At 43.2% G+C, this 70,379-nt stretch overlaps 2 protein-coding genes across 5 annotated transcripts; one reads left to right on the top strand and one right to left on the bottom strand.

Moving 5' to 3' along the window:
* Window positions 1-24,227: 24,227 nt before the first annotated feature.
* LOC124116840 lies at window positions 24,228-47,707 on the bottom strand. Its single transcript, XM_048385822.1, has 11 exons — window positions 47,609-47,707; window positions 47,348-47,491; window positions 44,031-45,931; window positions 43,713-43,851; window positions 41,978-42,164; window positions 40,211-40,304; window positions 38,328-38,483; window positions 36,700-36,800; window positions 35,387-35,569; window positions 29,755-29,995; window positions 24,228-25,781 (listed from the first exon to the last, which is right to left on the bottom strand). Exons 2-11 carry the CDS (start codon window positions 47,435-47,437, stop codon window positions 25,550-25,552), a joined length of 3,324 nt encoding a protein of 1,107 aa, XP_048241779.1. The 5' UTR covers window positions 47,438-47,491; window positions 47,609-47,707; the 3' UTR covers window positions 24,228-25,549.
* Window positions 47,708-50,894: 3,187 nt separating this feature from the next.
* Window positions 50,895-69,382, top strand: LOC124116841 (zinc finger protein 37-like). Of its 4 annotated transcripts, XM_048385854.1 has the most exons (5): window positions 54,755-55,069; window positions 59,139-59,313; window positions 64,354-64,477; window positions 66,056-66,666; window positions 66,712-69,382. In XM_048385854.1, exons 1-5 carry the CDS (start codon window positions 54,814-54,816, stop codon window positions 68,702-68,704), a joined length of 3,159 nt encoding a protein of 1,052 aa, XP_048241811.1. In that variant the 5' UTR covers window positions 54,755-54,813; the 3' UTR covers window positions 68,705-69,382. The 4 variants fall into 4 exon arrangements, with proteins under 4 accessions (XP_048241810.1, XP_048241811.1, XP_046334334.2 ...); XM_048385853.1 differs by lacking the exon at window positions 54,755-55,069 and adding an exon at window positions 50,895-51,208 and having other exon boundaries at window positions 66,056-69,382; XM_046478378.2 differs by having other exon boundaries at window positions 54,756-55,069; window positions 66,056-69,382.
* Window positions 69,383-70,379: the final 997 nt, after the last annotated feature.

Below are 70,379 nucleotides of genomic sequence, written 5' to 3' on the forward strand. Positions count from 1 at the left end.
CTTAAGTCAAAACACTGTAGACATACACGTACATTGGACATACTTTAGACATAAGACATACTTTAGACAATAGACATACTTTAGTGAGTGAGTGATATTCAAGCAACGTCAAGACTGTGGACACCAGAAATTGGCTTTACACAATGAACCCATGTGGGGAATCAAACTCGAGCCTTCAAAGTGACGAGCGAACGCTTTAACCACAAGGCCCCTCACCGCCCTTAGACATACTTTAGACATTAGACATACTTTAGACATTATACATACTTTAGATATTAGATACACTATAGACGTTAGACATACTTTAGACATTAGACATACTTTAGACATGACATACTTTAGATATTAGATACACTATAGACATTAGACATACTTTAGACATTAGACATACTTTAGACATTAGACATACTATCGACATTAGACATACTATAGACATTAGACATACTATAGAGATTAGACATACTTTAGACATTAGACATACTTTAGACATTAGACATACTATAGATATTAGACATACTATAGACATTAGACATACTATAGATATTAGACATACTTTAGGCATTAGACATACTATAGACATTAGACATACTTTAGACATTAAACATTCTTTAGACATTAGACATACTATAGACATTAGACATACTATAGACATTAGACATACTTTAGACATTAGTCTATAGTATGTCTTATGTCTATGATATTCTAATGTCTATAGTATGTCTAATATCTTATGTATGTCTAATGTCTATAGTATGTCTAATATGAGTTTCTAAATAATGAAGACCACTTGCTTGAGGATGGGTTTTTAAATAATGAAGACTACTTGCTTGAGGATGAGTTTCTAAATAAAGAAGACTACTTGCTTGAGGATGAGATTCTAAATAAAGAAGACTCCTTACTTTGGGATGCGTTTATAAATAATGAAGACCACTTGCTTGAGGGTGAGTTTCTAAATATAGAAGACCACTTGCTTGAGGGTGAGTTTCTAAATATAGAAGACCACTTGCTTGAGAATGCGTTTCTTAATAATGAAGACCACTTGCTTGAGGGTGAGTTTCTAAATATAGAAGACCACTTGCTTGAGGGTGAGTTTCTAAATATAGAAGACCACTTGCTTGAGGGTGAGTTTCTAAATATAGAAGACCACTTGCTTGAGGGTGAGTTTCTAAATATAGAAGACCACTTGCTTGAGGATGAGTTTCTAAATAATAAAGACGGTTGACATTTCAACACATGCTGCAGATGTATAAAGGCTCAGTCTGATGTTTGAGTGGACAGACCTTAGGCTTTATACCACTCCAACAAATAACAGCTTTAGAGTCTGTGTATTTCCGCGCATGCGTGGATTTCATCATGGATGCATTCTATGTTTTGAAAGAGAGAAGTTCAGGGTATTGGGCTCATTCCTGGGTGTCGTACCGTGGTCTAGCTGGACAGGTGCTGAATGTTGCTCATTAACTCTCTCACAACCAGTGTACTACGTTGTACTCACATGTTACGAGTGAGAGAGTGAGTGAGTTAATGAGTTCGGAAATTCTCCTCTTTCAACAGTATTCCAGTCATATCATGGCGTGTCAGCTTAATGTGGGAGAAAAGCCCGAAGTGATGCAGGTCTTCACTTCGGTTAAACCCACGAGAACAGGTATGGTGCTGACAAACCTAGATCCATTGTCGGTGATAACTGGCATGATGTTATAAACAGTATATTCCGGAAATACACATATAACGAATCATCACATAAAGGATAGGTTTCTTAGCAGGATAAAGACAACGTCATCCGTTGGCGTCATTTACGGATAATTAAGAAAGTATGAAAGGTCAGGTAGGTACGAACTTCAGTGGTTACAAGGGGGCACGGGTGGCCCAGTCGTCTAAGGCGCCGCGATTCGCTGTGCAGAGTTGCGTCCCTTGGGCACGCCAGAAACCTATGATTGTGTGTTCGAATCCCGGTTCGCCCCAATTAAGTTTCTAGGTTTGTCAGCACCATACCCGTGCTCGTGGGTTTCACCGAAGTGGTAACGTCTGAGACCTACATCACTTCGGGCTTTCCTCCCACATTTAGCTGACACGCCGTGATATAACTGGAATACTGTTAAAAGCGGCGTTAAACCCAACTCACTCACTCACTCAGTGGTTACAAACAGACATGACACCCTTACCAGCGCCCCCCTCACAGAAATAAAAACAGGTGAACATTTGACAATCCCGACAAGCGTCGGGTCCATGGTGTAGATACGTATAATGTATGACATATGAAAGCAATTTATGTCTACCGTCGGAGCGAAGATATCTTTGTACACTTAACGACAGTGACACTGTGCTTGGTGGTTAGCATAATAATATGCTTGCATGCACAATAGATTTCAAAGTTGTATTTGAACAAGTAAGGTGGTGGATATTGAATTGGTGAGGTAAGCATAACATATTGCAGACACAATTCAGAAGCAACGCCCCAACCTGCACAGATAACATACAAAGTAGTGTGGCCATGACGCAGCCAGTCATTACAGCCCATGCAGGCGAGGTCGTAATAAGGGGAGACAACTCTCGCCGTGGCAAACACACACCCCACGTGGTGTAGGGAATACACACTGTGGGTTCATGCCGAGTTCGACCACAAGACGAAGCAACATTTATTTCCAGGCCATCCAGCCGATCCATTCAACCCGAATTGTCCCCAAATTCACTGTCATTACTTTGACATTTGCCTCTACATTCATGCCAATATATATCCATGGTGAAATATAAACCGGAAAGCCTATCAAGTACGAATTACTGAAAATTACACGAAATCATCCAATGACCGCTGCCAGCTGATTCAGTCTGCACTGAAGACTGCTTGTTGAACGACTGACTCTGACTTGGAAGACTGCTTGTTGAACGACTGACTCTGACTTGGAAGACTGCTTGTTGAACGACTGACTCTGACTTGGAAGACTGCTTGTTGAACGACTGACTCTGACTTGGAAGACTGCTTGTTGAACGACTGACTCTGACTTGGAAGACTGCTTGTTGAACGACTGACTCTGACTTGGAAGACTGCTTGTTGAACGACTGACTCTGACTTGGTGTGGTAGAACCTGTAGCCTGGTATAGCCTTACATCGGAGACACGCGTTCTGTTTTCTACATTAATCAAATGTTCACGGGTGGTGTCCCGGCGATATGTCTGTCAACACCGGGGCTACGGGTCGTCCTGTTCGCCATGTTTGCTGTAGGATGTAAAATATTATTATGATTTATTGACAAATCTCACCCTTACTCACTTACCTCCAAAACCCTTTACTATTTTCATCAAAACGTTTGAATAAGGATTCCAGATCGAAAACAAAGCCCGGTTGCGATTTCGTGAGATCGATCGGCCATCTTGTTTACCAAACCTTTAATGTTTTTCACAATCTTGAATCCTTACTTTCAGTTCATTCCAGATAGAAAACCAAAATCGGGGGATGTAGAAATAAACCCGACAGACATTCTAACCGGTAGATCCGTCGCCCCCAGTACTGGCATAGAGAAACAGATGAATCAGACGAAGGGGGGATCTTAGATAAGTTAACATTGATACCAGCTAATACGAACGATTACATTTAGTGAGTGAGAGAGTTTTATCAGTAACGGGATTCGAACCCACAATCACAGGTTTCTGGCGTGCCCAAGGGACGCAACTCTGCACATCGACTTGCGGCCACCCGTGCCCCCTCTATTACATTTAAATGGTACCTTCCGTATCAATGTTATTATGTTGCCTCCAGTAATAAGCCTGATGAGTGAGTGAGGGAGTGAGTATAGTTTTACACCGCTTTTATCATTATTCCGGCAATATCACGACAGGGGACACCTGAAACGGGCTTCACACATTGTACCCGCTTTTACACTGTATGCATATTTATTACATACTTTTTGTAAGAGTATATGTAACAATTTGTCCTCGTCAATATAATCAAACGCCTTTCTAAATCAATGAATGCACAATATAATCAATTTTTGGCTTACAGAGATATTTTTAACATAATGCCTGCAACGAACACATCTGATCAACGGCAGAATGCCAATAAGGGACACCTGCTTCAGATTCGGAACAAGAGGGAAGCCTAGTGCACGTGGTTAGAGCGGGTTCGATTCCCAACATGGATACCTGGGTATCCCCTTTCGTGATACTGCAACAAGCGGCGTAACACCATACACAGCACAGTCTTCTCGCCACAGATCTGGACACCCATCCCTGGTGCCTTTTTCATATATCTGAAACTATTGTTGCAAGAAGAGATGACAGAAACAACTTTCTTAGATTAGAAAACACTAGGTATCACGTTCCACATTACTGTCATAAACATGGATTCACGAGGTCCTTGGCTAAACCTGAGTTCAATGAAAACATATATTACAGATATTCTCGAAAGGCTCACGTTCCGCTTGGCGACCTTGTCTACCCGAGAATCGTGTATCGACTAGAACTATATATTTCTGTGTTTGTTTTGGTCAGGAGCGGGGTTTGTTTTGACTTAAGGAGAAATAAAAACCACTACAGAGACAGTGTACCCTTCAACATTTCATTGTGTTTGTTCTATTTGTCGGCGTCTATAAGTAATCTGAGGAGGACTACTCCTAGCACGCACCGACCTCCCCTCATATTATGACGTTGCCCCCTGTAACAACACCTCAGGCCTCGGTGAAGGTTACTGCGTTGTTCGTGGCCGATCACTCATCCAACACACAGGGTCAAGGTTCAAACTGTAAAGATGAAGCATAAACTTTGTTAATGATCCACACACACACACACACACACACACACACACACACACACACACACACACACACACACACACACACACACACACACACACACACACACACACACACACACACACACACACACTCCCCACCCTCACCATAACACACACACATACACACATCCACTAAGATTGACCTTGACCTTATATGTTCACGTGTCCAATACATGACGTACGAAAACCCAATATGTATGTCCGTACACATGTCTTGACGTACGTACATGCATTGGTATGACGTACCAAACTTATACGTACTGAGCCAAAGTCATGCAAGTGACGTACCCAATAGATAAAAACGATGTCCATTCCTTACTATGACGTACAAAACGCATATTTACGTTTGTTTGTTTGTTGTTTAACGCCGCACTCAGCAATATGCCAGCTTTATGACGGCGATCTGTAAGTAATCGAGTCTGGACCAGACATGAGCATCGATCCACGAAACTGGAATACCATGACATGCATCAACCAAGTCAGCGAGCCTGACCACCTAATTACGTTAGTCGCCTCTTACGACAAGCATAGTCACCTCTTTCGCCTAGAAGGGTAGTTGAAGACCTATTCTACGCCGGATCTTCACGGGGAGACAAGCATGGGTAGCTGAAGACCTATTCTTCCCCGGATCTTCACGGGGAGACAAGGATGGGTTGCTGAAGACCTATTCTTCCCCGGATCTTCACGGGGAGACAAGCATGGTTTGCTGAAGACCTATTCTGCCCCGGATCTTCACGGGGAGACAATCATGGGTTGTTGGAGAACTAATCTGCCCCGGATCTTCACGGGGAGACAGGCATGGGTTGCTGAAGACCTATCCTGTCCCGGATCTTCACGGGGAGACAAGCATGGTTTGCTGAATACTAATTCTTCCCCGGATCTTCACGGGGAGACAGGCATGGGTTGCTGTAGACCTATTGTGCCCCGGATCTTCACGGGGAGACTAGCAAGGTTTGTTCATGACTAGGCAGTGGTGAATCTATACGTGTGTCCAAGGTTTGTTCATTGCGGGTACTGGTGAATCTATGTGTGTGTCCAAGGTTTGTCCATGACTAGGTAGTGGTGAATCTATGCGTGTTCAAGGTTTGTCCATGACTATGTTGTGGTGAATCTATGCGTGTGTCCAAGGTTTGTCCATGACTAGGTAGTGGTGAATCTATGTGTGTGTTCAAGGTTTGTCCATGACTAGGTAGTGGTGAATCTATATGTGTGTCCAAGGTTTGTCCATGACTAGGTAGTGGTAAATCTATACGTGTGTCCAAGGTTTGTCCATGACTAGGTAGTGGTGAAACTATATGTGTGTCCAAGGTTTGTCCATGACTAGGTAGTGGTAAATCTATATGTGTGTCCAAGGTTTGTCCATGACTAGGTAGTGGTAAATCTGTACGTGTGTCCAAGGTTTGTTCATGACTAGGTAGTGGTGAAACTATATGTGTGTCCAAGGTTTGTCCATGACTAGGTAGTGGTGAATCTATGCGTGTGTCCAAGGTTTGTCTATGACGAGGTAGTGGTGAATCTATGTGTGTGTGTTCAAGGTTTGTTCATGACTAGGTAGTGGTGAATCTATGCGTGTGTCCAAGGTTTGTCCATGACTAGGTAGTGTTGAATCTATATGTGTGTCCAAGGTTTGTTCATGACTAGGTAGTGGTGAATCTATATGTGTGTCCAAGGTTTGTTCATGACTAGGTTGTAGGGAATCTATGTGTGTGTCCAAGGTTTGTTCATGACTAGGTTGTAGGGAATCTATGCGTGTGTCCAAGGTTTGTCCATGACTAGGTTGTGGTGAATCTATATGTGTGTCCAAGGTTTGTCCATGACTAGGTAGTGGTGAATCTATGCGTGTTCAAGGTTTGTCCATGACTATGTTGTGGTGAATCTATGCGTGTGTCCAAGGTTTGTCCATGACTAGGTAGTGGTGAATCTATATGTGTGTCCAAGGTTTGTCCATGACTAGGTAGTGGTGAATCTATAAGTGTGTCCAAGGTTTGTCCATGACTAGGTAGTGGTGAATCTATGCGTGTTCAAGGTTTGTCCATGACTATGTTGTGGTGAATCTATATGTGTGTCCAAGGTTTGTCCATGACTAGGTAGTGGTGAATCTATATGTGTGTCCAAGGTTTGTCCATGACTAGGTAGTGGTGAATCTATGCGTGTTCAAGGTTTGTCCATGACTAGGTTGTGGTGAATCTATATGTGTGTCCAAGGTTTGTCCATGACTAGGTTGTGGTGAATCTATGCTCGTTCAAGGTTTGTCCATGACTAGGTTGTGGTGAATCTATGTGTGTGTTCAAGGTTTGTTCATGACTAGGTTGTGGTGAATCTATGTGTGTGTCCAAGGTTTGTTCACGACTAGGTAGTGGTGAATCTATGCGTGTGTCCAAGGTTTGTCCATGACTAGGTAGTGGTGAATCTATGCGTGTGTCCAAGGTTTGTCTATGACGAGGTAGTGGTGAATCTATGTGTGTGTGTTCAAGGTTTGTTCATGACTAGGTAGTGGTGAATCTATATGTGTGTCCAAGGTTTGTTCATGACTAGGTAGTGGTGAATCTATATGTGTGTCCAAGGTTTGTTCATGACTAGGTAGTGGTGAGGCTATACGTGTGTCCAAGGTTTGTCCATGACTAGGTAGTGGTATATCTATATGTGTGTCCAAGGTTTGTTCATGACTAGGTAGTGGTGAATCTATGTGTGTGTCCAAGGTTTGTCCATGACTAGGTAGTGGTGAATCTATGTGTGTGTCCAAGGTTTGTTCATGACTAGGTTGTGGTGAATCTATATGTGTGTCCAAGGTTTGTCCATGACTAGGTTGTGGTGAATCTATGCGTGTGTCCAAGGTTTGTTCATGACTAGGTAGTGGTGAATCTATATGTGTGTCCAAGGTTTGTCCATGACTAGGTTGTGGTGAATCTATGTGTGTGTCCAAGGTTTGTTCATGACTAGGTTGTGGGGAATCTATGCGGGTGTCCAAGGTTTGTCCATGACCAGGTGGTATCGAATTTGTACGTGTGTCCAAGGTTTGTTCATGACTAGGTAGTGGCATATGTATATGTACACGTGTATGTGTTCGTGGCTAGACAGTAACGTTTCTTTACGTACACGTGCATGTGTACATGGCTGGACAGTGGCGTATGTATATGTACACGTGCATGTGTTCATGAGTAGACAGTGACGTATCTATACATATACGTGCACGTGTTCCATAAGTGGTCGGTCAACACTCTGACCTTGGACATTGTACCACGGACAGCTAGTATCGCTAGAGAAAATAGGGCATATTTGGAGGCACAGAAAGTACAGTCCAATTAGCACTCAACAGGAAACACCGTTCACGTGAAGGAAGTTAAACTGTGGAAAAGCATCCGACCGGAAAGTGGACACACTTCGACACACCCACACACCCCATTGATGTGAACCCAGTCTGATTGTGGTTAACTGCCCTTACTAATAGGCCTGTAACGTGAATCAGAGATAAACAAACCCAAGAAAAACATCATCACATGAACGTTGGGATTGATTGACTAAATATCCAAGACGGTTGATTGTCAATACGGTGTACTGTGATATAACTCTCCATGGAACAAGCCTTTCTCATTGCCGTAGGGTATATCATGTATGTGTGAATATATTCAGCGTTGACATATAGATTGGGAGTCCAAACAACAACGAAAACAGTGGCAGCATTTGATATCGCCGCCACCAGAGAAAGACTATCCCATCAGCTGGAGAGGTTATGGCCTCTGTGTTCTGGATGCCGAGGGTGTCATCATTGCCTCGGGTTGTAAGCATGTTATTATTCTACTCCAATTTAGTTCCGACCCGGTAAGATTAGAAGTAGCCGTGACAATGTTCCGAACGTTTGGGTGTGTGTGAGCGATGTTCTTGTACGTGTGGGTGTTTGTGAGCGATGTTCCGAACGTTTGGGTGTGTGTGAGCGATGTTCTTGTACGTGTGGGTGTGTGTAAGCGATGTTCTTGTACGTTTGGGTGTGTGTGAGCGATGTTCCGAACGTTTGTGTGTGTGTGAGCGATGTTCTTGTACGTGTGGGTGTGGGTGAGCGATGTTCTTGTACGTTTGTGTGTGTGTGAGCGATGTTCTTGTACGTTTGGGTGTTTGTGAGCGATGTTCCGAACGTTTGGGTGTGTGTGAGCGATGTTCTTGTACGTTTGGGTGTGTGTGAGCGATGTTCCGAACGTTTGTGTGTGTGTGAGCGATGTTCTTGTACGTGTGGGTGTGGGTGAGCGATGTTCTTGTACGTTTGTGTGTGTGTGAGCGATGTTCCGAACGTTTGGGTGTGTGTGAGCGATGTTCTTGTACGTGTGGGTGTGTGTGAGCGATGTTCCTGTACGTGTGGGTGTGTGTGAGCGATGTTCTTGTACGTGTGGGTGTGGGTGAGCGATGTTCTTGTACGTTTGGGTGTGTGTGAGCGATGTTGTTGTACGTGTGGGTGGGTGTGAGCGATGTTCCTGTACGTTTGGGTGTGTGTGAGCGATGTTCTTGTACGTTTGGGTGTGTGTGAGCGATGTTCTTGTACGTGTGGGTGTGGGTGAGCGATGTTCTTGTACGTGTGGGTGTGTGTGAGCGATGTTCTTGTACGTGTGGGTGTGTGTGAGCGATGTTCCTGTACGTTGTCATTGCGCAACATAAATAAAAAGAAACAAAGAGAAATGTGTAAATATTGGCATTATTTTCAAAAATGGTAGCGAAAATGTCAAATAGAAATGTTCACACATAGAGCATGTGTACATTGCAAGTATTTGTGACGTATGTAAATTTCACGTATTGTATCCTTCGCACACACACCCCGCCCCAACCCCGCCCCGCCCCACGACCTCACCCCAAGCTTTTTCACGCTGAGAAGTCAACCCACTCCTTCTAAATACTACAAGGTTAGTTGGGTTTTTCTTCAAATTAACGGATAGTTTCCATTCATACCGTATGTTTCCCAAATATTCAAGTTCCCGGATGTAGCCTTTGCCTCTGCGGCGTTCTGCGTTACGACAATGACATTCTAGCGCTGATTTTATTACGTAGAACGTTAAGCTTAAGTGAATGTCATCACGAACGTCGATAAATACCGTGGACCCATTCGCACGACACTAACACTATATCATCCAATCAGATTTCTGTCATGGACCAGAGAAATCCTGTGCTAAGTTGGAGACAGTAGAGACTGGGATAGTGACGTCACTTCCGAAACGAAGATGTGCCTTATGGGTCCAGGGTACTTATCCCAATAGAACGACCAGATAATACCCTAGATCATCAGGGGTGACCCCGACCTCGTTATTACTGAATTATTTATGAAGAACGCCGCTGTATCATCCTCAACAACTGCCATTCATCATCCCTTCAGGGCTGTTCATCACTGTTACCCCAAATTGACAGCGTTCCCCGTGGTTCCTCACAAACAGGCCACCATTACCCCTCCAGCTAGCGCCGTGTCACAACAACAGGACGCACGATCTATATGGTCACGTCTCGGTCAGGGATGGTCAGTGATCTAAGGGAGGTGTTTTCACCCCAGATTTCGCAGTTCACCTGTTGGACACGCCCCCATAAACCCTCGTAAGTTACGAATAATGACCGGTCGCCGTGACAATAGCCGTTTGACAGCATGTCGCTATTACAGTGACCGCAGTGCGGCATGTCGCTACCACAATGACCTGGCCATTTCATTGTAGTTTAAGTGTTTGCGACGTGTGTTTACACATAACAATGGTACCTTTACGACTGTTTGAAACCAGATTAATGGAATCACACCAAGCAGGTGCTGAAGAAATAAGAAAAAGACTACACTTGAGAGACATCGCTCATCAAACGTCACACTGTGTCTGCAAAATCAAACAGTTTTATTGAACGGGATTTCAAATACGATGGTAGCCAGGTTAAACTTCTGTTTTACTCGAGCTGTTATCGAATGTATAGGTTTTGGGGGATTTTGATAATTATGAAATATCCTATTTGTATTGTCTTGGGTTCTTTCCAGGCCATTCTACCCGTTGGTATATTCACAAGTTGCATAATAATACTTTTGATACACACTCTAGGCACGTATTGACAGTACCCTGATACAACTTGCCACACCCTCAAGCGACAAGCTTAACATTAGCTTGTTACAACCTGCACCTACATGACCAATAACCCATGTAAATGAGAACACATTTCATTAAACCCTTTGAGAGGTTCATATAATTAACGCCGATGCTTCTATTTTAAACTGACATTCATATGCAGGCTTGTCACGAAACATGAAATATGTTCCGGAATTACCATAGCTATACCATTTGTCTTATAAACATCCTATGTCGGGTTGTGGAAGGTCACGTCTGGTGCTTGGGTGACAACGTTTATACTAAATACACAGCTTGAGTTCCACACACGTTCTGGTGGGGGTGGGCAGGGTGTGTTCAAGGAGACACACAGGCTTGACCAGCACAAGAACGAGAGTCGTGTACCGAGCAAACAGAAGCATGGACCGTGACCGCCGTCCTTGTACATGGAGATGGGTGTAGGTCGCCTTTACGTAGACCTGTTTCCGTCCCTGTACATGGAGATGGATGCAGGTCGCCCCTCACGTAGACCTGTTTCCGTCCCTGTACATGGAGATGGATGCAGGTCGCCCCTCACGTTGACCTGTTTCCGTCCCTGTACATGGAGATGGATGCAGGTCGCCCCTCTCGTTGACCTGTTTCCGTCCCTGTACATGGAGATGGGTGTCGGTCGCCTCTCACGTAGACCTGTTTCCGTCCCTGTACAAGGAGTTGGGTGTCGGTCGCCCCTCACGTAGACCTGTTTCCGTCCCTGTACATGGAGATGGGTGTCGGTCGCCTCTCACGTAGACCTGTTTCCGTCCCTGTACATTGAGATGGGTGTCGGTCGCCTCTCACGTAGACCTGTTTCCGTCCTTGTACATTGAGAACGGTGTCGGTCGCCTCTCACGTAGACCTGTTTCCGTCCCTGTACATTGAGATGGGTGTCGGTCGCCTCTCACGTAGACCTGTTTCCGTCCTTGTACATTGAGATGGGTGTCGGTCGCCTCTCACGTAGACCTGTTTCCGTCCCTGTACATGGAGATGGGTGTCGGTCGCCTCTCACGTAGACCTGTTTCCGTCCCTGTACATGGAGATGGGTGTCGGTCGCCTCTCACGTAGACCTGTTTCCGTCCCTGTACATTGAGATGGGTGTCGGTCGCCTCTCACGTAGACCTGTTTCCGTCCCTGTACATTGAGATGGGTGTCGGTCGCCTCTCACGTAGACCTGTTACCGTCCCTGTACATGGAGATGGGTGCAGGTCGCCCCTCACGTAGACCTGTCTCCGTCCTTGTACATAGAGATGGGTGTCGGTCGCCTCTCACGTAGACCTGTTTCCGTCCCTGTACATGGAGATGGGTGTCGGTCGCCTCTCACGTAGACCTGCTTCCGTCCCTGTACAAGGAGATGGGTGTCGGTCGCCTCTCACGTAGACCTGTTTCCGTTCCTGTACATGGAGATGGGTGTCGGTCGCCTCTCACGTAGACCTGCTTCCGTCCCTGTACAAGGAGATGGGTGTCGGTCGCCTCTCACATAGACCTGTTTCCGTTCCTGTACATGGAGATGGGTGTAGATAGGTCGCCTCTCACGTAGACCTGTTCCCGTCCCTGTAAATGGAGATGGGTGTCGGTCGTCTCTCACATAGACCTGTTTCCGTCCCTGTACATGGAGATGGATTCAGGTCGCCTCTCACGTAGACCTGTTTCCGTCCCTGTACAAGGAGATGGGTGTCGGTTGCCTCTCACGTAGACCTGTTTCCGTCCCTGTACAAGGAGATGGGTGTCGGTCGCCCCTCACGTAGACCTGTTTCCGTTCCTGTACATGGAGATGGGTGTAGCTAGGTCGCCTCTCACGTAGACCTGTTTCCGTCCCTGTACATGGAGATGGGTGTCGGTGGCCTCTCACGTAGACCTGTTTCCGTCCCTGTACAAGGAGATGGGTGTCGGTCGCCCCTCACGTAGACCTGTTTCCGTCCCTGTACATGGAGATGGATGCAGGTCGCCTCTCACGTAGACCTGTCTCCGTCCCTGTACAAGGAGATGGGTGTCGGTCGCCTCTCACGTAGACCTGTTTCCGTCCCTGTACAAGGAGATGGGTGTCGGTCGCCTCTCACATAGACCTGTTTCCGTCCCTGTACATGGAGATGGATGCAGGTCGCCTCTCACGTAGACCTGTCTCCGTCCCTGTACAAGGAGATGGGTGTCGGTCGCCCCTCACGTAGACCTGTTTCCGTCCCTGTACATGGAGATGGATGCAGGTCGCCTCTCACGTAGACCTGTCTCCGTCCCTGTACAAGGAGATGGGTGTCGGTCGCCCCTCACGTAGACCTGTTTCCGTCCCTGTACAAGGAGATGGGTGTCGGTCGCCTCTCACGTAGACCTGTTTCCGTCCCTGTACATGGAGATGGGTGCAGGTCGCCCCTCACGTTGACCTGTTTCCGTCCCTGTACATTGAGATGGGTGTCGGTCGCCCCTCACGTTGACCTGTTTCCGTCCCTGTACATGGAGATGGGTGTCGGTCGTCTCTCACGTAGACCTGTTTCCGTCCCTGTACATGGAGATGGGTGTCGGTCGCCTCTCACGTAGACCTGTCTCCGTCCTTGTACATGGAGATGGGTGTCGGTCGCCTCTCACGTAGACCAGTGTCCGTCCCTGTACATGGAGATGGGTGTCGGCCGTCTCTCACGTAGACCTGTTTCCGTCCCTGTACAAGGAGATGGGTGTCGGTCGCCTCTCACGTAGACCTGTCTCCGTCCTTGTACATGGAGATGGGTGTCGGTCGCCTTTCACGTAGACCAGTGTCCGTCCCTGTACATGGAGATGGGTGTAGGTCTCCTCTCACGTTGACCTGTTTCCGTACTTGAATCCAGAATAGTGTTGGAAGCTTACTAGAATTCGATGTTTTCACTTGGCAAGCAGATAAAACGGAAGTCGGATCTCAAAAGGGCTCGAATTGCCCGCTCATGTATAGGTACAGCCAGCCTTCTAGACGCTCTCCCATCACGAAACTTTTCAAACAATCTAGCCCGCCACGTGTGTTTAAACAACCAGAGACGATAACTCTGATGACGTCAAGTTAATATCTGGCCACTACTGCATTCGACGTTTTATTTGTATTGTAATTACTTGCCGCCATTGACAATTACAACAAATACATTTTCAATATTTTCTCCAGACACTAATCTTACTTACATAAAACATGTATATGGAAAAAAATTTGAAGCCGATCTGGTATTGATAAGGGAGAAAACGTTCACACGTCAATAGTGACGTTTTTGTAACTTATTGATACTATCTCAGGAAAACATGACGAAGCAATACTGCCTATGATCGACCACCTCGCAAGGTGAGATCTCTATAAGATACAGGTGACGTAGGCACTTTCCACGCTTAAACTCCGAGCACCGCAGTGACATCTCGTCAAAGGCAATTTAAGGGATTCATTATTGCCAGCGCATGTTTAATAGCTTTTGGGAAGATAGGATCAGATGGATTGAGAAATAAACCAAACGTTTATATGAGAGTGTTTTATTTGTAGTGTGAACGCGAAGTGGCTGGAGTTTCTGCTATTCGACACTTACAGGTGTTATGTATATATACATACCGCGTTCCATGTTTTGTTTCAATAAGTCGGTTGTCCGAAGAAACATGTCAGACCATAAACATTGACAGAAAACAAGGGTGTGAGCTAATGGCGACTTGAGCTAGTGGCTGTTTCACGCTGTGAGCTAATGGCGACTTGAGTGGGTGGCTGTTTCACGCTATGAGCTAATGGCGACTTGAGTCGGAGCCTGTTTCACGCTGTGAGCTCATGGCGACTTGAGTGGGAGCCTGTTTCACGCTGTGAGCTAATGGCGACTTGAGCCGATGGCTGTTTCACGCGGTGAGCCAATGGCGACTTGAGTGGGTGGCTGTTTCACGCTATGAGCTAATGGCGACTTGAGTGGGTGGCTGTTTCACGCTGTGAGCTAATGGCGACTTGAGTGGGTGGCTGTTTCACGCTATGAGCTAATGGCGACTTGAGTGGATGGCTGTTTCACGCGGTGAGCTAATGGCGACTTGAGCTTGTGCCTGTTTCACGTTGTGAGCTAATGGCGACTTGAGCTGGTGACTGTTTCACGTTGTGAGGTCATGGTGACTTGAGTGGGTGACTGTTTAACGCTGTGAGCTCATGGCGACTTGAGTGGGTGGCTGTTTCACGCTGTGAGTTAATTGTGACTTGAGTGGGTGGCCGTTTCACGCGGTGAGCTAATGGCGACTCGAGTGGGTGGCTGTTTCACACTGTGTGTCAAGCCTCGGTAGTCCGCACCTCGTTATTTTCGGAAACCCCGACATGTTGACAATATTCTTTCAAAAGGCAACACCTAATTAGAGGAGCAAAACCCTTGGGGTTCAAACCCACTGTCAGCAAATCATGCACTGGCTGGGGCATATAACTCGTCACAAGGATTTGCAGAATCTTGAACCACTGGGGTTAAGATGGTGGCCTCTCACAGAAAATACATTTTTAGAATTATTGAAAGACGTTTAAAAAAAGGTCCTGGTGACACAAGGGCACCAAAGGCACTAGGGGCTTAAGGGGATCTAGGGGCACCAGGGGCAATAAGGGCACCAGAGGCACTAGGGGCACCAGAGGCACTAGGTCGCTAAAGGCACCAGGGGCACTAAAGGCACCAGGGGCACAAGAGGCACTCTGGGCACTAGGGGCACTAGGGGCACCAGAGGCACTAAGGGCACTAAGAGCACTAGGGGCACTAGGGGCACTAAGGGCACCAGAGGCACTAGGGGCCCCAGGGGCACAAGAGACACTAGGGGCACTAAGGGCACTAAGAGCACTAGGGGCACCTGTGCCACTAAGGGCACCAGAGGCACTAGGGACACCAGGGGCACAAGAGACACTAGGGGCACTAAGGGCACTAAGAGCACTAGGGGCACTAAGGGCACCAGATACACTAAGGGCACTAGGGGCACTAGGGGCACCAGAGGCTCTAGGGGCTCTAAGGGCAGCAGAGGCTCTCGGGGCACTAGGGGCACTAAGGGCAACAGAGGCTATGCTGGCACTAGGGGCTCTAAGGGCACTTAGGGCACCAGAGGCACTAGGGGCAGGCACTAAGGGCACTAGGGGCACAAGAGGCACTAAGGGCACTGGGGCACCCTCTATTCCATCTTCTCAGATTGTCTTAGCCTACTTGAACCACGTGACAGTTGATATGAAGGAGATCATAAACTATCTGACACATGGGGACTATTCATTACTCACTGCTGTAAAACCAAACCTGTTGTTTGGTTTCTGTCATAACACATTTTTCAGGGCTTCCAACATGTTTCCGGTAAACTGTTAAAAGCGTAAACCCGAGGAGAAATATAATTTGCAGAAATTAGTCTATCAAACAAATCTCGGACACCCGTTCCCCTTCCCTCTGCCGAATTGTGGCCAACATCACTTTATCCTGCCGGAGACAGACGTTGTTTGAGGAGTTTCGACCAAGCAGCGCTGATGGAGTTATCTCTCTTGGTTATTCTAATATGCATCGTTTATGATGAAAAACACAATACACTTTCGTTGAATATTCTTCAAGCAATATAAATGTTAAGTTTTACATTTTTCGGTTCGGATTCAATCCTTTGGTGTCTACAATGTTTTTTCCATATTGACAGTGAGTAAGTGAGTGAGTGAGTGAGTGAGTGTGTGTGTGTGTGTGTGTGTGTGTGTGTGTGTGTGTGTGTGTGTGTGTGTGTGTGTGTGTGTGTGTGTGTGTGTGTGTGTGTGTGTGTGTGTGTGTGTGTGTGTGTGTGTGTGTGTGTGTGTGTGTGTGTGTGTGCCTAGAAACATAATCGGGGTGAACCGGGGTGCCCAAGGGACTCCACTCTGCAAAGAGAATCGTTGCGCCTTAGACGACTGTGGATCAAGATATCATTCATCTATGTATAGTACAACACTGTGGGTCAAGATATCGTTTATCTATGTATAGTTGAATACCGTGGATCAAGATATCATTCATCTTTGTAAAGTACAATACTGTGGATCAAGATATCATTCATCTATGTATAGTTCAATACTGTGGATCAAGATATCATTCATCTTTGTAAAGTACAATACTGTGGATCAAGATATCATTCATCTATGTATAGTTCAATACCGTGGATCAAGCTATCATTCATCTGTGTAAAGTACAATACTGTGGATGAAGATATCATTCATCTTTGTAAAGTACAATACTGTGGATCAAGATATCATTCATCTATGTATAGTTCAATACCGTGGATCAAGATATCATTCATCTTTGTAAAGAACAATACTGTGGATCAAGATATCATTCATCTTTGTAAAGTACAATACCGTGGATCAAGATATCATTCATCTATGTATAGTTCAATACCGTGGATGAAGATATCAGTCATCTGTGTAAAGTACAACACTGTGGATCAAGATATCATTCATCTTTGAAAAGTACAATACTGTGGATGAAGATATCATTCATCTTTGTAAAGTACAATACCGTGGATCAAGATATCATTCATCTATGTATAGTTCAATACCGTGGATGAAGATATCATTCATCTGTGTAAAGTACAATACTGTGGATCAAGATATCATTCATCTATGTATACTTCAATACCGTGGATCAAGATATCATTCATCTTTGTATAGTTCAATACCATGGATCAAGATATCATTCATCTGTGTTAACATGGGTAGCTTGGGGTTGCTCTTACCTCGCAATACTAATGATATGTTTTCTATTTCAGGTTTCTTTTCTTTTTTGTTATTATTACCAAGAAACAATTTCTAATTACCCCAATAGCCATTAAAGTTGTAAAAATATGTTTACATATGTTGACAAGCACCTTTGACATCTATAAATATGAAAAGATCAAAATCATGTTTCCAAGATAAACCTGACAGAACCATTCATGCATTTAATCGTTCACTGATAAAGATGTTTCGCAGCCTCCATCGTGCAATCCTCTTGTTGATCTTAATATCACTTCCCATTATCCAAAACAGGACAAGACAATGATTTCAATCACGCGAACTATCTGATTGGAGCAACACAATATGTCTGACAATGTTCAAGATTGCTAGTGTATCAACAAGGGTCAGGGCTGGTGTATGTGCGAAATGTCGTCTCCTTCATCATCATCACATCGTAACATCACGCACTGACCTGAACCAAAGTGAACGATATTCAAATGGTTTCACTTCCCTCTTCAACAGTATCCATAATTATTTTAAAGTTGTGATCCCAATTGGTAGGATTGGCTCACCATATTTTGGGCCATATTTGAATAACTGAGGAAGGTTGTTATTGTCAACAACAGAGAAGTCACCTGTGATTATATGACCTACAGGTTGGTAGCAGTATGGTGAGTCTTGGCAGCCACAAGTAGTGGAATTTACACCATAAGCTGCCAAGTCCACGTTCTGAAACACGTTCCTGTAATTGAACAACCTAGATGAAATGGTGTTTGTATTGGAAAATGAATTGTTGGTGGTTCCTAAAATTTGAAATACTGAATGGACAGTTTGGAAACTGATTATAGTCTGAGAATGTTCCTTAAATTTAAGACATCAATTCCCTTGTTTGCATATTTCAAACATGCGGTCTTTGTCTGATTTAGTGGAGTCTGTTTCTGGTTTGGCCAAACGTTTCAAAGCATTATCAAGAACTATACTCTCAAGCAAGTCGATACTATGGGTTCTAACTGTTTTTAGATCCACTCATCAGCAAAAGTTGCTGGAGTCGTTTAATTTCTTTCAATGACACAATATCATCTGAAAAGTATAGAACTGTTTCACCTTTATTTGAGTGTTTGTTGTTAAGTGTTGTAGTCTGCAATATTCTAGAAAGATAATCCAGTCTGAACAAGACAAACCAGTGGTTGATATTATCAACAACGCCCCATATGTAAGGGCATGATACGCGATGTACCACCTGATATGTTCAGTCGCCTCTCACTGAGACTCTTCTGATACGAGTCTGCAGGAGAAGGTCCATGAATCATGATCAGCGCAATATTTTCTGTTTTTATATTTTCAATCAGAAATATTTGAAAATAAACTCAAATGCAGATAATTTCTGGACCAATTTAACTGTAATTTTACATTACATTCAACATGAGTGTTAAAGTTTTGTAAGCGATACATATAATTGATATTTGTTTCTGGGAAGTTTGAACGCTTGTTTTGGACACCATTTATCACTGGGAGACCGATTCTGCTTTTTGAAGTCGCGTACTGTAGGAGAAAATGAAATTGCGGGAACAAGTCTGTAACTCAATTCTGAACTGTTATTATTTCTGAACCGTATATTACTTGGTGGCCGAGGCTATTCTGTGAAGTCGTGCACAGTAGGAGAGAGGGAACTTGTGGGATGAAATGTGTAACTAAATTCATAATAAAAAATATGTGCAATAAAAATTAGACTGAGTATATACTTATTACTGTATAAACAACAATAACAAAATAATATAGAACCAATCACATAATTTAACTATTTTTAAGATCAGTGCAATTTAAGTTCTTATTCATTGTTATTCAAACAAGCCAGTTCTTAAGCTGAGGAGATGTTAATACATATGACTGTAAAAACTAGAGGTCAATGCGATTAACATTAGACTGCGTAAAATGTGTCAAAGTATATACCTTTATTTTAATCCCCCCACATTGGAAAGTATAAAACTAGATGTCGGCAAGTCACTGTATCACATCATGGTAAATATATAATATTAAATGGAGACGGCCAGCAAGTGTTCCAGTCCGGCTCAACACACTGGAAGTGTGTGCATTCAGGGTGCAAAGGTCGGCGCATCACTGTTGGCGAAGGGCAGCTACGTCTCCTCTGCAGCCTGAGATAACGTGCCCGACTTGTGGGGACTTCGCAGGATTGGAATCAACCATCACAAATCAGATTATGGAATCTGAAGACAGATTATCAAGAGACATACGATCTTTGAGAGAAGAAGTACATTCAACCAAGACAGCCGTGTGTGAACTTAGAAAAGAAGTTAGTGTAAACAGAGAAGAGCTGGCTGTTCTCAGACTAGATGTGGATGAAGTGTCTTGTTTGTTGTGTAACGCAGATCTCAGCATTATTCCAGCTAGATAAAGGTCTGGAGTAGACAATCTAGTGATTGATATCATGAGCATCGACCCACGCAATTGGGATACGATGGCATGCATCGACCAAGTCAGCGAGCCTGACCCTCCGGTCCCGTTAGTCGCCTCGTATGACAAGCATAGTCGCCTTTTACGACAAGTATGGGTTGCTGAAGACCTATTCTACCCCGGATCGTCACAGGCCCCCAGGTGACTGCTGCAGTGATTGTTTCTAACATAATCAAAATAGAGGATTGGGTGGTTTTGTGTGATCAGGGTGACTGAGCATGTGGAGTTTTATTGGACTATTGTATGGTGCTGACTGTGGCGTTAAACAACAGTCACTTGTGCCCAGAAGCCGTGGCACTATTTGTAAATCCCACCCTCAAACCAGCTTTCCTCGGTTGCTGAAGATGTATTCTAACCCGGATCGTCACGGGTGGGATGAAGTATCTAACAAAGTGGATGAATTGTATAACTGGTCTGACAGTATCAGTGACCTAGAGTCTAGAGTAGAACACCGGGAAAAACAGAGCAGAAGAAATAATTTGCTTGTGGGGTACAAGAGAGAATGGAGAAATTGTATAAAGTGTGCAAGGAAAATATACCAGACATATTTAATACAACCAGAGAGAAGATGAATTTGCTGATAGTGACATTGACCGTACGCACAGGTATCGAGCAAAGCAACAAATACACAAACCCTTTGAGGCAATGCAAACATGACATAGACATATTATATAATTACTTACTTGATGTATTGGACTTGAATGCAGGAACTAGCACTGAACTGACTTTGTACAATATGATATTCTTACATTGTCTCGAGGGGCCTGGTAACAGTGTATGGGTTTAATTTAAGACAAATTCAGCTTTAAAAAAAATTCTGTTTTATTTATTTTTCAATAACTTTGGTACGAGCTTACTAGATTCGTGTAGTGTAGTGAATATCATATGAATGGGAGGTGAGGGTCACACGCCGGGGTGGGAGATTTTACGTTTATAGGAAACCAGGGTGCGAGTGTGGTGGACTATGTTATTGCCTCGTCCTAGTTGTCTGATATTTGCCATAGCTTTGACATACCGTCCCGGGCCGAGTCATCACACCTTCCTGTCACGACTAGTTTACGTGCGCTTCAAGTAAGTGACCCTACGCCACGCAATACACGTAACAAAGATTTTTTTAAATTCGTGTGGGTTGAAGAGAGGACTGAACAATCTAGAACAAACCTTACTCTGGGACTGTGCATCATCTACTGGAGAAGGCTGCTATTGGACTGTGCCATATCTACTGGAGGAGGCTGCTCTGGGACTGTGCAATATCTACTGGAGGAGGCTGCTCCGGGACTGTGCAGTATCTACTGGAGGAGGCTGCTCTGGGACTGTGCATCATCTACTGGAGGAGGCTGCTCTGGGACTGTGCAGTATCTACTGGAGGAGGCTGCTCCGGGACTGTGCATCATCTACTGGAGAAGGCTGCCCTGGGACTGTGCATCATCTACTGGAGGAGGCTGCTCCGGGACTGTGCAGTATCTACTGGAGGAGGCTGCTCTGGGACTACGCATCATCTACTGGAGGAGGCTGCTATGGGACTGAGCATCATGTACTGGAGAAGGCTGCTCCGGGACTGTGCATCATCTACTGGAGGAGGCTGCTCTGGGACTACGCATCATCTACTGGAGGAGGCTGCTATGGGACTGTGCATCATCTACTGGAGGAGGCTGCTTTTGGACTGTGCATCATCTACTGGAGGAGGCTGCTCTGGGACTGTGCATCATCTACTGGAGGAGGCTGCCCTGGGACTGTGCATCATCTACTGGAGGAGGCTGCTCTGGGACTGTGCATCATCTACTGGAGGAGGCTGCTCTGGGACTGTGCATCATCTACTGGAGGAGGCTGCTCCGGGACTGTGCAATATCTACTGGAGCTGGCTGCTCTGGGACTGTGCAGTATCTACTAGAGGCTGCAGATGTAGCATGTGTCAACGTTGAATAAAGTATTTGGTATGTTTCTAAAGTTGTTATAAAATATCGCTGAATCTGAAACGAAGAAAATTGATACGGACTATAAATATGATGAACCATGGTTTGATAGAGAATGCCAATCACTTCAAAAGGAAGTTTAAATGTATTCAGAAAGAAGAAGGATTTGAATGCGGCATGACACCGGACTGAGAATTGCAAATGGACGTTGCTGCACCATAACGCCAGATTGTTGGAGATGTGTTTCCCTGACCTGCCAGATCCGCTGATCCGTCAGCAATCGAACATCTCTGGGATGAGGTGGAATGACGTTTGAGACGTCTTTCAAAACCTACCACTTTACATGAAGTCCGGCTTATCCTTCCTCAGACACTGAAGCTGTAGGGGTCGTTGTCGGCACAGGAACTACCTAGTACCTGCGCCGACGACCCCTTCGGCGATAATGAATGCCATTCATGAGGCCCTTCTTTCATGTTCAATGGCCGCAGCGAGGCAAAGGTGTCAGGCCTGTTTCAATGCACAAAGTTAATGTCTCGCTGCTTGAGTGAGTGAGTATGGTTTTACAGTGCTTTCAGCAATATCACGGCGGGGGACACTAGAAATGGGCTTAACACATTGTACCCATGTGGGGAATCGAACCCGGGTCGTCAGCGTGACGAGCGCAAGCTTTAACCGCTAACCTACCCCACCGCCCGTCTCGCTGCTTGAACCCTTGACATGAGTGATTTGCATACGGTAGGAGAGCACATGAACAGCCTTTGTGTACATTTTTCAGAGTAACGTTTCTTGTGTCATTTTGACCTTTCCTCGCGGTCACGTGATATTACTTAGTGAGTAGTCTACGGGGAATCATTCTAACATGGACAGCCAAGAATTCTTCATTCTGATTGGTCAATAAGTCTGCATGTGATATCAAATTTTGATTGACACTGCTGTTATTATGACTGCCTCACATATATGACTACACTGTTGTACAGTGGCGACTGCTTGGCTTACCGAGGCGCTTCCGTCCAGGAATGTTAACATGGCACCATTGACGAAACCTTTCGTGTTTGAATGCAGTGATGAAGAATTGTATTAGTCAGTATCTAATTTGTCAAAATCTTACAATGTCTAACTATGCTTGCCCAATGTTGCCAAATGAGTTTGTAGTGGCACATCCACAGGGTTAATATTAAAGTTGTCGCACTTCCCCTGCTCCCTGTTGTTCATAAATTCGTTACGTGTTGGGGATGTCCATTTTGAGGAAGAAAGGAAGGAGTGTCGTGTTATTGTTTAAGTGCTACGTTATCGTGGAATACGCTTTTCCATTTTGTCATAACATGAAGTCACAAACTTCTGCGTTCAAAACATAACAAATATCATCGGCTCTTTACACTGAAACTAGATTGACCCTACATATTAATATTTTAGCAGGATCAATTTTACATCACAGATCTCTTAATTGAAAACAGTAGGTTTATCTCCTCACCAACTCACTCACACAAGGAAAGGAATGTGACAAAATAAATTCAATAAAAAACATCTTTATTTTCATGATACCAGGGGCAGAAAATCTGATTCTTTTACATACATATGTCCTCCTCTACACAGAAGAGAGCCATGGAGAGATGGTGACACAATCATGTCACAAAACAATTCCACTTTTTGGACAAAATAAATTCAATAAAAAAACATCTTTATTTTCATGATACCAGGGGCAGAAAATCTGATTCTCTACATCCTCCTATGCACAGAAGAGAGCCATGGAGAGATGGTGACACAATCATGTCACAAAATAGTTTCCCATTCTGGTTGATCTGACACACTGTTCCACAAACTCATCTTCACCCTGCCACACAACCAGACACACATTTCAATTAATAACATCAGTTCAACAGAACAATGAGAACATACATAAGTGTGTTTCATGTGTGTACAACTAAACATTTAGCCCCATTATACACAGCCAACATCTTACATACCAGAGCTCCAGATAAGCTGCGTGAAATACGCATCAGAAATGCAGAAATATGCAGTAAAATAAAATCCAAGCGTATCAAATAAGCAACGAACATTACAGATACGCTAAAAAAAAAAAACTTGTGCGTATCATCAAAATATTGTGAAGTAACCCTGCGTATTCGATTAGCAAATCAGCAACTTATTTTGAAATTATAAACGGGCATTCCGTCAACCTTGCCAAACTCCACGATGACACTTACATCATGATCATTTGCCATCACACTTTCTTGTGGAAGTATCGTGGTATTTTTAGGTCCTAAAAAAGGCTCTCGAACCCACACGACACCAGTTTGCAGGGACTAGATGAATAGTGTTTTTAAATATTTAACTTAAATACCCACACATGTAAAAACTAATGGGTAACAGAAATTTGAATACCCAGATTGAATTACTGATACCCCATGATTTTAAAATGCATGGGTAAAATACCCACAACACCAAAAGCTTATCTGGAGCGCTGCATATTACATATTGCATACATATTCAGCAGTTTTAGTCCACTAGTCCTCATACAGATAACATAAAGCAAAATCTTGAAGAAGGGTAAATTTCTACTAGTCCTTAGGATACCTTAATTGGGCAGTTTGGCAAGGACTACAGGACAAGTGCCAATTTCTAACGCTGCATATTACATACTACATATTACACAGAACATATTACATACTACATATTACATAGAACATATTACATACTACATATTACATAGAACATATTACATACTACATATTACATAGAACATATTACATACTACATATTACATAGAACATATTACATACTACATATTACATAGAACATATTACATACTACATATTACATAGAACATATTACATACTACATATTACATAGAACATATTACATACTACATATTACATACACCACAAGATGCTTGAGAAATACACAGCATGAAAAACTCAACTTCCAATGATTCAAATGAAAATTCTAAACAATACGGTGTGGGCATGACTCGCTGCTGTTAGCCTTTGCTGCAGGCCACTACCAGGGACGTCAAACAACTTCGATGTTCTCGCAACAACTCAGCAGCCAATCCCGTCTCTTCCCTTCAGTCAAATTCACTAATCACTTTAGCGATCTGAACTTTCAAATTGGATTTTCTTTTCCAGACTTTGACTTGCACATCCTGATTGGTGAAGCTTCAGTGTGATTGGCTGTGTGTTGCCACATGACATCGAAGTGTTTGACGTCCCTTTGATCACCTTGCAACATTTGATTGTAATTGGTCAAGTGGAAACATATAGGAATTACCTCCCCTTATTTTGAAAATATATGTGATTAATAAACAAAGCTGCAAAACCATTTGCTTATTTTCCAATTTCCTTTTTGAAATAGCCTTAATATCAACATGTGTTTGAATAAAGAAAAAGGTAATAATTTCAAAAAAAGGACACAAGATGAAATAATTCAAAGCAAAGACATTCTGTTTGCTTCTAACTAAAGTATTTCCATTTCTTACAAATCTTACAGTCTGTAATACCAATGACAGCCAACACATTGCAAGACGTAGAAACATGGAGCAAAAAACAAACAGCAAAAAAGCCATTGCCTCGGATTGTCTCTGCAGGTCAGAGTTATCTCCCCTCCAGGTGGCGACCTCTATTGGCTTGTTCTGCAAGTGTAATGCTAATGCATCCCACTAACAGAACATTTCTTCCTCAACAGGCTTCGACACCCACGGCCCATACTTGTTTTCTTTGAATTTTTTCAACATGGCTGATTTTGCTGTTTGAAAGTCCGACGCCATCATCTTGGCCTTGTTGTAGGTTTCTGCTTCAAGGAGGACAGTGCGTCCAAATCTTGTGGCAACTTTCTTGAAACTATCATACAGATTCTTTTTCGTGAGTCTAGAGAAAAAGTCGTTCTCGATTCTGAAACAGAAAAAAATATTGATATAAATACCCGGGTGAGATGAACATAAGCATTAAATGTCTAACACCGCATGAAAATCTTTGCAAAAAGATGAAAAAATAAAATTCTTTTTTAATAGTCAATTTTAGAAGCCAAAAGTACTTGAAGTGTAAATAGCCCCAGTAGTGAATACTTCTGCTGTATGACACTGCCCCAGTAGTGAATACTTATGCTGTATGACACTGCCCCAGTAGTGAATACTTATGCTGTATGACACTGCCCCAGTAGTGAATACTTATGCTGTATGACACTGCCCCAGTAGTGAATACTTCTGCTGTATGACACTGCCTCAGTAGTGAATACTTATGCTGTATGACACTGCCCCAGTAGTGAATACTTATGCTGTATGACACTGCCCCAGTAGTGAATACTTATGCTGTATGACACTGCCCCAGTAGTGAATACTTATGCTGTATGACACTGCCCCAGTAGTGAAAACATTTGCTGTATGACACTGCCCCAGTAGTGCATACTTATGCTGTATGACACTGCCCCAGTAGTGAATACTTACCCTGTATGACACTGCCCCAGTAGTGAATACTTATGCTGTATGACACAGCCCCAGTACTGAATACTTATGCTGTATGACACTGCCCCAGTAGTGAATACTTATGCTGTATGACACTGCCCCAGTAGTGAATACTTATGCTGTATGACACTGCCCCAGTAGTGAATACTTATGCTGTATGACACTGCCCCAGTACTGAATACTTATGCTGTATGACACTGCCCCAGTAGTGAATACTTATGCTGTATGACACTGCCCAAGTAGTGAATACTTCCGCTGTATGACACAGTCCTGTAGTGAATACTTATGCTGTATGACACAGCCCCAGTACTGAATACTTATGCTGTATGACACTGCCCCAGTAGTGAATACTTATGCTGTATGACACTGCCCCAGTAGTGAATACTTACCCTGTATGACACTGCCCCAGTAGTGAATACATCTGCTGTATGACACTGCCCAGTAGTGAAAACTTATGCTGTATGACACTGTCCCAGTAGTGAATACTTATGCTGTATGACACTGCCCCAGTAGTGAATACTTATGCTGTATGACACTGCCCCAGTAGTGAATACTTATGCTGTATGACACTGCCCCAGTAGTGAATACTTATGCTGTATGACACTGCCCCAGTAGTGAATACTTCCGCTGTATGACACAGTCCTGTAGTGAAAACTTATGCTGTATAACACTGCCCCAGTAGTGAATACTTACCCTGTATGACACTGCCCCAGTAGTGAATACTTATGCTGTATGACACTGCCCCAGTAGCGAATACTTATGCTGTATGACACTGCCCCAGAAGTGAATACTTACCATGTTAGACACTGCCCCAGTAGTGAATACTTATGCTGTATGACACTGCCCCAGTAGTGAATACTTATGCTGTATGACACTGCCCCCGTAGTGAATACTTACCTTGTATGACACTGCCCCAGTAGTGAATACTTATGCTGTATGACACTGCCCCAGTAGTGAATACTTCCGCTGTATGACACAGTCCTGTAGTGAAAACTTATGCTGTATGACACTGCCCCAGTAGTGAATACTTACCCTGCATGACACTGCCCCAGTAGTGAATACTTATGCTGTATGACACTGCCCTGTAGTGAAAACTTATGCTGTATGACACTGCCCCAGTAGTGAATACTTATGCTGTATGACACTGCCCCAGTAGTGAATACTTATGCTGTATGACACAGCCCCAGTACTGAATACTTATGCTGTACGACACTGCCCCAGTAGTGAATACTTAGGCTGTATGACACTGCCCCAGTAGTGAATACTTACCCTGTGTGACACTGCCCCAGTACTGAATACTTATGCTGTATGACACTGCCCCAGTAGTGAATACTTATGCTGTATGACACTGCCCCAGTAGTGAATACTTGCCCTGTATGAAACTGCCCCAGTAGTGAATACATCTGCTGTATGACACTGCCCCAGTAGCGAATACTTATGCTGTATGACACTGCCCCAGTAGTGAATACATCTGCTGTATGACACTGCCCCAGTAGTGAATACTTCCGCTGTATGACACAGTCCTGTAGTGAAAACTTATGCTGTATAACACTGCCCCAGTAGTGAATACTTACCCTGTATGACACTGCCCCAGTAGTGAATACTTATGCTGTATGACACTGCCCCAGTAGCGAATACTTATGCTGTATGACACTGCCCAGTAGTGAATACTTACCATGTTAGACACTGCCCCAGTAGTGAATACTTATGCTGTATGACACTGCCCCAGTAGTGAATACTTATGCTGTATGACACTGCCCTGTAGTGAATACTTACCTTGTATGACACTGCCCCAGTAGTGAATACTTATGCTGTATGACACTGCCCCAGTAGTGAATACTTCCGCTGTATGACACAGTCCTGTAGTGAAAACTTATGCTGTATGACACTGCCCCAGTAGTGAATACTTACCCTGCATGACACTGCCCCAGTAGTGAATACTTATGCTGTATGACACTGCCCTGTAGTGAATACTTATGCTGTATGACACTGCCCCAGTAGTGAATACTTATGCTGTATGACACTGCCCCAGTAGTGAATACTTACGCTGTATGATACTGCCCCCGTAGTGAATACTTACTGTGTATGACACATCTTGTAATGAATACTTACGCTGTATGACACTGCCCCAGTAGTGAATACTTATGCTGTATGATACTGCCCCAGTAGTGAATACTTACGCTGTATGACACAGTCCCTATAGTGAATACTTCTGCTGTATGACACAGTCCTGTAGTGAATACTTACGCTGTATGACACTGCCCCAGTAGTGAATACTTATGCTGTATGACACTGCCCCAGTAGTGAATATTTATGCTGTATGACACTGCCCCAGTAGTGAATACTTACCCTGTATGACACAGTCCCTGTAGTGAATACTTACGCTGTATGACACTGCCCTGTAGTGAATACTTATGCTGTATGACACTGCCCCAGTAGTGAATACTTACACTGTATGACACAGTCCCCGTAGTGAATACTTCCGCTGTATGACACAGTCCTGTAGTGAATACTTCTGCTGTATGACACAGTCCCCGCAGTGAATACTTACGGTGTATGACACAGTCTTCTAATGAATACTTACGCTGTATGCCACTGCCCCAGTAGTGAATATTTATGCTGTATGACACTGACCCCGTAGTGAATACTTACCCTGTATGACACAGTCCCTGTAGTGAATACTTACGCTGTATGACACTGCCCTGTAGTGAATACTTATGCTGTATGACACTGCCCCAGTAGTGAATACTTACACTGTATGAAACAATTCTGCAGTGAATACTTCCGCTGTATGACACAGTCCTGTAGTGAATACTTCTGCTGTATGACACAGTCCCCGCAGTGAATACTTACGGTGTATGACACAGTCTTCTAATGAATACTTACGCTGTATGCCACTGCCCCAGTAGTGAATACTAAGGCTGTATGACACTGACCCCGTAGTGAATACTTACCCTGTATGACACAGTCCTGTAGTGAATACTTATGCTGTATGCCACTGCCCCAGTAGTGAATACTTATGCTGTATGACACTGCCCCAGCAGTGAATACTTATGCTGTATGACACTGCCCCTGTAGTGAATACTTATGCTGTATGACACAGTCCTGTAGTGAATACTTATGCTGTATGACAATGCCCCAGTAGTGAATACTTACACTGTATGACACAGTCCCAGCAGGCCATCGAGGACCTCCGGTCTGGGGTAGTGAATACTTACACTGTATGACACAGTCCCAGCGGGCCGTCTAGGACCTCTGGTCTGGGGTAGTGAATACTTACACTGTATGACACAGTCCCAGCGGGCCATCTAGGACCTCCGGTCTGGGGTAGTGAATACTTACACTGTATGACACAGTCCCAGCAGGCCATCGAGGACCTCCGGTCTGGGGTAGTGAATACTTACACTGTATGACACAGTCCCAGCGGGCCATCTAGGACCTCCGGTCTGGGGTCCCCGAGACACCAGTTGATGCTGAGAGACTTGGTCTTCTGCGTCTCCCGCGGGGGATCACACGCCGTCACCCTCCCCAGCCAGGGATGGTTCAGATAGAACCCCGGGGGGAGCTGGGTATCAATTGGGGGGTCTGATTTGTTGACACGGCAACACACAGCCCTTGCAAGATGGCCGTGGTCATACAAGAATCCTGCAACACATTCAGAGAAACACCAATTTTAGGCACTGTCCCAAAAGTTCCCTGTCAACTGCTACACTAGCTTACCATCACCTCCCCTCAAACATGGCAGGGTGCTTTCTGAGGCAGAGTTGCTTTTCTGTTTGACAGTATCCTTGGCCCTATGGTTCGTGATTGTGCTTCACATAACTGCAAACACAATGCAGTAAAAATTTGTCCATTTGTTTCTGTGTTTGTGCGTCCATGAGTACACCACTTCGAGGTTTCATGTTTAGTGCAGAGGGAACTGATTAACTTACTAGTTTCATGTTTAGTGCAGAGGGAACAGATTAACTTACTAGTTTCATGTTTAGTACAGAGGGAATTGATTAACTTACTTGTTTCATGTTTAGTGCAGAGGGAACTGATTAACGTACTAGTTTCATGTTAAGTGCAGAGGGAACAGATTAACTTACTAGTTTCATGTTTAGTACAGAGGGAACTGATTAACTTACTTGTTTCATGTTTAGTGCAGAGGGAACTGATTAACTTACTAGTTTCATGTTTAGTGCAGAGGGAACTGATTAACTTACTAGTTTCATGTTTAGTGCAGGGGGAACTGATTAACTTACTAGTTTCATGTTTAGTGCAGAGGGAACTGATTAACGTACTAGTTTCATGTTTAGTGCAGAGGGAACTGATTAACTTACTTGTTTCATGTTAAGTGCAGAGGGAACTGATTAACTTACTAGTTTCATGTTTAGTGCAGAGGGAACTGATTAACTTACTAGTTTCATGTTTAGTGCAGAGGGAACTGATTAACTTACTAGTTTCATGTTTAGTACAGAGGGAACTGATTAACTTACTAGTTTCATGTTTAGTGCAGAGGGAACTGATTAACTTACTAGTTTCATGTTTAGTGCAGAGGGAACTGATTAACTTACTAGTTTCATGTTTAGTGCAGAGGGAACTGATTAACTTACTAGTTTCATGTTTAGTACAGAGGGAACTGATTAACTTACTAGTTTCATGTTTAGTGCAGAGGGAACTGATTAACTTACTAGTTTCATGTTTAGTGCAGGGGGAACTGATAAACTTACTAGTTTCATGTTTAGTGCAGAGGGAACTGATTAACTTACTAGTTTCATGTTTAGTGCAGAGGGAACTGATTAACTTACTAGTTTCATGTTTAGTGCAGGGGGAACTGATTAACTTACTAGTTTCATGTTTAGTACAGAGGGAACTGATTAACTTACTAGTTTCATGTTTAGTGCAGAGGGAACTGATTAACTTACTAGTTTCATGTTTAGTGCAGAGGGAACTGATTAACTTACTAGTTTCATGTTTAGTGCAGAGGGAACTGATTAACTTACTAGTTTCATGTTTAGTACAGAGGGAACTGATTAACTTACTAGTTTCATGTTTAGTGCAGAGGGAACTGATTAACTTACTAGTTTCATGTTTAGTGCAGGGGGAACTGATAAACTTACCAGTTTCATGTTTAGTGCAGAGGGAACTGATTAACTTACTAGTTTCATGTTTAGTACAGAGGGAACTGATTAACTTACTAGTTTCATGTTTAGTGCAGAGGGAACTGATTAACTTACTAGTTTCATGTTTAGTGCAGAGGGAACTGATTAACTTACTAGTTTCATGTTTAGTGCAGAGGGAACTGATTAACTTACTAGTTTCATGTTTAGTGCAGAGGGAACTGATTAACTTACTAGTTTCATGTTTAGTACAGAGGGAACTGATTAACTTACTAGTTTCATGTTTAGTGCAGAGGGAACTGATTAACTTACTAGTTTCATGTTTAGTGCAGGGGGAACTGATAAACTTACTAGTTTCATGTTTAGTGCAGAGGGAACTGATTAACTTACTAGTTTCATGTTTAGTGCAGAGGGAACTGATTAACTTACTAGTTTCATGTTTAGTGCAGGGGGAACTGATTAACTTACTAGTTTCATGTTTAGTACAGAGGGAACTGATTAACTTACTAGTTTCATGTTTAGTGCAGAGGGAACTGATTAACTTACTAGTTTCATGTTTAGTGCAGAGGGAACTGATTAACTTACTAGTTTCATGTTTAGTGCAGAGGGAACTGATTAACTTACTAGTTTCATGTTTAGTACAGAGGGAACTGATTAACTTACTAGTTTCATGTTTAGTGCAGAGGGAACTGATTAACTTACTAGTTTCATGTTTAGTGCAGGGGGAACTGATAAACTTACTAGTTTCATGTTTAGTGCAGAGGGAACTGATTAACTTACTAGTTTCATGTTTAGTACAGAGGGAACTGATTAACTTACTAGTTTCATGTTTAGTGCAGAGGGAACTGATTAACTTACTAGTTTCATGTTTAGTGCAGAGGGAACTGATTAACTTACTAGTTTCATGTTTAGTGCAGAGGGAACTGATTAACTTACTAGTTTCATGTTTAGTGCAGAGGGAACTGATTAACTTACTAGTTTCATGTTTAGTACAGAGGGAACTGATTAACTTACTAGTTTCATGTTTAGTGCAGAGGGAACTGATTAACTTACTAGTTTCATGTTTAGTGCAGAGGGAACTGATTAACTTACTAGTTTCATGTTTAGTGCAGAGGGAACTGATTAACTTACTAGTTTCATGTTTAGTGCAGAGGGAACTGATTAACTTACTAGTTTCATGTTTAGTACAGAGGGAACTGATTAACTTACTAGTTTCATGTTTAGTGCAGAGGGAACTGATTAACTTACTAGTTTCATGTTTAGTGCAGAGGGAACTGATTAACTTACTAGTTTCATGTTTAGTGCAGAGGGAACTGATTAACTTACTAGTTTCATGTTTAGTGCAGAGGGAACTGATTAACTTACTAGTTTCATGTTTAGTACAGAGGGAACTGATTAACTTACTAGTTTCATGTTTAGTGCAGGGGGAACTGATTAACTTACTAGTTTCATGTTTAGTGCAGAGGGAACTGATTAACTTACTAGTTTCATGTTTAGTGCAGAGGGAACTGATTAACTTACTAGTTTCATGTTTAGTGCAGGGGGAACTGATAAACTTACTAGTTTCATGTTTAGTGCAGAGGGAACTGATTAAGTTACTAGTTTCATGTTTAGTACAGAGGGAACTGATTAACTTACTAGTTTCATGTTTAGTGCAGAGGGAACTGATTAACTTACTAGTTTCATGTTTAGTGCAGAGGGAACTGATTAACTTACTAGTTTCATGTTTAGTGCAGAGGGAACTGATTAACTTACTAGTTTCATGTTTAGTGCAGAGGGAACTGATTAACTTACTAGTTTCATGTTTAGTACAGAGGGAACTGATTAACTTACTAGTTTCATGTTTAGTGCAGAGGGAACTGATTAACTTACTAGTTTCATGTTTAGTGCAGGGGGAACTGATAAACTTACTAGTTTCATGTTTAGTGCAGAGGGAACTGATTAACTTACTAGTTTCATGTTTAGTGCAGAGGGAACTGATTAACTTACTAGTTTCATGTTTAGTGCAGGGGGAACTGATTAACTTACTAGTTTCATGTTTAGTACAGAGGGAACTGATTAACTTACTAGTTTCATGTTTAGTGCAGAGGGAACTGATTAACTTACTAGTTTCATGTTTAGTGCAGAGGGAACTGATTAACTTACTAGTTTCATGTTTAGTGCAGAGGGAACTGATTAACTTACTAGTTTCATGTTTAGTACAGAGGGAACTGATTAACTTACTAGTTTCATGTTTAGTGCAGAGGGAACTGATTAACTTACTAGTTTCATGTTTAGTGCAGGGGGAACTGATAAACTTACTAGTTTCATGTTTAGTGCAGAGGGAACTGATTAACTTACTAGTTTCATGTTTAGTACAGAGGGAACTGATTAACTTACTAGTTTCATGTTTAGTGCAGAGGGAACTGATTAACTTACTAGTTTCATGTTTAGTGCAGAGGGAACTGATTAACTTACTAGTTTCATGTTTAGTGCAGAGGGAACTGATTAACTTACTAGTTTCATGTTTAGTGCAGAGGGAACTGATTAACTTACTAGTTTCATGTTTAGTACAGAGGGAACTGATTAACTTACTAGTTTCATGTTTAGTGCAGAGGGAACTGATTAACTTACTAGTTTCATGTTTAGTGCAGAGGGAACTGATTAACTTACTAGTTTCATGTTTAGTGCAGAGGGAACTGATTAACTTACTAGTTTCATGTTTAGTGCAGAGGGAACTGATTAACTTACTAGTTTCATGTTTAGTACAGAGGGAACTGATTAACTTACTAGTTTCATGTTTAGTGCAGAGGGAACTGATTAACTTACTAGTTTCATGTTTAGTGCAGAGGGAACTGATTAACTTACTAGTTTCATGTTTAGTGCAGAGGGAACTGATTAACTTACTAGTTTCATGTTTAGTGCAGAGGGAACTGATTAACTTACTAGTTTCATGTTTAGTGCAGAGGGAACTGATTAACTTACTAGTTTCATGTTTAGTGCAGAGGGAACTGATTAACTTACTAGTTTCATGTTTAGTACAGAGGGAACTGATTAACTTACTAGTTTCATGTTTAGTGCAGAGGGAACTGATTAACTTACTAGTTTCATGTTTAGTGCAGAGGGAACTGATTAACTTACTAGTTTCATGTTTAGTGCAGAGGGAACTGATTAACTTACTAGTTTCATGTTTAGTACAGAGGGAACTGATTAACTTACTAGTTTCATGTTTAGTGCAGGGGGAACTGATTAACTTACTAGTTTCATGTTTAGTGCAGAGGGAACTGATTAACTTACTAGTTTCATGTTTAGTGCAGAGGGAACTGATTAACTTACTACGCCAAGGCATTCGCACCACATAGGATGTACCACATGTGACCAACCATGAGACAATGGACGTGAAAGTTACATGTTTCGTCCAATACTGACTTCCACGGAGATATCACTTGGATGTGATCAAGTGCAAGATATCACGATATCACTTCAATGAAATTACATTACAATGCCTTGGAGACCAATGTCATCGGTTACAATGACATCACAGTCACATGACATCACTAATCTATCTCCCACTGATGCTGCTTTCCTGTACATTAATACTCTTTACAAGCAGAAAACAATAATAAAATGATTTTGGATGATAAATATTATCACACACTCATGTCTATTCATATCAGATATATCCGCATTTGTTGATAAGAGGTTAAAACTCCTTGGCAAACCTCTGACTTTTATCCACTGTGTTGTATATTTCACATTAAAAGACCATGCATCGGATTCTCCTTATAATCATACTATTAAAAATTATATACGCATACATATGTACAACTAAAACTAAATAAAATAAACATACCATTCCCAACGACAGCAATTCAGACTTCTGACAAATTCTGTGCTAAGTTCACATATTCTATTATAAGTAACAATGAATACACTGATCCCAAAGCTGACTTACCCAGAGTGAGTGAGTCGAGATAGATGGGTTCCAGGAAGTGAGACAACAGCGCCCCCTGCATGCCAACCACGTTCCACCGACAGATCTTGTCAGTACACGACATGGTCCTCAGCCTCTCCCCGCGCTGGATCCCATCAAACGTCTGGGCCACGAAGTCCGACTCGATGGGGATTGTGCCCTCCCCTGTCAACAACATATCTCTGTGTCATAACGTTACCATGGTAATAAGGATAAAATGCTGAGGATCACCAGCTCGCATTCCAACTAAATATACAACTATCGTCCGGTCGTCTTGACGAGTGGCAGGATGTACCGTGTGAGAAAGAAGGATGCAAACACCTCCAAACATGTAAGTACCTATCTCAATCGTATGAATCTCAAATACATTTCATATCATAAATAGACGACATACATGGCAACCGTCTGTCCTAGAAACAGAAAGTGTGTTTTCGCAGCAGGTCTCAAAACTAGTTTTTAAAGGCAGGAAAATATAGTTATTATTTTTGTCGTAAGCGATTCGTTACTGACTCTCAAATGTCAAAGCAAAAGTGCATGATTTTGTGAGGGATTTTTCAAGAGGTCGATAAAAAAGGAAAATTACACAAAACCGTATGATTGTAAAAAACAAAACGAACTGTGAAAGACGGATGTTTAGGACGTGTGAATGGGTTGAGACAATTGTAGTGAGTGAGTGAGTGAGTATGGTTTTACGCCGCTTTTAGCAATATTCCAGCAATATCACGGTGGGGGACACCAGAAATGGGCTTCACACATTGTACCCATGTCGGGAATCGAAACCCGGGTCTTCGGCGTGACGAGCGAACGCTTTAACCACTAGGCTACCGGACCGCCCCTGAGACAATTGTAGATGGCAGTGACTGAATTATTTTATACGTCTGTCGTCAATGTCCTTAACTATCAGAGTCTTTCATAGAATTTCATTACAGAAAATGGTTATAATAACTGAGAACATAGAGCTATGTAAAAACTTAGAATATCTACCTGCCCGGCAGGACAAGTTGGGTGTAAGACGATCTTCAAGCCCTGACAACTTTTTTTGGATAACTCACTTCTTTACCTCAAATTCAAATCACAGTAATTTTATCTATTCATTAAAACAACAATACAAATATAAAGGTGTTCAAACTATATTTTCAATAAAAAGAATTACTTAAACTAACAGATTTACTTCTGCAACCTTTAGAGATTATTCACCAAGTACCATAACCAGCTGAGACAATGGATGCAAAATATTTCACTGAAAATGATGCAGAACCTGTAACCATGGTAATGTAGGCTGTTATGTGACGTACCTCCCTCCATCTTGGTTCTAAGTAGGCCCTGTACTGTGCTGGTGAAGGTCGGATGGTGCTGGCGGTCGAAGGTCACACTGCCCTTGTTGGATACAGCATCCCTAGGTGTCGAGAAGTCATGAAAATATTGTCATTCATGGAACTTGGCCAAGTAATATTTGCAACATAATTTACTGAAGATTGAGAAACATTGAATCTGTTCAAGTTAAATATCATGAAATACTCTCAGTCCACAAACTAAGTAGTTTTCAAATATTCCAGCAATGTCATTGTCTATCTAGCGCTTCAGCTGAATAAACATTTAAAATGGCAGAGACTTTCCATAGCCCATGGGAAGAACTGCCATCAAATCTTGCACATCAATTTAGATATTCCCCAATTTCTTTTGTTCAGTTTTCAAATTTGAATTGAGGACTTTGTCAAAATATGTTTCAAAGCATTGTCTGGAATGGAAGTGGCCAGTTTGAAACGAGTACAATAAAACTGGGGAAAGCTGGTTTGAGGGTGGGATTTACAAATAGTGCCACGGCTTCTGGGCACAAGTGACTGTTGTTTAACGCCACAGTCAGCACTATACAATAGTCCAACCAGAAAGTGTTTTTACTCGTAAAAACATATGTCTCCCCCCACTCCCCTAACCCCCATTCATTCGTTTATTTCACGTTAAACCCCATCTCTTCATTCCCACCCTCCATTACTAAATAACAGAGACAAAAATAGAACTCCTAGAAATTTCAAACAACTAATGGGCACCACTTCAGTGCTGGGTTAATGTGTATACAAAGTTTCGCGAAAAAATATTAAACAGTTTCCGAGTTATGGTCCGGAAACAAAGCTTACCCCCATTCAGAGTCTATGTTCAAGTTATCTCCATGGAAACGAGAAAAAATAAAAATGTCAAAAATCTCTAAATAGCAAAAGGCACCACTTCAGTGCTGGGTTAATGTGTATACAAAGTTTCGCGAAAAAATATTAAACGGTTTCCGAGTTATGGTCCGGAAACAAAGCTTACCCCCATTCAGAGTCTATGTTCAAGTTATCTCCATGGAAACGAGAAAAAATAAAAATGTCAAAAATCTCTAAATAGCAAAAGGCACCACTTCAGTGCTGGGTTAATGTGTATACAAAGTTTCGCGAAAAAATACTAAACGGTTTTCGAGTTATGGTCCGGAAACCAAGTCCGGAAACGGTGGGAACGCCGACGCCGACGCCGACGGGAACCGTGCCAAAAACAATATGTCTCCCTCCATTCTGGGGGAGACATAATAAAACTCCACATGCTCAGTCACCCTGATCCCACAAAACCACCCAATCCTCTATTTTGATTATGTTAGAAACAATCACTGCAACAGTCACCTGGGGGCCTGTGACGATCTGGGGTAGAATAGGTCTTCAGCAACCCATACTTGTCGTAAAAGGCGACTATGCTTGTCATAAGAGGCGACTAACGGGATCGGGTGGTCAGACTCGCTGACTTGGTTGATGTATGTCATCATATCCAAATTGAGTAAATCAATGTTCATGATGTCACTCACTGGATTGTCTGGTCCAGACTCTATTATTTATTGACCGCCATCATATTGCTGAGTGCAGCGTTAAACAACAAAGAAACAAATAAACACAGTCACCTGGGAGAAAAGAGTGCTCCATCTCCGCATGGTGCTGTTGAGATGTACAGATGGAGACTGATGCCTGGTTTGAGCCGGAGTTTGCCGGTTTGTCCCACTTCAAACAGGTCGTGAGGTCTGCCGGGCTCGTAGGTCTCCAACTGTCCGTACAGGAACCTGAAAGATGAGAACACCGGACACTGACTATCGGATGGACACTGACTATCGGATGGACACTGACTATCGGATGGACACTGACTATCGGATGGACTCTGACTATCGGATGGACACTGACCATCGGATGGACACTGACCATCGGATGGACACTGACCATCGGATGGACACTGACTATCAGATGGACACTGACCATCGGATGGACACTGACTATCGGATGGACACTGACCACAACTATGTCCAGGCCAAACACAAACCTCCTTGTTTGACTAATAAACTAAATGTTTATGTTGTATCTCTTGGTAGCATTGCAATGTCTGTTTAGAATTGATATTATTAGAAATCTACAAAACATCTACCATGACTGTTTCCGAGTGCAGCTTCCCAAGACAAGGAAATAACTGACTATAAAAGTCCAGTTTCCACCCTTGCTGAATTAGGCTGGAATTATGGAGTAATATTAATTTTGACTGGATTATCGAGTCTATGCATAGTCAAATTAAAATCACGTAATGAAATCAACATCCGGTTCATAAACTGCCGTGCAGATTTCGGTCGATTGCAGGATTTGGAAAACATGTGTACTGCCAACTTGACGTCAACAGAAATTTTCTAAATCTTTTCATGTTTTTAATCAAGGTGCTCACACGATTTGATGCACTTCGGGAAGCAAGACCCGTTTTATCACAATATAGATTTTGATTATCGATCTGATTGTCTTTACTGGGCACCACCATTTTGTTTGAAGCAATTGTAAGTGATATGAGCATGATGAGAGGTGGAATCTGATTGGTCAATAGGAGGGCCATAGAAGAGACATAACCTGTAATAGCCACTGGTGATGCTACGATCAAGCCAAGAAATTCCAGCCTAGTTCGGCAAGGGAGGAAACTGGACTTTTAACTCCCTTGTCTCGGGAAGATAATCCGAGCGTTGCAAACGGAGTAGGTACTGTTGCACTCTGCTCTGTATTCCAGACATAATGTAGCAGGAAGGCCAACTATGGGCCTCACACACTCTACCCATGTGAGGAACTGAACCCAGGACCGCTGTCCACCGTGTTGGACTACGTCTCTGTGGCTACAGTCACCAGATGACCAACCATGACCAGTACCCCGCTGTCCACCGTGTTGGACTACGTCTCTGTGGCTATAGTCACCAGATGACCAACCATGACCAGTACCCCGCTGTCCACCGTGTTGGACTACGTCTCTGTGGCTATAGTCACCAGATGACCAACCATGACCAGTACCCCGCTGTCCACCGTGTTGGACTACGTCTCTGTGGCTACAGTCACCAGATGACCAACCATGACCAGTACCCCGCTGTCCACCGTGTTGGACTACGTCTCTGTGGCTACAGTCACCAGATGACCAACCATGACCAGTACCCCGCTGTCCACCGTGTTGGACTATGTCTCTGTGGCTACAGTCACCAGATGACCAACCATGACCAGTACCCCGCTGTCCACCGTGTTGGACTACGTCTCTGTGGCTACAGTCACCAGGTGACCAACCATGACCAGTACCCCGCTGTCTACCGTGTTGGACTACGTCTCTGTGGCTATAGTCACCAGATGACCAACCATGACCAGTACCCCGCTGTCCACCGTGTTGGACTACGTCTCTGTGGCTACAGTCACCAGAGACCAACCATGACCAGTACCCCGCTGTCCACCGTGTTGGACTACGTCTCTGTGGCTATAGTCACCAGGTGGCGCTGCTACTGACCTGAGGAAGCCTCGTCTGGTGATGATCTCAGCGTGACAATCATTTACTGTGTTGCCTTCCAGACTCAGCTGTTGCCCCGTGATACACCGGTTGCCTGGCAACACATTCACATGAGAAATATACACTATTGTTTTGAAAAACTGACGACTAAGAAATATACATATTGTATATCAGCACACTATTCAGTAAGATGAGGTGAGGTGAGGTGAGGTGAGGTGAGGTGAGGTGAGGTGAGGTGAGGTTCAACATCACGTAATATGAACGTATGTCTCTGGTCCAGACTAATGCCGATTTTATAGTGCTAGCCCACTGAGATACCATGCCGCAGTTTAACATGAATACCCCACTGAAACACAGTATACAGACTTCAAGCTAAACAGTCCGTGTTTTAGCCCCTTATTCTCGAGCGCCAGACAGAGTAACAACAAGTACCATCTTTTAACGTCTTTTGGTATGACGTGACCAGGGACTTCAAACCCCCGACCTTCCGCTCTCTGGGCAGACGCTCTATCCACTACACCACAGAGGCCGTCTCCGGGCTGACGCTCTATCCACAACACCACGGAGGTTGTCTCCAGGCAGACACTCTATCCACTACACCACGGAGGTGGTCTCCGGGAAGACACTCTATCCACTACACCACGGAGGTGGTCTCCGGGCAGACACTCTATCCACTACACCACGGAGGTGGTCTCCGGGCAGGTGCTCTATCCACTACTTAACCACAGAGGCCGTCTCCGGACAGACACTCTATCCACTACTTAACCACAGAGGCCGTCTCCGGACAGACGCTCTATCCACAACACCACGGAGGTTGTCTCCAGGCAGACACTCTATCCACTACACCACGGAGGTGGTCTCCGGGAAGACACTCTATCCACTACACCACGGAGGTGGTCTCCGGGCAGGTGCTCTATCCACTACTTAACCACAGAGGCCATCTCCGGACAGACGCTCTATCCACTACTTAACCACAGAGGCCGTCTCCGGGCAGACACTCTATCCACTACTTAACCACAGAGGCCGTCTCTGGACAGACGCTCTATCCACTACTTAACCACAGAGGCCGTCTCCGGACAGACGCTCTATCCACTACTTAACCACAGAGGCCGTCTCCGGACAGACGCTCTATCCACTACACCACAGAGGCCGTCTCCGGACAGACGCTCTATCCACTACTTAACCACAGAGGCCGTCTCCGGACAGACTCTCTATCCACTACACCACAGAGGCCGTCTCCGGACAGACGCTCTATCCACTACTTAACCACAGAAGCCGTCTCCGGACAGACGCTCTATCCACTGTGTTGGAATTTTTGATATTCTGATCTTAGGGTTTTTAAATAGTTGAAAGCTGCAAAGTCAGTTTCTAGTATCCATGTCCAGGGCATTCTGTCAGAATCGAACCTGCAACCTCACATATCATGTTTAGTGTTGTCACCTTCTGTTTTCCCACTGAGACACCGGGGAGGGTGACTTCAGTTGTCTGCATAATGCACATGGCCTTTCTCTCGACCGCTGTCATCAAATTTGTTTTTTACCGTGACCCACTGTATTGTTTCACTATAATGTATCCTGATGTTTTCTTTTTCTTTCTGGTTTTTCGTGCATTTAGAAGGTTCATAAGTTAGTTAAAACAGTTACACTCCTCCTCAGTTTTGGTTGAAAATGTAAAACCACAAGCATGAGGAAATCCCTCTGGCTACAACCCTGATCTCACAATTGTAGCTCGGACTACACGGCACACAATGCAACATCGTCAACTCACCTGACCCGAGGCTGATGACGATACCAGTGTCCTCGGGGGTTCTCTTCATGACAAGACCAGCGATGACCTTACGGCCGGCCATAGTATCCGGGATGGTGGCGATCAGCTGGTTGAAGGCCTGGTGGGTGAGAGCGGCCATCTTGTCGAAGTGTGTCATCGCGGACGATGGGACCAGCGTTCTGTCCACCTGTTAAAATCACATCTCCAGCCTCAACTACACAAATCATTTACCCAGGGCCTCTGAAGTACAAAAATCACAATATGGCTGAAATACTGCCGATGTGACGTTAAATATTAACTCACTTACCCACTCACTGAAGTACAAAAAGCTTCGTAGCTTCTTAAATGAAGTCTGTGACGTTCACGACTTGTCCCTACCCCAAGTCTTGCAGGCGTGGATAATAACAGTCTTTATCATGCCTCCTTTTCAGGCTGATGAGATCTGATTGGTCCATTGGTGACATTAAATACGATGTATCCAGCCATAGAGGGGAATAAATTTCTAAGCGGCCGAATAAATCTCTTATACCCACCACGAGCAATGCAGGCTGCACGTGGATTTCTGAGAGGCAGAATAAATCTCTCATATCCCGCTTCAATGCAAAAAGCTGCATGCATTTTCCGAGTCAATGGAAGTCATGTGACATAGCTCAAGCTAACCTCAGCTCAATCGAACAGCTGTTTTCTATCAATTTTGAATTTGTTTGAATTCTTTTACAATGTCATATTATGTTATCAAAACATGTCAGTAAGATAAATTGGTTGCAGCAGGATCACTCGGGGTACATGGGGTGTTACGTGTCCCTCGTTAGGTTTTCTACCACTCGTTTATCCGGCTTGTGGTATACAACCTAACACGGGACGATTTAAAACCCCATGTACCCCTCGTGATCCTGCTACAACTTATAACTGATTAACACTCAAATCTACTGACAATGACACACGACTAGTTCAGACTAGTAACTTTAACAGGGACACAGGCTGAATGCATATAACTTAATTTATGCTGTTCCTAATCAGGGCAAATCTTTGATTTGACAAACCTCATGTATCATACACGTGAATTCTTTGTTATAAATCTTCAGGTGATACAGGGGTTACTATTAGGGTCAATTATTATTATTATTGCAATAGTGAAAATAGTAAGTAATAATAGTAAGTATATCTAACCAGCAGTATCGTCATGGCAACATGTTGAACTAAACACAACTCACCATCTTGGCCTGAGTCTGATGGCTGGAATATCGTCATGGCAACTTGTTGAACTAAACACAACTCACCGACTTGGCTCGAGTCTGACAGCTGGAATATCGTCATGGCAACTTGTTAACTAAACACAACTCACCGACTTGGCTCGAGTCTGACAGCTGGAATATCGTCATGGCAACTTGTTAACTAAACACAACTCACCGACTTGGCTCGAGTCTGACAGCTGGAATATCGTCATGGCAACTTGTTAACTAAACACAACTCACCGACTTGGCTCGAGTCTGACAGCTGGAATATCGTCATGGCAACTTGTTAACTAAACACAACTCACCGACTTGGCTCGAGTCTGACAGCTGGAATATCGTCATGGCAACTTGTTAACTAAACACAACTCACCGACTTGGCTCGAGTCTGACAGCTGGAATATCGTCATGGCAACTTGTTAACTAAACACAACTCACCGACTTGGCTCGAGTCTGACAGCTGGAATATCGTCATGGCAACTTGTTAACTAAACACAACTCACCGACTTGGCCTGAGTCTGATGGCCTTCTGCCAGCAATATCCTCATGGCGACGTCTGCAGCTTCCTTCTTCCCATCCTTCTTGTTGCTGCACTCGACCCCCGGGAACTGACGCGACCCGACAAACGCCGCCAAGACAAACCTACACAACACACAGACCCAGACTGAGAATTCACGGTCAGTACACAACAAACACCAATTACAATTCACACACTTCATCAGGCTGTGAGGTCCCTCTTTAAATCAGACATAAAGACTTAAATGCAGCAGTGTGTTTGCTGATGCTTATATTTCATTGTAGATACTAAAAGGGGTACTCACTTTGGTTTGTGGGAAGGTCCCCGCTGGCTGATGACGTCTATCCTGGCTGTGGACTGCCGTGACTGAGCATACTCCATCAGAGCACTCACAGGGTTCTTGTTGACGCCGGCGAACGTCTCCGTCGTGATCTCCAGAGTGCCAGTCTGAACACTGTTTAAACCCCCAGCCAAACCAGGAACTCCTGAAGCGCCCCCTTGTGTCCTGGCCGGAAGTGACTGTGGTCCGGGGGACAACTCTGTTGTCCAAGGTGACAATGGATCATGGTTTCCTCCAGGAACAAATCTGTGCTCGTGACCAGACGAGCTGGCACTGGTCGCCATTGATGACACTCCAACTCTGCCTTGACCTTGCTCCTGTTTGATAATGTCCATCGGAGTCCGAGGCAGGGATCTGAGACCGGACTGGGATCCAAATGTCTGCTGCTGGTGGAATGAAGGTAAAGAACGACCAGGTCGTCCTTCCGCTTCCGATACCAGCGACAAACTTCCAGTTATCATCTGAGTCTGGGAAAATGCTCCTGGATGGGACCTAACTGATTCTTGTGATGATAAACCCACATCCCCCATACCGTAAGCAGACATGCCTGGACGAGGGTCAGACAAACCTCCTGGCCTCGTCTGCCCTCCAGACCCCATCTGTGGACCTCGGCCGATCTGCCCAATGACGGAGTCAGCAGCCAGACTTGTGAGCATCACTTGGGACTTGACACCCCGGTCAGTGACTCCGCGGATGTCGGCGGTAATATTTGCCAGAATTTGACCCCTCCCTGCCCCCTTCACCCCATACTGAGTGTCCGACCCCAACAACTCCAGCGGGGACAGGGGGACACCGTGAGTAGCTCCCTTCTTGGATGGGTGACAAATATTCATCTTTCCTCGAGCAATATTCGGTTGGGATTTCTTAACCGGCCCAGAAATACCATTTTCTTCCAGATACTGATCTCCACTTGACGTCACCATCCAGGCTGAGCCGGTCCGGTCCACCAGCTTTTCCTCTAGCAGATCTTGCAGGGCTTTTTCGACTGATTCTTTGCTCGATTTCAGAGCACTGACGATAACGAGACTAGCTCCAGTTTTCAACAGCCGGTTAGCTAAGGTCTTCAACACACGGTCCCTGAAGCTGAGCTCAGTATCAGGGGACTCTGATTCTCTACTGGGAATGATGGAACTGGACACCTGGTTGTCTTCAGACCTGTCTGCTAAATCCAGGCCTGAACTCTGAGAGTCAACAGTTCCGGGTGACAGAGCCACGTCCTGATAGTTGCTTTGGCTGTTGGCTATCAGATCGTTGATTCTGTCATTAATGTCAAAGGATTCCTCTTCCATGTCATCATCATCATCCTCACACATATCTCCATCATCATCATCATCATCATGCTCCACAAAAGCCTGTTCTGACTGTTGCTGAGAAGCAAAGTCTGTACCCAGTACTTGATTCCCCATCCTAGAAGTGAATGACTCCCCCATCAATGCTCCTCCATCACCCTGCCCCCTGCTACATGGGACTATTCCACCAAGTCCCCCAGAACAAGTACCACCCCATGTTATGCCTGAAGACGATTCTCCAAATCTGTGACCAATACCGCCTAGTGCCATTCCATTCTGATAAGATTCTCCGAGCCTCATAGCATCCATGTTCGTCACCATTTCCATGGGAACAGGACTTGCCCTGGCATTGGGGTTGCAACACCACTGGGGTGGGGGGCCCTGAATCAGTCTAACGACTCTCCTCTGCTTCAGCATGTACAGAGTGGGGTTCACTTCCCTGGGGGTTCCATAGCCACAGCCTTTGGCAATATCAATAGCTCTTTGTGGCTTGCTGCCACAGCTTTTCAAATAGGTCAAGATGAGATCTACTCGCTCTCTGCCTAAAGGATTTTGTACTTTGCCTGCATGGTGTGGCTGAAAGTAAAAAATATAGCCATAAAAAATCAATCAATACCTAGAAAATATAGCCATAAAAATATCAATCAATACCTAGAAAACATAGCCTAGATAGATCTTGTCTAGAGTCAGGTTTTTTAAGGCCTGCTACGCTCAGTTCTCATTGCAACCCTACCCGTTTGACTGTACTTGTCCTACGGATGAGAAACTACACTTCGCCAAACATGCCAGCGCCTTTGGATACTGATGCCCTCCTTTAAGAGAGAGCTCAACAGAACTTTTTGAGCAATTGAGATTTTACTCGAAGGTTTCTATTTTAATTGGGTTATTACATTTTTCATGGGTAACCAAAATTTTTCACTCATCTAATCATCACTCTATTGGGTTTTTTTCCAAAATGAGTAAACATTTTAAGATTTACAAAAAACGAAATGTTTTAGATGTATATAACGGTTCTAAATATATAGGATTGACTCAGAAAGTAAATTAGCTTGTAATTGTGTTTCGGAAATTAGCTCCTTTGTACGCATGCTGAAAAAGCTTCATTGGGTATTTATACAGTTTGTTTATAGAGTATATTATAATACAATTGATGCACATAAGGAATAAGTTACTGAACATGTCTTGACATGACAATAGATGCACATATCTATTTGTGGTGTTGTAATTTCACATCATCGCTTTGTATTATTTATTTATGTGACATGAGAAGAGTAGTAAGTGAAAAACAATCAAAACATCCTTGTCACATTTGAAAGGCATTTAGATTACTGGCTTCTATGTACAAAACTGGTATAAACAGTTATTAAACACTGCCTCCTATCCTTTATATATACTTGTCAACCATACTCTGTACATCACTTGCTCTATAACGGTGTTAGAACCTACACCAAAACATCACTCCTAATTGTAATAAGGAAGTTGTTCACCCATATATCTTATTCTTACTTAATCCTTGTCACAGTCCCTTGACTCCAAAAAGGGTTAAAGGTCACCATGAAGCGTACTTTCACACAAATGGTATGTGAAACCAAATCGCAGGGAAGTGTGATTTGTTCACTCAAATAAATGGTTTGTTTTGCAAGATAGCTTCAATCAAGATGCTGCAGTGCAGAAAGATAATTCTAATCTGAGGTCTTCATTCTATGTTTGTACTTTGGCATTTTGGCGTGATTCCATGACTATCTTAAACAACACTCATATGTAAAGTACAAAAGCTGGAAACAACATGCATGTGTAAGATATGTTATCCACTGGTTATTACTATAAAATTGCAACATAAACTATTTAAAATAGTTCCCTAGTAGCCAAGAGCCGCGATGGGGTCCAGCAATCAAGACCTGATCCCACCACAATCAATGTGCAGGATCACGTGTCGACCGTCAGTGTTACACAGAAATACAAATACAACTCAAGTCATGCCAGCGTACATACCAAGTGACGTCCTCCTCGCCTTCCCCTTCCCCTTCCACCTCCTCTTCCACGTCCCCGGCTTCGCCCACGACGACCACCACGTCCCCTCATTTTACAAACGGGAAGTAGACCGACTGGTCACTTTTCTTTGAAATCCAATATAAACTGAAAGAGAAAGTAGAATATGCAGACGCGCATATGTCTGAAGGTTCTGGGCGTGGCACGCTAACTAAAACATAAACCAATAGAACAGCAATCAATCTACCTCTAACTAAAACTCACTGTTGATCAATTCTGCGGAATGCATCCAGCATCTTCTCCAAATTGAGCTCGTGTTGTGACCAATGAATCGTACCACACCGCCATGTTTTGAAGATTAACTTCCGGGGAATTCCCCATTTTAGCATGTTACTATAAATAGTCATATTCCCGCCTTGACATGTCTGGTCTTGTCTTGTTTGTTTGTTTGTTGTTTATCGCAGCACTCAGCAATATTCCATCTGTACGACGGCGATCTGTAAATAATCGTGTCTGGGCCAGACAATCCAGTGATTGTCTAAATCACGAGTTACATAAAAAAATAATATTGCAAAGCGTCATATTATTGTTTAGGTAATATACATTTGTCCTTGTCGACGTCAGGTAGATCTATATAGAGAATACTACACTCATTCTCGTCAGATACCATAGCAAGTTCACGAGTTTCGTAAAAACGGTATCTAACGAGAATGAGTGTGGTATTTTATTTATTACCCACGTTAAATATATATTTAAGTTTAAATACATAACAACTTTCGTTCGTTGACAGACCAAACTGAAACGGGTTGCAAAATTTGGTTGCGCATGAATATTGATATATGCCCAAATATGGGCATTGTTGACATTTCTATGCATATGCATTAACAACATGTGCCTGCAGTTGTGTTTGCAAACAAAACAGCACCGACGCTCAAGATCCTTTTGGAAGACATTTTTCAACTTATGGTAATTGAAGCGCCATGTTGTTAGTACGAAGGACGCCTGTAAGAAAATTTGAAAAGTCACATTAGCGCCGCGCTTTAAATAATCGGACTAACAGTCGGTCACTCGCACTGCCGGTGTCCCGTCTGTGCAATCAAAATGGTTCGGTTTCCTTGATCTATCAGCTGAATTTATATCATGTTCGTACCATTTTGGAAGAGGGAAATCAGAGTGTTCGCTAAAGAGATTCATGTTAACTGTACCACCCTATATACTGAAGAAGTGAAAATCAACAAACTCAAGTCTGCTTGCATGTCAGTGACAGCTTCGAACGATCGAAGGGCAAGGTCACAGTCGGAATAAGAAAAGACAACCATGATCTACTCACAGCGTTTTACGCTAGAGTGAGTGAGTATGGTTTTACGCCGTTTTTAGCAATATTCCAGCAATATCACGGCGGGGGACACCAGAAATAGGCTTCAACATTGTACCCATGTCGGGAATCGAACCCGGGTCTTCGGTGTGACGAGCGAACGCTTTAATCACTAGGCTACCCGACCGCCCCTTTTACGCTAGAGATTGGGAATGTTATTGTTCACGTTTAGGATGTTTGGGGCCACAAAATCAGAAGTCAGGCACACTTCCACGGAGTTTACGAATGATTTGTATCAGAACTGTTCACTTTTCGTGATCTGGTCGTGCAGTCGTGTACGTTCATTCATAATCAACACCTCCCGAAACAGCGCCACAAAATACGCTTCGAAGGGGACACTGATGGCACAACCGGATCATCCCAAGTAAGTCTAGATAGTTTAAACAGACTTCATTTCACCACGCATATCCTTTTACGTTAAATCAAATTGAAAGTTGTGAAAGTGGTCGGGTGCGTCACGCTCATGGGGACCCACGCTCTCTACATCGGTAGTCGTACATAGTAAATGGATATAGCTCGATTATATAAAGTCTTTAGGAGCTCTATGCAAAACTTATATATAATGCAAACCGAATTTGATGCGTGTGACTACTTTGTTTGGTTTAATAAAGTGTTTGTAAATATCTCTCGTTCTCATTAATTCCTTCAGTTCTGCCTTGTAGTTGCAAAATGAATGACGTCTCGCGATTTTTTATGAATGAAAAAAGTAGTCCCGGCGTGACAAAGGTCACGGTTATCCAATCAAAACGAACAAGTGTTTGCCACTTACGTGGCTATATCCTCCGCCCCTGTTGCGGAATTTATGACATAATTAAATCTAAACAAACCCTAACCTTTTTTAACCGAGGTGGAACTTTAAAAAAAAGAGTTTGGAACCTAAGTCCATCTTGTTGCCATGGAAACGTACAAAATAAAAATTTCTAAACTTTCTAAATAGCAAAAGGCACCAGTTCAGCATGTACCTGACAGACCTGCAATGTTTCATGAAAATATATTGAACGGTTTATGAGTTATGCTCCGGAAACGAAACCTACCCTCACAGAACCTAAGTCCATCTTGCTTCCATGGAAACGTAAAAAATAAAAATTTCTAAAATTTCTAAATAGCAAAAGGCACCAGTTCAGCATGTACCTCGCAGACCTGCAAAGTTTCATGAAAAAATATTGAACGGTTTCTGAGTTATGCTCCGGAAACGAAACGTGACGGACGGACGGAGGCCGTTTCTATAATAAAACAAGGTCAACCATGTTTTACGCCGCTAAAAGATTTTTTCAACTGTGTCACGGCTTGTAAGCGCAGTGTTGAATGTAAGCCCAGAGAGATGCATGTCCTAAAATTAACCACTTTGGTGCAACCCCCGAGACTGGCATGGCTCCGACAACCGAAGGATCAAATTCAGGGCAAATCTGAGATTTGAACAAACGATCATCGGATCCTGAGAACTCAAAGGGGTGCAACTGTGCAGAGCGAATTGCTGTGCCATAGATGGCTGAGTCACACTGATTTATACGCGATATGTATGTATGTATGTATGTATGTATGTATGTATGTATGTAGTATGTATGTATGTATGCATGCATGCATGCATGTCTGTCTGTCTGTCTGTCTGTCTGTATGTATTTATGTCTGTCTGTATGTATGTATGTCTGTCTGTATGTATGTATGTCTGTATGTTTGTCTGTATGTATGTATGTGTATGAGCATGACAGTTAATTAGAGTTGATTAGGTCCATTTCAGATTAATATTTTGCTCTGAAATTAAAAACAAAACAAACAAGCTTAAAACTTATAAATTTAAACATTTTATAGGTGGTTTATGTATGTATCTCATTCATTATTTTAGTTGATTTAATAAATATATATATATTGAATACGAATGATTAAAAATAGCTATTTCATTTAATTTATGTGATTAATAGTCCGCTGATTAAACATAGAATGTCCAAGTTTAAATTTTATACCTGTCTGTCAGTGCGGCATTCCACACAGTCAGTCACACACACACACACACACACACACACACCACGCGCCCGCGCAAAATTAAGTAAATGCAAAATGCACTGTGTCCAAATGTAGAAATGTAACCTGACCGCCAGTGACCGGATATGTGATAATAACAACGTTGTTAAGTTCAAACAATATATGTAATGACACAGTTTCGTCACGAGTTGCGCCCCTTAGAAAATCTACCAATCATCTGTTGGACTTTGTTGCACGCCCAGTTTGTGATTCCATGGCGTCCCAGTGCATAGTAGAAAACTGTTCCTTCAAACCTAACTCAGGTCCGATCGAAGAACGCCCTTCCCTGCACCGTTTCCCGTGGAGGACCCCTAAACTCGCCCGCAAGTGGGTGGCGAACGTTGTGAAGAGCGGCACCCCCCATGGGAGAATTACACACAGTTCGCGAGTCTGCAGCCTCCATTTTGAAAATGGGATACGGACACAGGAGTCTGTTCCGTCGATTTTCAACCTGACGAAGGGCGACACGGGTAGGTGGCACAGCACATATATTGTGTAGCTGTATGTTGGTGTAACTGAAGGCAGGGGCTTCTGGTTTCTGTGTAGATGTCACGGCACAAACGCGCACCTGTAATTGAAAATGGCGACGTTCATTCGCAAGATGACAGCGCGAGAGTGTTGTCGTGGACACTCCCATGAGGTCCGCGTGGTTTCCGTTGAGCAATCCGTCGTCTGCTAGGAGAGCTGTTCGCTTTCCTCTACATATTTACATGTAGGCTAGTCACAGGATTTTCACAATATCTGTACATGCCTAGCTGTGATCCAGTACTATTCGTTTTATGATGTTATTGACATACCAACAGCATTAGCTCCTAAATATGATAATTTTGTCAGAGTGCTGACAGACACTTTGTATAACCTACCATGTCTACTTAATTATTATTGTTAGCAGACTTCAAGAATATCAAAGTTTTTAAATCTTAAGAGTAAAAAGTAAACAAAAATTAAGGCATATGGTTATATTTCCTAATAACATGATTAGAATGTTGTCATCACTGATACTGCTGGCCGGGTGAGCCCTCTTTATCCGTGTTCCGGATGCTGCAATGCAGTATGCCAGGAAATATTCATGGGATGCACCATTTGGGATCCCACTACTTGTCCTACACTCATTCTCGTCAGATACCATAGCAAGTTCACGAGTTTCGTAAAAACGGTATCTAACGAGAATGAGTGTGGTATTTTATTTATTACCCACGTTAAATATATATTTAAGTTTAAATACATAACAACTTTCGTTCGTTGACAGACCAAACTGAAACGGGTTGCAAAATTTGGTTGCGCATGAATATTGATATATGCCCAAATATGGGCATTGTTGACATTTCTATGCATATGCATTAACAACATGTGCCTGCAGTTGTGTTTGCAAACAAAACAGCACCGACGCTCAAGATCCTTTTGGAAGACATTTTTCAACTTATGGTAATTGAAGCGCCATGTTGTTAGTACGAAGGACGCCTGTAAGAAAATTTGAAAAGTCACATTAGCGCCGCGCTTTAAATAATCGGACTAACAGTCGGTCACTCGCACTGCCGGTGTCCCGTCTGTGCAATCAAAATGGTTCGGTTTCCTTGATCTATCAGCTGAATTTATATCATGTTCGTACCATTTTGGAAGAGGGAAATCAGAGTGTTCGCTAAAGAGATTCATGTTAACTGTACCACCCTATATACTGAAGAAGTGAAAATCAACAAACTCAAGTCTGCTTGCATGTCAGTGACAGCTTCGAACGATCGAAGGGCAAGGTCACAGTCGGAATAAGAAAAGACAACCATGATCTACTCACAGCGTTTTACGCTAGAGTGAGTGAGTATGGTTTTACGCCGTTTTTAGCAATATTCCAGCAATATCACGGCGGGGGACACCAGAAATAGGCTTCAACATTGTACCCATGTCGGGAATCGAACCCGGGTCTTCGGTGTGACGAGCGAACGCTTTAATCACTAGGCTACCCGACCGCCCCTTTTACGCTAGAGATTGGGAATGTTATTGTTCACGTTTAGGATGTTTGGGGCCACAAAATCAGAAGTCAGGCACACTTCCACGGAGTTTACGAATGATTTGTATCAGAACTGTTCACTTTTCGTGATCTGGTCGTGCAGTCGTGTACGTTCATTCATAATCAACACCTCCCGAAACAGCGCCACAAAATACGCTTCGAAGGGGACACTGATGGCACAACCGGATCATCCCAAGTAAGTCTAGATAGTTTAAACAGACTTCATTTCACCACGCATATCCTTTTACGTTAAATCAAATTGAAAGTTGTGAAAGTGGTCGGGTGCGTCACGCTCATGGGGACCCACGCTCTCTACATCGGTAGTCGTACATAGTAAATGGATATAGCTCGATTATATAAAGTCTTTAGGAGCTCTATGCAAAACTTATATATAATGCAAACCGAATTTGATGCGTGTGACTACTTTGTTTGGTTTAATAAAGTGTTTGTAAATATCTCTCGTTCTCATTAATTCCTTCAGTTCTGCCTTGTAGTTGCAAAATGAATGACGTCTCGCGATTTTTTATGAATGAAAAAAGTAGTCCCGGCGTGACAAAGGTCACGGTTATCCAATCAAAACGAACAAGTGTTTGCCACTTACGTGGCTATATCCTCCGCCCCTGTTGCGGAATTTATGACATAATTAAATCTAAACAAACCCTAACCTTTTTTAACCGAGGTGGAACTTTAAAAAAAAGAGTTTGGAACCTAAGTCCATCTTGTTGCCATGGAAACGTACAAAATAAAAATTTCTAAACTTTCTAAATAGCAAAAGGCACCAGTTCAGCATGTACCTGACAGACCTGCAATGTTTCATGAAAATATATTGAACGGTTTATGAGTTATGCTCCGGAAACGAAACCTACCCTCACAGAACCTAAGTCCATCTTGCTTCCATGGAAACGTAAAAAATAAAAATTTCTAAAATTTCTAAATAGCAAAAGGCACCAGTTCAGCATGTACCTCGCAGACCTGCAAAGTTTCATGAAAAAATATTGAACGGTTTCTGAGTTATGCTCCGGAAACGAAACGTGACGGACGGACGGAGGCCGTTTCTATAATAAAACAAGGTCAACCATGTTTTACGCCGCTAAAAGATTTTTTCAACTGTGTCACGGCTTGTAAGCGCAGTGTTGAATGTAAGCCCAGAGAGATGCATGTCCTAAAATTAACCACTTTGGTGCAACCCCCGAGACTGGCATGGCTCCGACAACCGAAGGATCAAATTCAGGGCAAATCTGAGATTTGAACAAACGATCATCGGATCCTGAGAACTCAAAGGGGTGCAACTGTGCAGAGCGAATTGCTGTGCCATAGATGGCTGAGTCACACTGATTTATACGCGATATGTATGTATGTATGTATGTATGTATGTATGTATGTATGTATGTAGTATGTATGTATGCATGCATGCATGCATGCATGTCTGTCTGTCTGTCTGTCTGTCTGTATGTATTTATGTCTGTCTGTATGTATGTATGTCTGTCTGTATGTATGTATGTCTGTATGTTTGTCTGTATGTATGTATGTGTATGAGCATGACAGTTAATTAGAGTTGATTAGGTCCATTTCAGATTAATATTTTGCTCTGAAATTAAAAACAAAACAAACAAGCTTAAAACTTATAAATTTAAACATTTTATAGGTGGTTTATGTATGTATCTCATTCATTATTTTAGTTGATTTAATAAATATATATATATTGAATACGAATGATTAAAAATAGCTATTTCATTTAATTTATGTGATTAATAGTCCGCTGATTAAACATAGAATGTCCAAGTTTAAATTTTATACCTGTCTGTCAGTGCGGCATTCCACACAGTCAGTCACACACACACACACACACACACACACACACACCACGCGCCCGCGCAAAATTAAGTAAATGCAAAATGCACTGTGTCCAAATGTAGAAATGTAACCTGACCGCCAGTGACCGGATATGTGATAATAACAACGTTGTTAAGTTCAAACAATATATGTAATGACACAGTTTCGTCACGAGTTGCGCCCCTTAGAAAATCTACCAATCATCTGTTGGACTTTGTTGCACGCCCAGTTTGTGATTCCATGGCGTCCCAGTGCATAGTAGAAAACTGTTCCTTCAAACCTAACTCAGGTCCGATCGAAGAACGCCCTTCCCTGCACCGTTTCCCGTGGAGGACCCCTAAACTCGCCCGCAAGTGGGTGGCGAACGTTGTGAAGAGCGGCACCCCCCATGGGAGAATTACACACAGTTCGCGAGTCTGCAGCCTCCATTTTGAAAATGGGATACGGACACAGGAGTCTGTTCCGTCGATTTTCAACCTGACGAAGGGCGACACGGGTAGGTGGCACAGCACATATATTGTGTAGCTGTATGTTGGTGTAACTGAAGGCAGGGGCTTCTGGTTTCTGTGTAGATGTCACGGCACAAACGCGCACCTGTAATTGAAAATGGCGACGTTCATTCGCAAGATGACAGCGCGAGAGTGTTGTCGTGGACGCTCCCATGAGGTCCGCGTGGTTTCCGTTGAGCAATCCGTCGTCTGCTAGGAGAGCTGTTCGCTTTCCTCTACATATTTACATGTAGGCTAGTCACAGGATTTTCACAATATCTGTACATGCCTAGCTGTGATCCAGTACTATTCGTTTTATGATGTTATTGACATACCAACAGCATTAGCTCCTAAATATGATAATTTTGTCAGAGTGCTGACAGACACTTTGTATAACCTACCATGTCTACTTAATTATTATTGTTAGCAGACTTCAAGAATATCAAAGTTTTTAAATCTTAAGAGTAAAAAGTAAACAAAAATTAAGGCATATGGTTATATTTCCTAATAACATGATTAGAATGTTGTCATCACTGATACTGCTGGCCGGGTGAGCCCTCTTTATCCGTGTTCCGGATGCTGCAATGCAGTATGCCAGGAAATATTCATGGGATGCACCATTTGGGATCCCACTACTTGTCCTCACAACCAACTTAATTGGGGCCTGTTGGCTGTTATGTGTGACCTGTTGGATTACATTGCTAACAATTGCATAAAACAACATTCACTCTTGCTCAGTCCTACATTCAGGCAGAGACCATATACCGATATCGGTATATGGTCTCTGATTCAGGTTATGTTATAAATGTATCCTCACCACCAAGCGGACAATTCAATATGAATGTAGGCTGATCCTGTAACCAGGGATTTGGGATTAGAACATGTCCTGATCATGCTGATAGATCGGGTTGTCAAATAACTTTGTCTTCAATGTATTCCGCAGCCAAAAAATAAAAATTCTGCAGTCAATTTTTGTAAATTCTGCACCGACATTTTGATAATTCTGCACACAATTCTGGAAACATTTCAGCTGGACCTGTTCGACTTCTGGCAGGCATGTTTATGATAACCTAACCCCTGGCGAGAATACCTTGTTAAATTGAACCAGGAGATGCACTTATATTGGCAGCCATTCAGTCCAAAAATACAAAGTTGAAATAAAAGACACAAGTGAGCAATAACTGTCAAATATTACAGAATAAATGTTACAAATAAAGGTCATTATTTACATACTAATAATGGACCCAAAATAAAAAAAAATAAAAATGGGGCAACTCGCAAACAAAAGACGTCATGTGTAAAGAAAAAACTATGTGCACTAAAAATTCTCTGTGCACAAAAAGGCCACTAAACTGCTACAAGACGTTGACAATAAAGAATGCCACATGGCGCTGCAATTTGTTTAACATTCCAAGTTAAATCAGCTTGTACTGCCATGTACCAGTATATGATAAATGCATGTCTAATGAATTACATCACTTCTCGTACACTCAGCCTGTGACGTCATATATATGTTTTATATATACATGTATATTATGTGTATATATTCTATCTATACATGTTGCATTTATCATGTTTATATTAGTATGTGTATTTAGTACACAACCTTCAAGGAACACTCATTTAACACTTAACAAGGAGACCGCCTGCATGGTCTAGTGGTAGAGGGTCCGCCTTGAGAGCAGAAGGTCCAGTGTTCGATGCCTGACCGCGTCATACCAAAAGACGTTGAAAGAGGGTACTTGTTGTTACCCTGTCTGGAGCTCGGCATAAAGGGGCTAAAACAAGGACTGGTCGGCTCCGTCGGCTCGGAGTCAGTATACTGTGTCTGAGTGGGGTATTCATGTTAAACTGCGGCATGGTATCTCAGTGAGCTAGCACTAAAAATCGGCATCAGTCCTGACAAGTACAAGCTTTTGTTTGTTCGTTTGTTGTTGTTTAACGCCACACTCAGCAATATACCAGCTATATGACGGAGGTCTGTAAATAATCAAGCCTGGACCAGACAATTCAGTGATTGACATCATGAGCATCGATCCACTCAATTGGGATACGATGACATGCATCAACCAAGTCAGCGAGCCTGACCACCCGATCCCGTAAGTCGCCTCTTATGACAAGCATAGTCGCCTTTTACAGCAAGCATGGGTTGCTGAAGACCTATTCTAACCTGGATCCTCCCGGGTAGTACAAGCAGCCAGACACACACGTGTGCACGTGCATGCACGTCGCTATATATGTGCAATAATCTGGGACATGACGTTAAACTTAATTTCCCCTGACCTCACTTCACAAGGAATAAGACCGCCTCCGTGGTCTAGTGGTAGAGCGTCCGCCCGGAGAGCGGAAGGTCCGGGGTTCGATCCCCGGCCGCGTCATACAAAAAGACGTTAAAAGATTGTACTTGTTGTTACCCTGTCTGGCGCTCGGCATTAAGGGGCTAAAACAAGGACTGGTCGGCTCGGAGTCAGTATACTGTGACTGAGTGGGGTATTCATGTTAAACTGCGGCATGGTATCTCAGTGAGCTAGCACTATAAATCGGCATCAGTCCGGACTAGTACAAGCAGCCACACACACACATACACGTGCATGCACGTCGCTATATAAGTGCAATAATCTTGGACGCGACGTTAAACCCAATTTCACCTCACCTCACCTCACAAGGAATAAACTACGCCTACACCAAAGTTCAGTACAATTCAAAAACAATAAGATGGATGATTGACAGCCATTGATGGGTTTCTAAATATAGAAAAACAGTCCTTGAAAGTCAAACATACAAGCTGGAAAAACAATATGTCAATTTGCCCAGAAAACATATTGTATATTATTCTGAAAATCACACAGTCGTTCGAGGTCAGATTTCATAAAAATACATGCAGAAATGGCTGAACAATATCCAAATACTGTATTCGACGTAATAAGCGCCCTGTTCTAATAAGCGCCCACGGCGGTATTTGCTAATATATTGGAATCCCAATTAGCACCCCTTCCGATTGATCAATTTTCACAAGACTTATTTATTCGCGTACAATATGCACTCGTGTGTTAAATGCACCCTTAATTATGGGCAATTAAATTCTAGAAAAAAATATCTGTCGTACATATACATTTCAGGCTGTCAGCATAAACCACGAAATTTATCTTTCAACTCTGTTTTTTTCACCAAAATAATATTCTAATAAGAGCCCTCTATTTCTAATTTTGAGAGCGCCCTGGGCGCTTATTACGTCGAATACCGTATGCCTTTTTCAATATGGCTGCCATGGACGGACAAAGGGACAATCTGCCACCTTTCATTAGGCCCCATGTGGAATAACAAATAGTCAAATACCATGCATTACCCCTCATATCCACATGAATAGCAAGTGCCCTTGGGGCAGGGTATGAAGTTATACCAAGGAATTCCTCCATCCTTCCATCCATCCTACCGATGACATTTTTTTTTGTGCAACCGATTACTTGAAAACTACCGAACAGATTCTTTTGAAACTTGAACACTTTCTATATCAATAGCAGAGGTGCGGTGCGAAGTTTGATTTTAATATTTGGATTTTCTCAATTTTTTACTTAGAATATTTTAAATGAAACATTTGTGCGACCTTTAACTAGAATGCTACTTCATGTATTCTTTTCAAATTTAGGGAACAGTTTCTATAGTAATAGAGCAGGTGCAGTGCAAAGTTTAATTTTGATATGTGTATTTTCTGAAAAAAAAAGGGTTTTTTCATGTTTTAAACTTAGAATTTGTTTTTACTTTAACACTTGAGCGACCTGTTACTTGAAAACTACTTCATGGATTCTTTTCCAATTGAGGGTACAGTTTCTATACCAATAGGAGAAGTGGCATGCAAAGTTTGATTTGATATGTGGACTTTCTGAGAAAATATTGCTTTTGAACTTCGAATATGTTGGGTGTTGAAGTCAGGTGTATTATATTAGTGAGCCCAGCTCACTTTGTCTTTTTCTGATACTTTTCTTTTTGTTCCATTGTAGTTGGAATCAACTGATGTTTAGAAATATTACTACCATGGTTTCAAAAACTATTTAATTCACTGACACAATGTTGTTTCAGAAAGCCGATCACCTGAACAGAAGATTCCTGAAAGCCCCGATGACAAGAACAGGGGCAAGTCTTCCGCCAAGCCGACACACAGCCCGAGGAAACGCAGCCAACCCAAACACTGTATGGTCTTGAAATGCAGTGACTCCTTCGCGTCGGATGAAGACGAGACGCATGGGAAGACGGTGTCAGTGTTACTTGAAGTTGATAAGATTTATTTGTTTCTTCCGTTCTTTCTGTTAAACGCCACACATAACAATATTCCAGCTAAATGACAGCAGTCTGTAATTAATCATGTCTAGGACAGACAATCCAGTGATTGACATCATGAGCATCGATCTATGCAGTTGGGATACGATGACATGCATCAACCATGTCAGTGACAACATGATCCCACTAGTCGCCTCTTATGACAAGCGTGGGTTGCTGAAGACCAATTCTTGCCAAAGGAGACAAGAATTGATATGCAATTCTTTTGTATAATTATTAATGTGTGTGTATAATGGCGATTGTCTTTATTTGATAATGTTGATGGGATATTTTTTGTGGTCCTGTCTGAAAATAATAATCGTCATGACATGAATCTGTGCAGAAGCACCAAGCTGGTGTGTGCCACTAGCACAAGTTTGTGACTTTATGCTACAGTCGCATGGAAGGAGCTTGGCTGTGCGATGTCGGGCAGCAATCACTTACATTTATTCACAGACACCTGGGGGGACACGGGTGGCCCAGTCGTCTGAGGTGCCACGATTCGCTGTGCAGAGTTGCGTCCCTTGGGCACTCCAAAAACTTATGATTTTGTTCCTTGGTTTCTTAGCACCAAACTGTGCTCGTGGGTTTCACCGAAGGGGTAAACGTCTGAGACCTGCACCACTTCAGGCTTTCCTCCCACATTAAGCTGACACACCATGATATAACTGGAATACTGTTAAAAGCAGCGTTAGACCCAACTCAATCACTTACATTTTTTCATAGACACCTAGTGTCATCACAGATTTTCAGTGGTCCGTTCATATAATTTTCACAGCTTTGTTGACATTTACGCCAAATTGAATCTGTTTTGACGAGTAACAGAGACCCAGAGCTACAGATAAGCAGCATATTTGCGTAAAATACCCCTTAAAAATAATTGAAACCCAATTACTTTCAATTAACTTGAGCACAGAAACGCATGCATTAAATGAAAAACTCAAATGTATAATAACAGCACGCGTAAATACCCAATGAAGCGTTTTCAGCATGTGTACAACCGAGCTAATTTACTTTCCGAGACAGGCCTATATTTAGAACCGTTATATACATCTAAAATATTATTTCATCTTTATTAAATCTTAAGATGTTCACTCATTGAGTGAAAAAATGTACCGGTAATAGCCAAATTTAAATAGAAACCTTGGAGTAAAAACTCAATTGCTCAAGAAGTAATCTGGACCTCTGAGACCATAGAATTGAGGGATGGCCCTCCATAAACCATCAGCATGTAACACCCGCAACATTTGCAACTGACCATTCTGATAGCCACATAAACAATGTTACATAATATCCGGGGCAAGAGTTAATGCCCTTAGCCATGATTTCTGAGACTACGACCAGCAACAATCTAAAAGGCCAGCTCTTAGTGGATGATGATGATTGTTATCTTGTCTCTCATTAGCATATGTCAGAACCTCCGTGGTCTAGTGGTAAAGTGTCCGCCCAGAGAGCGGAAGGTCCGGGGTTCAATCCCGGCCGAGTCACACCAAAAGACATTAAAAGATGGTACTTGTTGTTACTTGTTCCCCGCTCGGCATTAAGGTATCTCACAAACCGTATCTTAGTTTTTATGGAATGTACGCATAAATATATTATGTAAAAATATCAGTATTTTTAGTCAGACAGACAATATATAATCAGTAAAGTGACAATTGAAACTTGTCTTCAGACAGCGGCATATGAGCTGGCGTTCAATAAGTTTTGCAACTTCAATATTAGACCAAGTCACAGAATATCTTTTGCACTTTCATTTTTCAATATAATCTCCATTCACCTCAATACACTTATTCCGTTTATCCTTCAAGCTTTTAATACCACTTTTATAGAAATCTACATATTGGCCCTCTAACCACGCCTCTGTGGCAGCCTTTATGTCCTCGTCATCCTCGAAACTTCTTCCACGTAGGCCACATTTGCCGGAACAGGAAATAGTCACTGGGGGCTAAGTCTGGCCTGTAGGGTGGGTGATTTAATACTCAACTGCACTCCTTCAGACACTGATTTTTTGTATGTTAGACTATTATTTTAATAATGATGACAATCATCCTAATAACCCTAGTTCCTTTATCGTCAATATTCGGACACAGTTCCTGATAGACAAGAGCGATGCCAGGTTTGTTTGGGAACACTGAATGTAGTACCTACCTAACTGACCTTTTGTGTTTGCATATGCATAGATGACCCCAATGTCACTTTTGTCAATGGATACTGTTTTTATCAACATGTTTATAATAACGATAGACTTAGAGGTGTATATTTTATTGCCGCTTCTTCTTCTTGGCAGCTGATGGTAAACAAGCTGCACTCGGTTATCTCCCTTGAACAACCAATTCCAACACATTTCTCCTGCTTTTGATATTTTTTCGCATGGAAGTTGGCAAAAATAATCAAAAAAGATTTCATTGTAGTGTTCCTCAAGCATTTGCAATTCTAATGATATAAATTTTATTACAAAATTCAACACATGAAGTTTGCAGTTAACCATTGAAATTACCCTTCTGTTTTGCATGATTTTTTTTAACATTTTCCCTTTCTAAGTCAAGATTACTGTTAATTATTTTTCAAAAGTACATTAATACAAACATAATGAATGTATGTTACTATGCTACACACAAAAATTATGGGAACACCCCTAAATTTCATAGCCATGTATAAAACTTAATGTGGCTTGGTCATTTATGAACTTCAGTAAATGCAACTTTTTGTGTGCACTGAGGGCACTTTAAATGACGTGTTGAATCATGCATTTTTGCAAGTGCTTCATTTTTTGAAGAATTTGGTCAAATTGATTAAATGCTAAAACAGGAAAAAACTTGGGTGCAGAAAGACTCCCTCGCCATGTCAGATTCAAACGCCAAAACACAACAACCTAGTGCACGTGAAAGTCGGAATTCCCATGCAGTTGGTGGCAACTTTTCTTTATAAAGAAGCTTCAGAAACTGTAAAGTTACACATTTCCTTAAACATGCCCAAGCGAAGACCGTTAAGCATTCACGACAGGAGTAGGGCCATAGCGTGGCTACAAGATGGTGCATCCATAAGGAATGTTGCCCGTCGTCTTCAAGTGTCACCGTCTGTCATTCACAGACTGAGGGAACGGTTCCAGACATCGGCAGATGACCGATACGTTATGCTGCAAGCCCTTCGGAACCAGTTCACAACAGCCACTGCTTTGAGACTGCAACTCCGACAAGCAACACACACCAACGTAAGCGTATCGACCATCAGGAACCGCCTCAGAGCTGCGTTTTAAAGGTCACGTTGTCCAGCTGTACTCCCTCATCTTCGTCCTCATCACCGAGCTGCAAGACTTGCCTGGGCCAGGGCACTTTTGAGATGGGATAATCAACAATGGTCCAGAGTTCTCTTCACTGACGAGTCCCGTTTCTGTCTTGAGCATAGTGATGGAAGGGTAAGGGTTATGAGACGTCCTGGAGAACGTTATGATGATGCCACTGTACGAGAAAGAAACAGGTTTGGCGGTGGCTCTGTGATGGTATGGGGAGGCTTCAGTTTGCATCACCGAACACCTCTCTATCTCGTTCAAGGCAATTTGAATGGAGTGAGGTATCGTGACGAGATTTTGCGCCCTCTTGTCCTACCACAGTTGAAAAACATTAGTCCAGGAGCAATCCTGCAAGATGACAATGCCAGACCAAATCGGGCTAGAGTCGTTAGAGGCTTCCAGCAACAGAACAATGTGACTGTGATGCAGTGGCCAGCATATTCACTGGATTTGGCATCAATTGAGCATCTTTGGGATGTTCTGGGACGACGTGTCAGGGACAATCATGGAGTCGCACCAGCTCTTCAGGTTCTGGTTCAGTGGCTCCAAATGGAATGGCAGGCAATTCCACAGGCTACCCTTCACACCCTTGCAAGATCCATGAGGCGAAGATGCACCGAATGCATCAATCAACGTGGAGGACACACTCGCTATTGACATTGTGATTTCCATTTTTGACCCCCACTTTCTTATTCGACTTGTGCGTGTGTGCTTTTCAATGACAGCTAACTGTAAATGTTTTTGTTTTGAAGCTTGATAATCTGCTAATGCACAATTGTAATGATACGATCACATGTCATTAAATGTTCCTATTTATAACAGAATATTTGGGTGTTCCTATAATTTGTTTGTGTAGTATATTCACCAGAATAGTCTTTCCTCATGTAAGATAATACTTTTTCGATAACAAAAAGGGGAAAAATGTAAAAAACAGACCAAACTGAATTTCTACACAGAGTTATGGGAATTGAATTGCCGTGTAGACAAGAGGCTACCCTGATTGATCAATAGACACCGTAGTGGGCACCTACCAATTGTATGATATAGTTACAAAACCATTGTTATTCTTTCCAAGCTTCACCTTCCAGAGTGGGCTCCGTAGACTAACATCTAGTCTCTGAAATGAACATCTTTCAGAAACAAACCATTAAATTATCTTAATAAAAATATAATAAAAAAGGATCCCAGAGACTCTTCATTTTCAGAAACTGCAGAAATCTAGACTTGCCAAATATTATAGACTTGCATGGGCTGTATTGGATATATTTGTTTCAGGGCCTGTATGACAGACTTGGGGCTTGGTTGGCCCAGTAGTTCAAAGTTGCCTCCCTTAGGCGGGCCACAAAACAATAATGTTCGGTTCAAATCCTGGCTTGTCCTTGTAATGTTTCTCAGTTTTGTCAGCACATTCCAAAGTGGTAAATGTCTAAGACCTGCATCACTTTGGACCACATCAAGCTAACACATCATGTATTGCTGTTGCAAGTGGTGTTTAACCCGACTCACTCATCATCCAGGGTCTCCTTGTTCTGTCCTCAATCCATTCCTAACTGACCTGGGCCCACTTGCACAAAGCGATCTTAGCGCTAAGGTGATCGTAACTCCCATACTTTAACATAGGCTTACAATAGTTGTAGCGCTAAGATCGCTTTGTGCAAGTGGGCCCTGATGATGTTTTGAATGTTTCAGACGAATCCAGAAGAAGGTTGAGAAGAACGGATTTCAGGAACACTTCCTGTCCCAGGTGTCACACTTCTGGAGAACCCGACAGTTCTGTGACCTGTGCCTTCTCGTCAACGGGCATCGTGTTCTGGTGAGTGTTTCTGTGCCTTCTCGTCAACGGGCATCGTGTTCTGGTGAGTGTTTCTGTGCCTTCTCGTCAACGGGCATCGTGTTCTGGTGAGTGTTTCTGTGCCTTCTCGTCAACGGGCATCGTGTTCTGGTGAGTGTTTCTGTGCCTTCTCGTCAACGGGCATCGTGTTCTGGTGAGTGTTTCTGTGCCTTCTCGTCAACGGGCATCGTGTTCTGGTGAGTGTTTCTGTGCCTTCTCGTCAACGGGCATCGTGTTCTGGTGAGTGTTTCTGTGCCTTCTCGTCAACGGGCATCGTGTTCTGGTGAGTGTTTCTGTGCCTTCTCGTCAACGGGCATCGTGTTTTGGTGAGTGTTTCTGTGCCTTCTCGTCAACGGGCATCATGTTCTGGTGAATGTTGTCCATTGCTCTGTGCCTTCCTGTCAATGGGCATCGTGTTCTAGTGAGTGTTGTCCATTGCTCTGTCCCTTCTCGTCAACGGGCATCGTGTTCTGGTGAGTGTTTCTGTGCCTTCTTGTCAACGGGCATCGTGTTTTGGTGAGTGTTTCTGTGCCTTCTTGTCAACGGGCATCGTGTTTTGGTGAGTGTTTCTGTGCCTTCTCGTCAACGGGCATCGTGTTTTGGTGAGTGTTTCTGTGCCTTCTTGTCAACGGGCATCGTGTTCTGGTGAGTGTTTCTGTGCCTTCTCGTCAACGGGCATCGTGTTCTGGTGAGTGTTTCTGTGCCTTCTTGTCAACGGGCATCGTGTTCTGGTGAGTGTTTCTGTGCCTTCTCGTCAACGGGCATCGTGTTCTGGTGAGTGTTTCTGTGCCTTCTTGTCAACGGGCATCGTGTTCTGGTGAGTGTTTCTGTGCCTTCTCGTCAACGGGCATCATGTTCTGGTGAATGTTGTCCATTGCTCTGTGCCTTCCTGTCAATGGGCATCGTGTTCTAGTGAGTGTTGTCCATTGCTCTGTCCCTTCTCGTCAACGGGCATCGTGTTCTGGTGAGTGTTTCTGTGCCTTCTTGTCAACGGGCATCGTGTTCTGGTGAGTGTTTCTGTGCCTTCTCGTCAACGGGCATCGTGTTCTGGTGAGTGTTTCTGTGCCTTCTCGTCAAAGGGCATCATGTTCTGGTGAGTGTTGTCCATTGCTCTGTGCCTTCCTGTCAATGGGCATCGTGTTCTAGTGAGTGTTGTCCATTGCTCTGTGTCTCATCAACAGGCATCATGTTCTGGTGAGTGTTGTCCATTGCTCTGTGCCTTCTCATCAACAGGCATCGTGTTCTGGTGAGTGTTGTCCATTACTCTGTGCCTACTCATCAACGGACATCATGTTCTGGTGAGTTTTTCTGTGCCTTCTTGTAATGGGGCATCGTGTTCTGGTGAATGTTTATCTAGCATTTGTAGCAAGCGTTCTGGAGCCATTAAATCTCAAGGGCCGGTCAGGTAGCCTAGCTGTTAAAGCTTTCGCTCGTCACGCCGAAGGCCCGGGTTTGATTTCCCACATGGGTACACAGCCGTGATATTGCTAGAATATTGCTAAAAGCGGGGTAAAACCTCACTCACTCACTCACTCACTCACTCACTCACATCTGTTTCAGGTTCACCAACTGGTGTTCAACATCGCACGACCGTTCTGTCTGTCCACCTGCCCTGTCACGAGACAGACGCCTATGCTGACCATAACCGTGCCCTTCCGGGTCAGCGATGATGCCATCACCAACTTCCTCTCCTACCTGTATGAAGGAAGTTTGTTCATCAACGAGTATTCTGTCCATGAAATACTTCAACTGGGGAAATTTTTTCGTATGACAACGGTCATGAACTTTTGTAACTCCTTTGTTGTGGTTCTGAGAAGACTGAATGTCTATCAGCCTCTGGATGAGAGATCGCTGCGGGACCAGGGAGATGAAGGGAGTGGGGGCTTGGAGCTCGAAGCCAAACATCCTGCCGTCAGCCGGAAATGGAGAAGTGTTCCAAAAATACAAACTGTGACATGCCGTCCACATAAAGATGAAATAGTTCGGACATCAGATGGGGAGTATAGCATATTGGCTGATGTCAAAATAGAAACTGACAACACAAAAGATTGTGTGAACCCGAACCATTGGGAATGTGAGGCACAGTTTGACACGGTAAAAGATGCGGACTCCAATCCTTGTGCCAAAGATGTTGATGAAGAGACATCAGTTGAGGATGTGGATCAGAGAACATTTGATGGTATCGATGAAAGAACGGAGGGTGTGGATCAGAGAACATTTGATGGTATCGATGAAAGAACAGAGGGTGTGGATCAGAGAACATTTGATGGTATCGATGAAAGAACAGAGGATGTGGATCAGAGAACATTTGATGGTATCGATGAAAGAACGGAGGGTGTGGATCAGAGAACATTTGATGGTATCGATGAAAGAACAGAGGGTGTGGATCAGAGAACATTTGATGGTATCGATGAAAGAACAGAGGGTGTGGATGAGGGCATGGATGAGACGACATTTGAGGTCATGGATGAGAGAACTTTTGAGGGTGTGGATGAGACACCCTTTCATGAAGTAGATTCTGAAGAAGATGCAGCAAGAGACAGTCAGCCTCACGTGGTCAGCGTGTCCTGGAGCGATGACGAGGACCAAGAATGGGTGGTTTTACCGAACAAGGACGAGGACAACTTGTGTGAACAGGAAGAGGATGACAATGATAAAATAGGAATAGGTCAAAACACTCTTGAGCAACAAGAAACGTTTCTGGAAGCAGTGACCATGAGCAAAGATGAATTTGAACAAACAGTATCCAATGATGTTGCAGAGATTACCAGGCATAAGGGCAGAATGGATGAGGATGCACATGGCATGGCATGTGATAGTGGGGCAGAGGATGTCAAACCCATCCTGCTTCCCGATGGAACAGCCGTGGATCGCAGAGGGACATCGGCAGCATCAGGACGTGGCTTTGGTGCTATGGATGATGCCAAGATGCCCAACTATGATGGCATGGATGACGCCGAGATGACCCACTATGGTGGGCCAGGATGTACTGAAGATGTGAAGCCAGTCCTCCGACCTGATGGTTCTGTTGTTCATCATCCCGGTGAGTACAAAGAACCTGGAGATGCAGAACCCGTCATCACTTCAGACCCAGCCAGACCAGTTCTCATGTTTGGAAATGGCACAGAAACTGCAACTCCGAAGCCAGGAACTGAAGTGTTTGAACACATGAACATATCTTTCCGTTACTACAAGTGTGACCGCTGTACCAGCCTGTTCACCAGCGAGGCTCGGCAGCAGGAGCATGTCCAGGTGGTCCACCAGGGCGTGAGGTTCAAGTGTCAGTTCTGTGGCCGAGAGTTCACTTCCCGGAGCGGCCATAAGCTGCACGAGCTCGACCATCTTGGCCAGAATCCCTACAGGAAGTACAAATGTGAAAAGTGTTTCAAGTCTTTCCCTTCCAAAACTGGTCTGAACAACCATGTGACCCGAGTGTGCCAGCAGTTTAAGTGTCAGAAATGTAAGGCTGTGTTCGTGAACTTCCAGGACCACCGCCATCACGTCAGCAACTGCCGGAGGACGTCTGCACCAATTGAGTGCCCAGAATGCCATCAGATTTTTTCGTCCAAGTTTAGTTTAGAAAGGCATTCCAAAACACACCTGAGTCCACCGGTGTTTGCGTCTGCTTCCAAACCAATCAAGAAGTACCAGTGTCAGGTGTGTTTGAAAGTGATTATTGGGAAAGCCAGGTTTTTGCAGCACAAAGGAGAACATTCTGAACATCTTAAACGAACCCAGTGTTCAGCGTGTGACCAAACATTCAAGACCATTTCGGCCATGAGGCGGCATTTTAAAACAGATCATCCTGATTCAGAGCTGCCAACTTCTGCCAAAATAAGTTGGCGAGATCTGAGACGTGAAAGTCCATTCCTAGAGGACGATGTTGAAGATGAAGTGATAGAGGAGTTTCCACCAGACCAGACGCTGATTTGCGAGAAACTTGAGTCTGCTGAAATGGAAGTCACACCAGAACAAAAGAGAAAGTCCAAGAGACATCGGTCTGTTCAAGGGGAGGTAACACCACAAGAGCCGAAATCAAACTGTGGGAACACTCGAGAGCTTTCATTCAAGACATCGAAGTCAGATGTGGTTCCTGAAACAACCCTAGCTGGTGGCAGGAGTAGGTTCTTGTGTGTCGAGTGTGGCCAGTCCTTCCCTTACGCTGCCTCGCTGCGAAGACATTCCAAGTCAGAACATCCGCTCAAGTAATGCTCGGACGAGACAGGGATTATAGACACTGAACCAAAAGAGTTAGGATCATAAATGTTTTTAGGGATATTTTTATGAACTTGTGTGCTCAATCTTCACTACAAAAGATATACCCAAAAATATTCAAGATCCCCAACTCATTTTGTTCAGTATCTGTGGTAGAAATTTTATTTATAACTAAGGGCGTATAACTAATGCTCGTCGTAAAACCCGAGTTATGATGTGTCTTTTCTCTATCAAACATGTATGTGAAGAGAGAGTAAGTGAGTTTTGGTTTAACAACTCTTTTGAGGTTTACAACTTTGGTGCTGACAAACCTAGAAACATAACCAGGATATGAACCTACAATCATAGGCCCAAATGACGCAATTCAGACACTAAGTGCCCCCTATACATATGATATATGTAGAAAGAGGTGTTTGATAATATACCTTTCGTCATTTCATAATTTTAAGCAAACTTTCATCTTTGAATACACTGATGGTTTTCACTGATGGGATGCACTGATGGTTTTCACATACAATTTGATGATATGATGAGCACTATTGAAGTTTCTCGTATTTGCTCTGCTGAAAGATCTTGAGCGTGGGGGGTTGGGTCCATTGTTCAAGGATAAAGATGGTAATGAATTGACGTACATACGTGTTAATGTAAATGGTATTAAAATCTTCTAAATGATTTTTTGGGTAGTTGTTGATGTATTCATTCTATATTGAAACTTACACATAGGTCAGGTCTTTAAGAATTCATGGTTCTCTGCAGTGATTGAAAAGGTTACTATGGCAACAGCAGGCTATTAAGAACCTGAATGGTGACCAGCTGACCATCTCCAAGGGTTGTGTGTTTAACGCCAAACTCCGCAATACGCCAGCAGCCTGTGAATAGTCAAGTCTTTCTCCTAGAGTTGTGTGTTTAACGCCAAACTCCGCAATACGCCAGCTTTGTGGCAGCAGCCTGTGAATAGTCAAGTCTTTCTCCTAGGGTTGTGTGTTTAACGCCAAACTCCGCAATACGCCAGCAGCCTGTGAATAGTCAAGTCTTTCACCTAGGTTTGTGTGTTTAACGCCAAACTCCACAATACGCCAGCAGCCTGTGAATAGTCAAGTCTTTCACCTAGGGTTGTGTGTTTAACGCCAAACTCCGCAATACGCCAGCTTTGTGGCAGCAGCCTGTGAATAGTCAAGTCTTTCTCCTAGGGTTGTGTGTTTAACGCCAAACTCCGCAATACGCCAGCAGCCTGTGAATAGTCAAGTCTTTCACCTAGGTTTGTGTGTTTAACGCCAAACTCCACAATACGCCAGCAGCCTGTGAATAGTCAAGTCTTTCACCTAGGGTTGTGTGTTTAACGCCAAACTCCGCAATACGCCAGCAGCCTGTGAATAGTCAAGTCTTTCACCTAGGGTTGTGTGTTTAACGCCAAACTCCGCAATACGCCAGCAGCCTGTGAATAGTCAAGTCTTTCTCCTAGGGTTGTGTGTTTAACGCCAAACTCCGCAATACGCCAGCAGCCTGTGAATAGTCAAGTCTTTCACCTAGGGTTGTGTGTTTAACGCCAAACTCCGCAATACACCAGCAGCCTGTGAATAGTCAAGTCTTTCTCCTAGGGTTGTGTGTTTAACGCCAAACTCCGCAATACGCCAGCAGCCTGTGAATAGTCAAGTCTTTCTCCTAGGGT

This window comes from Haliotis rufescens, unplaced genomic scaffold, assembly GCF_023055435.1.
Source record: "Haliotis rufescens isolate VD_foot unplaced genomic scaffold, xgHalRufe1.0.p SCAF_6, whole genome shotgun sequence".
Classification (NCBI taxonomy): Eukaryota; Metazoa; Mollusca; class Gastropoda; order Lepetellida; family Haliotidae; genus Haliotis; species Haliotis rufescens.

Excerpts from the sequence above, each read along its gene's own strand:
- LOC124116841 (XM_048385853.1), top strand. The coding sequence starts at position 50,953 with ATGGCGTCCCAGTGCATAGTAGAAAACTGTTCCTTCAAACCTAACTCA. Across the intron at positions 59,314-64,353 it reads GAGACGCATGGGAAGACGGT|ACGAATCCAGAAGAAGGTTG; the intron begins GTCAGTGTTACT and ends TGAATGTTTCAG. Across the intron at positions 64,478-66,055 it reads TCAACGGGCATCGTGTTCTG|GTTCACCAACTGGTGTTCAA; the intron begins GTGAGTGTTTCT and ends CATCTGTTTCAG.
- LOC124116840 (XM_048385822.1), bottom strand. The coding sequence starts at position 47,437 with ATGAGGGGACGTGGTGGTCGTCGTGGGCGAAGCCGGGGACGTGGAAGA. Across the intron at positions 38,484-40,210 it reads ACCAGACGAGGCTTCCTCAG|GTTCCTGTACGGACAGTTGG; the intron begins GTCAGTAGCAGC and ends CTCATCTTTCAG. Across the intron at positions 29,996-35,386 it reads TCTCGACTCACTCACTCTGG|GATTCTTGTATGACCACGGC; the intron begins GTAAGTCAGCTT and ends AATGTGTTGCAG.